Below are 60,948 nucleotides of genomic sequence, written 5' to 3'. Positions count from 1 at the left end.
TCCTCTGGGGAAAGGATCCAACTTTTGAGGTTCTTGACAAGGCCCCCTCCTCGGGACCGCATCCCCCCACGCCGGTCGCCCACCCTCCCCGGGACCGGTCGCCGGGCTGCGTCAGGCTCGGTGGCTGCGCGGCAGAGCTGCTTGGTCAGGAGGATAAAAATAACTCTCTGGGGGAGAACGCGAGCGGCTGGAGAGACGCCCCCTCACGGAGCGGGGGGCACCCAGCGGGGTCTGGGCCTCGGAATCCGCGTGGGATGGGCCCGAGCGCGCGAAGGGGGCGCTGCTTGTCCCGCGCGGGCAGCGGGGCCAGTTGAGCCAGGAGACTCCGGGGCAAAAGTCGCAGCGTCCAGGGACAACCGAGGGTCTGCCCGGAGCCCTGAGCCACGCGCCCCGGAGCTCTGCCGGGGGCCGCCCAGACTTTGGGCGCCGCGGCGAGATCGCCTGGGGCCCGCGCCTCGGCCTGCGCTGCGCGTTCACTCTCGCGCGCCCGGGACGCTGCGCCCGCGGCGCGCCTGGGACGCGGCGCCTGGGGCTCTGCGCCTCCCCAACGGCCTCCGCCTCCCCGGCTGGTCGCCGCCTCCGGGCGTCCCGGGACCGAGCCAAAGGGCAGCGCGTGGCCGGGTCGTGGGCGCGGACCGTGCGGGGGGCGGCGCGGCGAGGCCGGGGGCAGGCGGGCTCGAGCCGTGCTGGGCGCCGGTTCCACCCCCGCGAACGCGGGGAGCGCGGGGCGTGGCCAGGCCGGGCGGCGAGGCACAGCGCCCTTCCCGAAGTTGAGCGAAAAGTTTACGGCCGGAGGCAGCGGGGCCGTGCAGTCAGCATTTGCCCGGCGCTCCCGTTGGCCCTCAGATGCGCGGCTGAGCCCGGGAAGGGCTGCGTTCAGTCCGAGGCCACCGTGGGGAACGGAGGTGGCGCTTCCCCAGCAAAGCGGACCGACTGGGTAAGGGCTGGCCGCCCGCCCTGCCCTCTCGCGTTCGTGGCTCCCGGGCGGCCGGGGGAACTGCCGTGCACCGCCTGGCCTCCGCGCCCGCTCGGCTCTGGCTGAGGGCGGCGGCGGCTGGCGGCTGGGCTCCGGCTCAGCCCTTGCGCGACTGCGGCGCTGCTCCGAGCCCGGCCCTTGGAGGCGCGCGCGGCCACCCCGGCCGCTCCGGAGCCCAGGGTAGAGGACCCGGCGACCCGGCTGTTTCGGGGCGGGGGGCTCTCGCCCCGAACTTCGCGTCCTGCGATGTCTACTCGCGTTCTGGGATTTTTACGTAACTGGACTCCCCTCCCCCTGGCAGCCCCGAGGGGGTGAGGACCTGATTCCACCAAGAGAGCCACGGGGCTCTGACTCATCGTCGGGCCGGAGCCCGAGGCGCCAGAAAAGAAAGCCCCCCAGGAAGAGACCCTTTGCCTCTGGGGGTGGGGTCTCAGTTCTAGGGAGGGAGCACCCTTGGTGGTACTGGACCTCGGCTCTCTGGACCTCTCGGAGAACTAGGCGATGCCGGAGCGCGCGGCTCCCCGCGCATGGTCCCAGGACCTAACGGGGCGCCCCCCTCTTCAGGGGACCTCTCCGGACTCCACCAGCGCTGTCTCCTCTCCCTCAGATCCGGCCATCGCAGGGAATGACGCGCGTGCCCCCAGAGCCCGGGCTCCGGGCGGGGAGGGCGAGCCCCACAGCCGGCACCGCGACGCCCGCCTGGGCAGCACCGATAAGGAGCTGAAGGCAGGAGCCGCCGCCGCGAACAGCGCCCCGACAGCGCCGGGGACGCCCTGGCAGCGGGGACCACGAGTCGAGGTTATGGATGCAGGTTTGTGGGGGCCTGGCGGGGAAGGCCTGTGTAGGGGGATCCCTTCCCTCCCTGGCGAGGAAGGTTGGCCAGAATCAGCGGAACAAAAGAGGCTGGGGACGCTCGAGAGAAGCGTTTTCTCCGGACGAGACCAGAAGCTGGCCGAGCCTGGGCCAAGCCAAGCTGGCCGGGTGAGGAGCGCGATGCTTGCGCTGGGGTTCCCGGCTGGAGGCCGATCCCTCTGCTCAGACTCTGTTGGATCGGTTACCCGTGGGTTTCAGGCGCCGCTTTTCCCCCCCAGGGCCCCTGTTGCGATCGTCGGTCCCCTAGTGGCCGGTTCGGGTTTGTCTTTACAGCGGGCGGCTCCCGGACCCGGCTCCCGAGGCCCTGCCGGGTGCTGGTGCTGTTAAATCCGCGCGGGGGCAAGGGCAAGGCCCTGCAGCTCTTCCGGAGCCACGTGCAGCCCCTGCTGGCCCAGGCCGATGTCTCCTTCACGCTGATGCTCACTGGTGAGTGTCTCTCCGAAGGGGTGCAGGGAGCATCCCCAGCCAGGGAACCCCCCAACCCCAACCCTCACCTTGAAAGCTGCGCTCTCTCGGCAGAGCGGAGGAACCACGCCCGGGAGCTGGTGCGGGCTGAGGACCTGAGACGCTGGGACGCGCTGGTGGTCATGTCTGGAGATGGGCTGATGCATGAGGTGAGGCCCGCACCGGGAGGCTGGGCCTGGATCGTCGGGGCGGGGTGCTTCCCAGGCTGAGGCCACCTGTGCTCCAACAGGTGGTGAACGGGCTCATGGACCGGCCTGACTGGGAGATCGCCATCCAGAAGCCCCTGTGCAGCCTCCCAGGCGGCTCTGGAAATGCACTGGCTGCTTCTGTGAACCATTACGCAGGGTGAGAGCCCAGGGCCAGAGTGGACCTCAGTCTCCCCTCAGGGCCACCCTACCGCCAGGCTTCCTTTTCTGAGTTCCCATGTGTAGGGGTAACTTCCATCCCTTCTCCTCTGGAGCCTCGGCCCCCCGCTCTGGGGCCCTCTGTCAGTGACTCCAGCTGGCTGCCTCCACCTGCTCCATGTGTGGCTCCTGCCAGCTCCCTAGGGAGTCAGTGTCCCTTCGCCTGCCCCGACTCCCCAGGAGGAGGAAGGGGAGGACGTGTGAGGGCTCCTGCCCTCCCCACCTGACTTTTCTCCCTGCAGCTACGAGCAGGTGACTAATGAAGACCTCCTGACCAACTGCACGCGGCTGCTGTGCCGCCGGCTGCTGGCGCCCATGGATCTGCTGTCCCTGCAGACAGCCTCTGGGCAGCGCCTCTTCTCCGTGCTCAGCCTGGCCTGGGGTTTCATCGCTGACGTGGATCTGGAGAGTGAGAAGTTTCGGCGCCTGGGTGAGAGGCGCTTCACTCTGGGCACGTTCCTGCGCCTGGTGGCCCTGCGCACCTACCAGGGCTGCCTGGCCTACCTCCCTGTAGAAACGGTGGACTCCAAGATGCCCCCCTGCCCCGCTCATGCCCAGCAGGCCCAGCAGGGCCCTGTAGACACCTACCTGGTGCCCCTGGGGGAGCCAGTGCCCTCCCACTGGACGGTGGTGCCGGAGCAGGACTTTGTGCTGGTGCTGGCGCTGCTGCACTCGCACCTGGGCAGTGAGATGTTTACTGCCCCCATGGGCCGCTGTGCGGCTGGTGCTATGCATCTGTTCTATGTGCGGGCAGGCGTGTCTCGGGCCACGCTGCTGCGCCTCTTCCTGGCCATGGAGAAAGGCAAGCACATGGAGTGCAACTGTCCCCACTTGGTGTACGTGCCTGTGGTTGCTTTCCGCCTGGAACCGAAGGATGGGAAGGGCGTGTTTGCTGTGGATGGGGAATTGATGATCAGCGAGGCTGTGCAGGGCCAGGTGCACCCAGACTACTTCTGGATGGTCAGTGGCTGCAGGGAGGCCCCACCTTCTCTGGAGCCACAGCCCTCAGCCAGCCGGACGCCTCAGCAGAGGCCACCTCCAGCTGAACACTTATGACTCTGTGGGCCTTGCCGTGCCTTCGTCTGTCTACTCGGTTTACTCTGAGCTCAGGCCCCTCCCTCGCTCCCTCCCCCAGGACTGGAGGGCTCGTCCACAGCTCACGTGGCCGGTCAGGAGGAGGAGGAAGGCTCCTGGAGAAGGTGGGAAGGACAGGCTCTACCCACCGAAGGCCAGAATGAGGTGCTGGGCCAGGAGTGTGGAAGCCACTCTGTTTTGTTCTGGGAGCCCCACCCCCTGAATCAAATCCAAATAAAGTGACATTCCCAGCCTACTGGTCTTATCCTAGGGGTTGGGGGGAGAGTGGGGTCTTACTTCTGCTCTAGAATTAACACGATGCCCAGTGGTCCCTCCGGATTGGCAACGCATGGTAGTGGCCCCTGGGAAGAGTCATTTTGGTGGTGGGCACAGCACCAGGGCTGGTCCAGGCTGCTTTTGCAGGGGGTGGGGCCCTGCCCCAGTGATGATTATATCACATCTGGCCTGGAGTCAACTGCCTCTTTGCACAAGTGGGAAGGGTGGGGTTCAGGGTGAGTATGTCTTGCCTAGAGCCATGCAGCCAGTGAGTCTCAGCGGAAAGGGAAACCGTCTCCAAGTCAGAGAGGCATTGGGGAAAATTGGCAAGGAGCCACAGAAGTCAAAATGGCAGGCAGCTGTCTCCTTTTTACAGGAGTCTGAGTCTGTCATCCCTCCAGGGAGGGCTCTAGGGCTCCCCCAGCCTCCCCTGCCCCCCTCCAGCCCGTCCTTGAGGGGGAGTGGTGGGCAGGGGTTAAAAGGAAGCAGCAGGGAGGGGCAGATACCAGCCGCCCAAAGTGAGGAACCCTTTTGGCTTCAAGCCCAGGCCAGGTGCTGCCAAGTCAGCTCCCCCAGCATCTGGAAGGAGCTGAACTGGCGGAACTGGTCAGACACAGGCCCCTGGCGACCACAGCCGCCGCTGACCTGGCTGACCCGTTGCTGAAAGGTGGCTCTTGAGGGACAGGACACAGGCCCTGCTCAGAGGCGAGACCCACTGACCCACTGACCCTCATCTCCCGGCCCCTGCGAGTCCTCTGACAGCAGACAGGGAGGCTCGGAAGCAGGCTAGGTGGGGAAGGTACCGCTGCCTCGAGCCTCCCCAGGGACAGGGATCTTTCCTTCCCCTGGGGAGGGTGTGTGACGTGCCCCCGAGGGGAAGAAAGGCAACAGAGCCCAGGTGAATGGCAGAGGCAGGTTTAATGGTGCCACCTTGTCCTTTTTGTACATTGTAATGAGCCAAACAAAAAAAAATGCAAGTAAAAAAAAAGTTTAATCACACAGCACTTTATACAGATATCTTAAGCAGCAGGCATTCACATCTCCACATGAACCACGCACCGGGAAGCACCCCTCCAGTCACTCTGGGTGATCCTCAAACAAGGTACCGACTCTGGGCTCCGAACCCCGCAGCCCGCGGTCCCGCCCCGTCCTTCCCCGCGCTGCTGCTGGCCGCGTGGTTGCGGCAGCTCAGGTGTGGAGCCAGCGTAAGGCGGACAAGACGCGTCATGCTTTGGCTTCTTAGTTTGTCTTTTATTTTCTAGTAAGAGTTAATATCTTTGCTTTTGAGATTTATTTTCTTTCAACCTTAAATATTACATACATACACCAAAAATTACATAGCTGCAATGTGCTCGACAGCATCCTCTTCAACTGGAGCTTCACATTATCAAACGCTTAGAAAACTTGTAAACCTCTGGGCCCACCCCTGCGCGGGAGAACCCTGCCGGCCACCGCTCTCCCGCATCCGAGTCTGCAGTTTGTAAGCAAAGGGCTGACAGGCCTCGTCCTGGGAGAGAGGGCTGGCTTGCTGGGCGTTCAGTGAGCCACATCCGGCCTCCCAGCTTTAGCATTTGATAGCGGGAGGGGCACAGTCTATGGGAGAGGCCCTCGCACTAGCCCTGGCCTTATCTGTGCTGCTGCTCCCACCTCCTGGAACCCCGGGATGGGGCTGAGCCGGGGGAGCAGACGGGCGAGGACTTAAAGCCAGAACTGCCATGCCCCCGGCCCTGTGGGACAGGAAGAGCAAGGCACCTACAGCTGTTTCTCTCCCAGCAGCTCCCTGGTCCTCACTCCATGTCAGCATATGAGGGCCACCACCTCTCCCGGGGGTTGCCCTGAACCCAGCCTGGTCCCAACCTCTCTTAGAGAGCAAGTTCAACAGGCCTGAAGGCTCTCTGTGTAAACGGGCCAGAGCAGAGCCAGGAGTCGGTGACAGCAGCTACAACTCCCAAGGGAGAGTGTTGGTGCTGGGAGACGAGGAAGGACGTGGTTGGTGGTGGCAGCAGGAGGGCCTGGGACACTCGGAAGCGACAGTGGGACTGGAGAGGACAAAGGGGACCGGGGAACTGCCGAAGCAACCCACAATTCATGCAAGGCACGTCCACTCGTCCCCCAAGTCTGGTCCCGCAGGTCCACACACACCTGGGCCCCGAGTTCTCTCGCATCAGCCTCCAGGAAAACCCCACCTCCGACCTGAGGTGGAGATGGCGAGGGAGGAAGTGCTGGGACATTCTGCCTGGGGTGACAAGTGGAAAATCAGCAACAGGGTTCAGATTTTCTTTGCCACAGGGGACCTGCCTATTGGAAGATTGCTTCGGAATAGAAATGGCAGCATCTCAAGAAACTTCCTGCACTTCAGCATCAAACTCACCTTGGGAAGAAGAGGGCAGTGGGCGGGGCTTGCACTGGGGCAGAGGAGGAAAAGGGAAGAGGGGAGGTTACAGGGAAGGGAGTGAGCAGGCAGCAGCTGGCCTCTCCCCACGGCAATGCTCCTTCCTCCAGGGCTGGCGGCTACTTGTCCTCTGTGCTCTCGGGCATGCCCGCCTCCATCAGAGCGGCCCGGAACTGCATCAGGACCCCCCGGATGCTCTTGATGAAACCCTTAGAAAGCGGGAAAAGAGGGAAGCCGATGTCAGGGTAGCCACTCTTCTCAGGCAAGAAGCTCCGGTAGCTCTTTCTCCGCTTCTTTGGTTTGACACTGGGTGGCACCGAGGCGTCAGGCGCTGTCTCCGAAGCCTGGTCTGTGCGGTCCCTGCTGGCTGAGGCCGGGCCCTGCGCGCCGCCCTCTGAGTCTGAGCCCTGGGAGGCCTCTCCGGGGGCCAGCCCTCCGTCCTCAGCTTCTTCTCGGCCGTAGTCTGAGAGCTCGGCCACGGAAGGCGGCTCTGGAGAGCTGCTGTCCTTGGGAAGCCCGTTGGGCAGCGCCTGGGCCCTCTCCAGCAGGGCGTGGGTTTCCAGCCAGGACTCAATGCGGTTCACCAGCCGCCAGCCACCAGTACTGAAGTGCTGCCGGATCTCCTGCTCGAAGACCTCAGGCGGCCGCCGCACCAGCTGGGTCATGGACTGCACCACGCGGATGAGCGCCATCTCGTTGTAGCAGCGACTGTTCTCATAGCCCTCCTGTAGGCCTCGGTCGCTGTCAAAGCCGGCTTCATTGTAGTACGGTTCATTCACCAGGATTAGACCTGCGGGAGGAGAAGCCCGTGAGGGCCAGTCTGACTTCAACCCCCAAGGGGAGGCCAGAGCTGCAGACAGGAGGTGGGGGACGCAAAAGCCAGAGTCACTGTGCCCTCCAGCAGCCCTGGCCCCGCCCACCGTACCTTGGATGGAGATGAGCACCTGGAGGAGGCTGGATTTGCTTGTCCACCTCTCTGTCCCCTGAAACACACACACACACACACACACACAGTGCGATCCATCAACTGTGTCCCAGACACCTACCCAGAGCAGCCCTCCCACACGCCGACCGGGTGCCGGCACCATACCCACCTTTCCAATCCAGGTGCCCAAGAGGCTGACGCACACCTTCCCATTGTCATACAGGTTGGGGTTCAGGCGGCCACTGCACTGGGAGAGGTAGCAGAAGTGGGGGGGCACAGCCGGGTAGATGTTGGGGAGCTGGATGTCAAATAGGTAGAGGCCATCCTCGTAGGGGGTGCGAGTGGGGCCCTTGATTAGGGCTGAGAAGAGGTCCTAGAGGAGGAGGGACGGAGAGAAGGCTGAGGTTGGCAGTGGGCTTCTGCATGGGGCGTCTGGCTGCCATCATTTCCAGGGCACTGGGTGGCTCAAATGGGAGCAGGAGCAGGCCCCTGGGACTCCAGACACTGCCAGCCACAGAGAAGCTAAATGCAAACATCTCTGTGCAGACTTGCTTGGCATCTTTTAATTCCTAGCACAAAAGGAATTTTCCAAACTTGTTTTTATCCTACCAGGTTTTTTCCTTATAAATCATTACTTGTAAGTTGCATTTCTCAAAACACCTGCTGTGACCCTTCTCCCTCAAGGAAGCAGACAACAATTACAACCAATTAGAAGATGATTTACTTAAAAAAAAAAAGAGAGAGAATAAGAAGATGAAAGAACATTCCAGGATGGCAAGGCTGCACTTGCTTTTAGGGAACTAGAGGGATGAGAGGATGTGAACTGGGGGAAAAGTGCTGGGAGACCACTAGAAACTCAGCCGTAAAGTCATCAGGGAGACTCTCCACAGACATCAGAGTACCAGGCTGAGTGTTGGGGTTGGGGGACCATTGCCCGGGCAACGGGCCAGGTGAGCAATGAGCTGAGAGCCAGCGAGGGCCAACGACTAGCTGGAGTGACAGAATCCTTTCGTGTACTTGGAATGGAGCCACTCTATGGGCCTCAAGATAACACACGCCTTCCCTTTCCCTCTGAGTGAGATTTGGGTAAAAAACAAGCAAGAGTTCTTCCCTCAGCAGAGCTGAGATAGGCTGGAATTTTCAAGAGGAACTTTACTAAAACCCAAGGAAAACCAAAAGCATCAAGACCCCAGAGTAGCCCTGACCACGCACACGCTCCCGGCCCTGCCCTGGGGTTTCTGGCCACCTGCAGGCCCATGCCAACAAGGCCCCTCTCTGTGGTCCCTTTCCTTTGGCCCCTTCCTCTAGGGTTGGGCCAGAGCTGCGGCCTCACTCAGACCCAAATTCAGCATCTCTCAGGGTGCCTGGCACACAGCAGGGCCCAGGGAAGGTCTGCTGAACAAACAAGGGGGCAGATGGACTGGCCCGCTCATTCCTGGAACAAACAAGGAAGTGCTCACACGCCTCCACCAGCATGACTCAAACACGGGGCCAAGGTCGCAAACAGAGGAGTGGCAAACAGAGTGTGGCGTCACCACAGGAAGCCTATGCTGTCTGTGGGTAAAAAGCAATGACCCACAGCAATATGAATCCACAAGGGTAGGTCTGGAGAATCACCCTGCTGACGTAAAACACAAGCTACACGTGATGTGGATGACGACGCACTACTCGTGGAGAGCACGTCCTAGGGAACAGCCTGGTTTACGGCCATGCATGAAGCTGTAAACATATAAGAAGATCGTCTGGAAGGAGACTTATGAAACCCATGGCCCCTGGGGGCAGGGTGGAGATTGGTCAAGGGCGACTGTAACTTTTTCTATAATGTTCTAATTTTTCAAAAAAAAAAAGAGATGACTCAGGTGATAATTATATAATTTTAAACTAGCTTTTAAGAGGACGACCATCTGGTCTAGACACACACGTGGGACTCTCATTGGCCACGGGGCTCCCCTGGTGGGGCCCTTCCTGCTCCACGAGCAGCTGTGGGCGGGCAGCCTCTCGGGGGCCCTCAGACATGTAGGTTCAGGGTCCAAGGCTGCAGCCTCTCGGGCACCAAGCGCCCACACGGCACATCCGCACCTGCCCGGGCCCGGCCCGCACCAGGCTACTTGCCATTCTGTCCTCAAAAGTCTTGACCATGATGCCGTCAGGCAGCGAGGTAGCCAGCAGGGCCATCTCCTTCCGCACTGTGCTGAAGAACTTCTTGGCTTCTGGAGGCTGGAACTCAATTTTCTTAAAAGAGTGATTTGCTAGAGGAGGAAAGAGAGTGGTCAGTCCCTCAGGGTGAGGCCTGGGAACTCCACCTGGAGGTGCAGCTGCCGCCCTGGGCAAGCGTGGCCCCGAGCAGGCGGCCGCTGGGAGCGCTCCCCGGACAGGTGGGTGCACCCCCAGGCTCCCCGCCCTCCTCTCCTGGCATGGGGACTGGTGCCCACAGCAGGGAAGCGGCTCCCCTGCTCTGGGCGACAGCTGGGGGCCAGCCACCTGGCCTCCAGATCTGGAACGCAAACGGGGCGAACTCACACGGCGCGAACTCCAGCACCGAGAAGACCTCGCCCTTGGCACTGGTGAAGGTGACTCCGGGCTTGCCGCCGCACTGCTGGCAGAGCACCGGGGTCTCGCTGGGCCACTCGGCCTTCACAGGCGACTGCCCCTCGGGCTTGTCCTCCTTGCGCTCCGTGTCTGGCACCGCCTCCATCTTCTCTTCCTCCACGATGGCCACATTGTCCAGGGTCTTCTTGAGGTTTTCCTGCAGCTTCTTGATGTCATCCAAAAACTTCTTCTCCCGTGTGGGCTTCTCAGGCTCCACCGTGGGGGAGGTGGGCGAGCCCGTCAGCAGCTGTTCCACGGTCATGTTTTTGAGGCTCTCCAGGATCTTGATGGCCTCTTTCAACTCCCGGAAGCTCTTTGGGGGCCCGTCCTTGCCAGCCTTCTCCATCAGCCCGGCCACAGGCGCGGCCATGGCCACGGCCCCCTGGATGGCAGCTGTAGCGGCCTCCTCGCTGATCACCACTCCCTTGTCCTCCTCGGGGGCCGCTGGCTGCTCAGTGGCTGGGATGGGGGGCTCCTCTATCTTGGGGTGCTCGTCCTCCACCAGCCCGTTGTCTGTCTCCCAGCTGTCACTGTCATCCTCCCACTCATCCGAGGACGCCCCACTGGTGCTGCCTTCCACTGAGTCATAGTCTGACTCCTCGATCTCAGACTCGATGTTGTACAGGTGCTGGGGGAAGACAGGGCGTGGGCCATTCAGAGGTGCTCCGCCAGGATCCCAGCCCTCAGAGCTGATAGTGATTGGGTGCCCTGAGGCCTCGACCGCCACGCCACCCTTCCTCCCTTTCTTGCTCTGGCCTCTGCTGTTGGGCCTCAGCGCTAGATGGTCCCTAGGCCTCTGGGAGGCAGCTCTGCCGCCTGGGCCCCACCCACAGGCCCAAGGCCCAGCCAATGCCTATTCCAGCCTCCTCGCCACTGAATGCACTCAGTCAGCTGGGCCGTGTCACACCCTGTTCCTGTCCCTGGAATGGCCTCCTGGATGAGGGGCGAGCCACCCATCCCATGTCAGCGCCAGGAGAGGGGAGCTGGGGTGTGAGCATCGGCTCAAATGAGGGGACAAAGAAATGGTGCCGAGAACAGCCCTGCTGCTCAGCACCCGTCTGCTTTCTCTCCCTGATCTGTGAAAGTTTTCTTGGAAGTGTTGGGTGGGAAGGCTGTATTTCCTACAGGAAGCAACCTGTATTTCCTTAGCACAGTGAGATGGGGATCCAGGCGGATCTGGGAGGCCTGTGAAAGTCTACACACGCCTGGCAATCCAGCTGTGGCTCTCTCTGCTCTCCGACTCTCTCACCCCGGGGCTCTGGGTATAATACTGCCCTTCCTCTCCCTGAGACCCTACTCCCCAAAAGAAGAATCCTTTTCCAGGTAGATATGCGCTCCCGGTCTGGCTGCCACAATCCGGAGCCACGTGGTGGGCTCCTCGGGACTCACCTGGGGCAGGATGATGGTCTTTGAATTGTCAGCCCACACCACCTCCACTTTGCTGCTGACGTCCACGCGGGCCACCTGGCCGACCGACGGCTGCAGGGCAAATGGGACAGGGTCAAAGGTGCAGCTCTCCCAAGGGTGAGGGCAGGGGCCAGGCCATGAGAACAGAAGGGATGTGGGCTCCAGCCAGAGACCAACGTGGGTGACTCGCGGCCGTGACCAAAAACACCCCCAATGCCCTCTGTCCCCGGAGCCCCTGCTCACTCCCTTCCTGCTCGCAGCATCCTGGTCTCTCCAGGCTTCCAGACATTCCCAGGAGGGGCTCCAGCCTCGGGACTTTTGTTCCCACTCTGCCTGGAATCTGCCTGATCCCTCCGCCCCCGGTCCCCACTTGTTCTCCAGGGCCCGGCTCCGATGCCACCTCCCCAGGCCACTCCCGTGCACCTAGAGCACCCGACACCACACTCAGGGCACTGAGGACAGGAGCTGGGCTTCCCTAATAAACAACCAGTGGAGCACAGGGAGCAGCCATATGAACGAGGTCAGACCCTGGCCGGCAGGGGAGTCCCCGCGCAGGTGGGCAGCCACGCTCCCGGGAAGGCACTTGGGGTGCACACATAGCCCAGGAGACGTGCAGGCCGCGGCTCTTGGCGCCACCTGGTGACAGCATCCGGCACTGCAGCCGCCTCACAGGACCGGGCCGTACCTCATCTTCCTTGTGCGGCGCTCCGTCCTCCGTGTTGCCGATTCGGATGACGATATCCGTCGTGCGGAACCGAAAGTCAGGGTGGTCGGCAATGTCGTAGACACTCACGTCCTCCTCTTCTCCAATCAGCTAGGGTGGGATGGGTGGCTGTGAGTGAGCCCAGGGGCCCTACACCCAGCCCACCAGAGCCCACCCCGCAGGCGGCGTGGGGGCGGCACCCGCTCACCTCCACGTCATCTCCACTCGGCCGCAGCTTGAACCACTTCACCATGCAGGTGCGGCCCACGTGGTCCCCAGACTGCACCACGCCGTAGACAGCGGGGTCCGGACAGCTCTGCACTGGGGAGCCAGAGGAGGGGACATGACTAGCTGAGGCGCCCTGGTGGTGCCACCTGCCACCCACCCGCCCACTGCACGGCAATCACAGCAGGGCCCAGAACCCACTGCTTCCCTGGCTCAGTCAGCGGAGGCCAGAAAGGCTCCCAGGTCTTCAAGAGTGAGCCAGCTTCCAAGGGGAGTCTCCTTGACACCCAGACCTTTCGCCCCTTCTTCCCAAGTCCTGCCTGGCGCTACCTCGCTTGTCCACCACGAAGTCTCCGGGGCAGAACTCGTTGTTGTCCAGGTGGTGCACGGGGAAGAGGTCGTTGGAGCGGATGCTGCACTCCACAGAGCCGTCCTGCCACATCACGTCTGCCGACGTCATCGTGGTCACCACCTCCACCGCCACCCTGCATGGCAGGGCCAGTGAAGAAAGGGCAGGTACTCTCTCTACCCACCGCCCCTGCCTGTTGGCTCGGAAACCTGAAACTCTTAGCATCAGGTGGGGGGAAGAAACAGCCTCCACGCCCGGTGTCCCCTCCGGAACGGCTCCCTGTCCCACCGTCTCTGCTCCTAGATGCCTCTTCCCACCCGGCCAACCCCAGACGCCATGTCGTCTTGGCTGGGTACTCCTAAGCCTTCACGGGACTTACGTACTGCACGTGCGCCCGTGTGCACGTATGCCCGCGTGTCTGTGTGTGTGGGAGCCGTGGGGGATGTCTCAAGCTGGACGCCCAGCCGGGAAGGAGACGACGCCCTTGAGTTTACCTGTCCCCCGGCTTGAAGTCACGCGTGATCTTACTCTTCTTCCTCTTGTGTTTCCGTTTTAAGTTCTTGATAGACAAGGGGATGCTCTTCTTGCGACTCGTGCCGCTGCCACTCTGGGAGGAGGTGGTGGAGCTGGCGGAGGAGGTCACTGAGCTGGTGTCGTCGGTGTCGTCCGCGGCCTCGTCGTCAGCGTCCTGCTCGGCGGAGTGCAGCCTGTCGTCCCCTCCCTCCTTCAGCAGGAAGGGGGGCAGCTGCTCGCCTGCCTCCTGGGCCTCCTCTGGGCCCTCGTCCTGCATCTCCACTGGGCTGGCGGACCCGTCAGGTGTCTCCTCGGGGCTGGCAGACCCCGTTTCACTCTTGGCTTTGGCTGCCCCCTTCTTGCCTGCGTCCTCCATGGAGTGGTCCCTGGAGCACTGGGTGTCCGGGGAGCAAGACATGATCCTCACCACCTGCTTCTTCAGGAGGCGCTTCACCTGCAGGGGTGGAGCGGGGAGGGCGGGCGCTGAGGAGGGCGGGCTGACGCGGCCGGACCCCAGGCAGCTCGGTCTGAGGGGTGACAGCTGTGCACACCTAACTGGCCTGCAAGGGTCATCAGGGCTGCCCCCCAAGGCCTACAGCACAGACCTTCCTGCTGCGGAAATGGCTCAAGGCCAGTTCCTCAAACGCCCGCCAAACCCCAACCCCAAGGACATACCTTCTTGGCCACAGAGCCCTCCCCCTGGGCGCAGTGTTTTTCTGGACATTCACAGGCAATCCTGGCCGGCTCTACCTTGGCTGGGAAGACATACAGACAGCGCTCCCCGAGCTGCCGCTGAGCATGGTCAAAGCATCCGAGACGCTTCACCCTGGGAGGGGACGGGAGGAGAGGCGGGGGCTGGGCCAGGGGGCTCTGGGCTCCCCCGCACCTGTGCCCGAGGCCCAGAGACTTGCTCGGGGACCACCCCTGGGGGCGCTGGAGTGGGTGGCAGACTGGAGCCGCTCACCTGCCTAGGTTTTCCTGGGTAATGACAGAGGGCGGGGGGCTGACGCTGTCCGTGCCCCCTGGACAGAAGCTCTTGGTAATCCACGTGACCTTCAGCTCCACAACCTGCACCTGGGGGTGGCGGGCAGGACAGGACCACGGTCAGCAGGCTCTAACGCCCCTCTCTTTAAGCAGCTGTCCGGAGCCCACCTGTCCCCAGAGCAGGACGCAGGTCTTCATCACCGTGCAGCACCAAGTTCAGACACTCCCAGAGCAGGTCAGGGCCCAGGGGGCCTGCCACTCACCACCCTCCCACCTTGCTCAGCCCAGGTTCCCTTGATCCTCAGAGCAGCTCCACTCTGGGCGAAGCAGGCTGGACAGGAACTCCAGGGCCTCACCCCCGCCTCCATCCCCACCCCTACCTCTTCGACCACCACACGGAACTTGCTCTTGGTGCTAAGCACGGGCTTGACCCCCGACAGCCACTGGACGCTGGAGAAGATCTTGGCAGGGCCGATGAGCACCTGGCCCGGGTAGAAGCCGTAGGAATCATCGAAGAAGAGACCCTGCAGGATTTGGGGCCGGAGGAAGTCCCTGTGAGCGCTGCCTCCTCAGGGGAGGGTGCTCTCCACACCCGCACCCCCTACTCTGTGCCTGGCCCCTGCTGGCCCCCCGCCCCGGGCCTCCACGCGCCACACCCCCCCATACCTCAGGTGCCTACAAATCACAGGGGATCTTCCTAAAGTGCACATCTGACCCATTCTGCTTCCAACAAGCTCTCAGGCCACGACACTGTTGCTGGTCCAGGGGAGACACTGTGAGGACTGAAGCTCTAGAGGGCAGGGGTCCCCAAACCTGTTCAATCGCACACACACTCCCCTGCCACTATTTACAACTGTGTCATGCACTACTGTTCTAAGATGTCATATTATAGTACAGTACTGCATACACGCTGAGAAGAAGGGAGATTTTAAAAGGACGAGATAAAAAGTTAACAAAATGCAAAGAAAAGTTCTCCTACTTTCTGCCCACTCCCAAACTTTTACTCCTTTGGACACACACCCGCCCCTTCTCTAGGAAAGCACTGGCCTGGAAGCAGCAGTTAGCCTGGGTCGGCTCCCAGCTCTCCGCTAGAAGCCCCTCCTGCACAGCCAGGGGCTGAGGAACACGAGCCCAGGGCCCCCGCCCCCCAGGCTCCTCGCGTGAAGCCAACATACAGAGTCGCTGACGTGCGGGCAGACATCGTAGAGCTTGGCACCATCCTCTGTGTTCATGGAGCACCTGCAGCAGGGCACAGGGGCTTGGTTGGCACCGGACACAGTGCCTGAGTCTCAGGGGAGGCGAGGCAGCCAGGACCCCGTGCGGTGCTGGTCAGGGTCTAAAGGAGTTGTCCGGAGGCATCCACGTGCCTTAAAATGGATAATTCATCCTCTGCCCACACCTCAGCCCCCGCACTGGTATAAGAAACTCTCCCAGAACAGATAAGACTCTACCCCCAGATCTCAGCGTTCACCACCATTAAAGTGCCTAAAATAAAGCATCAGCCCCTCTCAGGTTCTGAATGAAAACGCTGCTCTCCCCAAGCCAGGGTAGAGCCAAGACCAGAAACGGAGCCAGAGAATCAGGCCAGGCTGACAAGGAGCCTGGCCCAGGGTCAGGCCCGGAGACGCGAGGCCCCGGATGCCTGCAGCCCCTGGCACAGCCCTCGAGGAGCGGAGAAAACACCCCCTGCCCTCCTTCGGGGCCACTCCTGCTGAACGACAGCTGCTCCATGGGGAGCTCCGCACCTGGCACCGTTGGACAGCTTCAGGATGATCTGGTTCTTCAAGTCGTAGACTTTCCCCAGCCAGCAGTCATAGGCAATGTAGTCCCCATACATGAAGGGCTGCAGACCAGGGGGACGGGTGTGAGAGGTGACCCATGACACTGGTGCCCGCAGCACCACTTCCTCTTGGCCCCACAGGTAGGGAGGAAGGCTCTAGATAGGTCAGACCTAATAACTGCTACAGCAGGCTTTCCCCGAGAGTCCAGCCGTACCCCAACTCCCCCCCCACGCAGAGGCAGAAGCTTGAGGACGTTCCAAGGCCACAGGACACAAGTGGGCGTGGACTGGGGAGGGTGGTTACACAGACAAATAAGTGATTTAAGTAAATACTGATAAATCACTATACTGAGGATACCAAGCGCCAAGCCTTCTGCTCTTGGGGACGGTACAGGAAGGGGGAGAGAGGAGGAATCTGAGGAGTCGGACTGGAGTTGGAGGGATCGATGAACTCGTACACTGTAATATACACACAGAACAGGCACGGACATATTTAGATGTGTGCATGTCTATGTACAGACACATACGTGGATTCCCTAGTGCTGCCCTGGATAGGGCCTAGTAGCCATTAGCACACTCAGCCTGCATCCAGATCTTGGCTTCTGAAATACCACTTTTTGAAAGGAACCAGGGCCTCTTGAAGAAACAGCTCATTCTGGGCTGGACCAGAAAAAATACAAGATGGAGGACTTCCCTGGTGGTCCAGTGGGTAAGACTCCACGCTCTCAATGCAGGGGGCCCGGGTTCAATCTCTGGTTGGGGGACTAGATCCCGCATGCCGCAACTAAAGAGTCTGCATGCCACAACTAAGACCCGGTGCAGCCAAAATACATAAATTAATAAAAAATAAATAAATACAAGATGGAAAGTAAGAGTTAAAAAAAAACTGGCGGGGACACGTCAAAAGGACACAGATGCCAGCTTGAAGGGATTCCTACTGGCCAAATCTGGGATCTATTAAGCACCAAACAAAAGATGACAGTAATGGATTATAACCAACCGAATAAAACAGGAGCCTCTGCATCCATGCTGAGGTAAAAAATGAACACATAAACGGGACAGAAAGCACAGCTTTTTCATAAAGTAGAATGCCAGACTAAAAAAACAAGCAGGCAACAAGGGAGTCACAAAATCACCATTTAGCAGCCATCAGAATGCTGGCTGGTTCAGGTGGGAATTGTTAGTGCAAGCTAAGGCTGGTGGGTGGGGGTTTGAGAAGTACCAGGTTACTGACTCAATCCTGGAACATCTCCCCACAAAATTGATACAATTGCTTAGAAAGAGGTGACTGCTGACTTTACAGTGGGGAGGCCTGGCAGAGCCCAGCCCGACTGGGGAGCACAGGGAACGCCCCCATGCTGCAGCTGCAGGACGTTCCGGGTCAGCAAAGAGCTCAGTGGCACTTCTGGGCAGTTCTGCCGAGAACACAGGGCCCGAGGCTGGTCACGGCACCATCAGATGGCCCCATGCTCAGGGTCACCCGGGATAAGACAAAGTGAGACTGGGGAACCGCTCCATACCGGGGAGATCAAAGAGCTGACAACTAAGTGTGTGCTCCTGATGGAGTCCTGGGTCAGAGAAAAGGAGACTGTTGGGACGACTGAATAGGGTCTGTGGATTGGACAGTAATGGGTCAAAGTCCTCATCTGGGGCTCTGAATGGTGGTTAAATAGGAGAGTGTTCCTGTTTTGGGGAAACACACATTGGAGTATTTAGGGGCATCCTTTGGCATCATATCTGTAGTTTGCTTTCAAATGTTTCAGAAAAGGGGGAGGGAGGGGATGGGGGGTTCGAGAGAGGTGGGGAAGGAGGGAGGAAAGGCGCTGGAGCTAACACAGCAAAACATCACCAGCCAGGATGCTGCGGGGGACACAGGTACCTACAACTTTTTAGTACGTTTGAAATCATTTAAAAAATGAACTGAAATTTGTTCCAAAAAAAGTATTAGAGGAGAAAGGAAACCAGAGTCTCTACTGGAGACGTAAAGCCGTGTCCTGATCTCGAGTCTGAATGGCTGACTCACAAGAAGCGGCGATCAGGCTGTAGAAGGCGAGCTGACCGCTGGACTTGGCTGCCTGGCTCAGGAAAGAACCAGAACCCCGAGAAGAGAGGTCAGCAGGGGTGGTGGGCGGGGCGGGCTCACCCAGATGTGCTGCAGGTCCTTGCTGTTGACGGGGTAGACGATGCAGTTGGTGCCAATGAGCTTGACAGCGCAGTCAATGTTCACGTCGATCACGGTGCCGCACTGGCTGTCCTGCGGAGGGAAAGGCATCCAGGCCCGGCAGGCGCCCCATGGGCTGCCCAGCAGCCCCACCCGGCCCGGCCCCAGGCCAGCCCCCCCCCCCCCCACCGGGTGGGACACGGGACTCACAGTGGAACGCATGTGCCGGACCACGTCCCGGGGCACCACGGAGCGGTCCTCTAGTTTCAGCTGAAACAGAGAGCACAGGTGTGAGAGCACAGCCTCCGAGATCACTACGGGGTACAGTCTTCTCTAACTTTCTAACGAAGTATAGCATACACACAGTGAGGTGCACAAACCCTAAGTCCCGAGCTCGGCTTTCCCAAATCCCACGCGCCCCTCAACAGCACCCAGATCAGGAGACAGCGCGCCAGGCAAGACCTCAAAGGCAAATGCCGTGCTCCTCATTAGAGGTAATTTTTTTTTTTTAAAGATGTATCTATTATTTATTTATTTATTTTTATTTTTGGCTGTGCTGGGTCTTCGCTGCTGATGGGCCTTCTCTAGTTGTGGCGCACGGGCTTAGGTTGCTCCACAGCATGTGGGATCTTCCCAGACCAGGGATTGAACGCGTGTCCCCTGCACTGGCAGGCAAATTCTTAACCACTGTGTCACCAGGGAAGTCCCTCACTCGAGGTAATTCTGATCACACTGAAAAGTGTGGCTAAATGACAGAGCACGTAAGGCCTCATTTAAATTAAAGATTTAACAGCCCACTCCGTAGAGAGCAAAACATTTTGCTATGAGTGGAATCCTTTTTCCACCTTCTGCCTGCCCTGCGTCCCTGCCGCTGAGTGCTGAGCAGGGTGGGCTGGAGGAGGAGCAGGACACTGGGCCGAGGGTCACCCTGAGGCTGCTATCAGCTGCACCACCTTCTAATCTGGGCTATCCTGCCGGGCCAGCTGCAGCCTACTCCTTATCTACTGCCCCGCGGAGGACTACAGGCTGCTGCTTAACTCTCAGGACGCTGGCTTCTGGCGTCTGGCCAACTGCATAGCAAGCACTGACCCTTCCCTCCACGACAGCCACCCCCCTTCCCAATCCCCCACAACAGCCCAGCGGGAGGTGCTTCTCCCCTGGGCCAGCGCGTCTTCCTTGCTGGCTCCCCAAACCTGGGGCCACTCCTCTGTGGTTCTTCACTGGGTCCTGGGAACGGGTGGTCCTTGGCTGCCCTAGCTCTGTATCTCCAAGACCCCAAACTATGGGGATGGGAGAGCTGTTCCCTCAAACACACAGCCAAAGGCTCCTCAAGATCACTGCACCGCAGCACTTGGGGCCTGGAGAGGTGACCTCCAGAAGAGGAGAACTGAGATACTGAAAAGGCAGACACGCACTTAAGGTCACCAAAATCCTAGCAACGACAACTAGCGCAAACCCTGCTGTTAGTGGGATGCGACTTAAAAAAAAAGTAAATGGGAAGCAATGGGCTCACCATCAACAGGGACACAAGCTTCTCCAGAGGAGAAGGAGCCCCGGGGTTACGCACACCGGACACTCACCAGTGCCGGCGCTGCGGCTTCACAAAGTGCTCCTGTAGAAGGTGGGGCGAGCGGCTCAAGAGGATTACAAGGCAGTGAAGGCACAGATGGCCGCTGGGCACCCAGTGCACCGTCAGAGCTCAGCCAGTGCCCGCTGTGATCACGTCACCTGCCTCCGCCGCCCCCCAGATGCAGGATGAAGACCCTGAGTTCAGGCTCCAAGATCCCAGGAGGCTGTGAGGGGCCACGTGGAGCTCTGCTAAGGGTGTGCTGGGACGACAGTGCTGTTTTTCTAATTCAAAGAACCTCCTATCCTGTAACCCTCTCGGCCCAAATCGATGGGTGGGACATAGCATTTTCTATGCTGTCCCACCCTATCTCAAACCCACTTCAGACTTCAAAAAGCCACAACTGCAGGTCTCCCCAAGTTGCCACAGAAACCAGAAGCTGCAGTGAGGGCAAACTCCCTGGGAGAGGGACTGTGCTGTGAGGGGTGGGAGGCGACATGGCACTCGGCTGGGCTGCAGGCACAGGCGGCCTCGCCGGCTCGCGGGCCCTGAGAAGAGACCCAAGTTGAGCCTGCGTGTCATCCCAACCTCAGTGTAGGTGTCAGTCCTGAGAGAGCTGCCAGGAAAGGAGGGGAGTGGCCCAGGTGCAAAACCTAAATCAGTGCGGTCTTTGACAGGACAGGGCCCAGCCTCGCTGCCTCCGAGGGTACAGGGGAAACTGAGGCTCCCGCTCTGAGGCCAAAGCAGGAACAACACAGCCAGTGAAAGCTGGCATCACCGCCAGGCCAGCGGCAGGTTTTCTCCTTCCTCCCTTTGCAGAACCTCTGTGAGGCTGTGGGGCAGGCAGGTCCCATTGTTCACCAGGCAGGAGGGGGGCCTGGTGAGCCAATGTGTCCCCGGATGTGGCTCTCTTGACCTGCATGTGGCCTCTTGCTGGAGTCTGACTCCCCTCCACCATGAAGCTGGGTCTCCAGGCTCTTCTAATCTTGCATGACAATGAGAAGAGCAGAAGTGACAGGGAGGAGAGGGAGTGCAGGGGCCACTGTTCTGGCTACATTCCCTTCCCTTGGGAATTCCAGAAAATGAGAATAAGACGCCTGGGAGGGCGAGGATGGCCCACAAGTCTCTCCATGCTCTCTCACAACTTTCCCTCCCAGGTGCCCACGCCCCACCATGCCGGGAACTGCTCTTGTCACATTTGTTAGCCGCTCCCGCAGGGCACCTCCCACAGAACGGCGCTTCCCCACGTCCTCCTCGCCTCTCCCTGTTCCGGGCACGTGCTCCCTGCATCTCAAAGGCTTTCAGAATCCCCGCTCTGGAAGGAAGCTCTGCTCTGGAGGCCCGCCCCCCCCCCCCCCCCCCCCCCACAGCGACAGCACAGCTGGTGGTGTTACACTCCAGGCAGCTCTCTAGCACTTCTCGAGTTTTAACCTGAGAAATCCTCCACAGCTCCACGAAAGAAGTGTACTGTCTTTACAGATAAGTAAACTGAGACAAAGAGAAAATAAGTCCTAAGTGGTGCAGCCACGACTGAACTCAGGCAGTCCAGCTCAAGTCCATTCTCTTAACCACATGAAAAGCTCCTCCCTCCCCAGAGCGGTAGAGATAAGAACGGGGTAAAACACATTCCTGGCAGGTCCACACACTCTGAAAAACAGTAAATCTTCTCCTGTTCTGTTCGCTTCTGGGGCACATGGCAGCAGCTGTGGTGGCTCTTGCCTGCAGATGTCATCAGGGCCCTGAGCGCCCCCCGAGGCCGTCAGGTGGGAGGTGCCGGCGTCTCAGCAGTCCGCCCTCCCGCGCTCCTCCTGCCCTGACATCACACGCCCAGGTCACAGGCACCAGACACCAGAGGCGAACACCAGAGGGCGCTGTGCCTGCTCTAAGAAAACGCCAGATTCTAGCGTGAAACCAAGCCATGAAAAAGAGCCACGTTTTTTGGTTAGGTGCACCCTGGATGCAGTTTTAAAAAAACTGTTACTAGATGGGATCTGAGGCGGAAGGTGGATAGATTTTAACTGTCATTATCGGCTCTAAAATTCTGAACAACCTCTTAGGTGGTGACCTATCATTTAACATTTCTTGAGAGAGAGAGCTGTAGCCGTCAGAGGTTTCTGAACAGAAAAAAAGACAAGAAAGATAACACTGAAATGTTAAAGTGTCTGAACAAAGAGGGGCTACAGGTGGCTTTAAAAATGAACATGCATTACTTTGGAGGCTTTTCTTTTTTAATTTTTTAAATTGACGTATAGTTGATTTACAATATTGTGTGTTTCAAGCGTACAGCATAGCGATTTGTTTTTGTGGGGTTTTTGCAGATTATATTCCATTATAGGTTATTACAAGAGACTGGGTATAATTCCCTGTGCTTGGACACTTATGTGACACGTCTCTGGGACGTGCTTGGTGGGTGCTTGAGAACCCACATCCTTTGCTGGCACTGCCTCTTCTGGAAACAGGAGTAGCAAACAACACACCTGCCCCTCGTGGAGAGGATTCCTGCACCTGCTCTGGGGCCGGAGAGCCAGGCTTCAGGGAGGACAGGACTGGTGAGGTAAGTTCTGCTCTGACTCAGCCTCCATTCTAGTGCAGCAAAGGGACAGACAGATGTGCGCACGCGCGCGCGCGCACACACACACAGAGGTCAGGTGGTGACTTGTGCCATACAGGAAACCAAGGCACTACAGGGGCGTGTGGGGAGAGACTGGAAGCAGGAGGCCAGCAGAGCGAGTTATTTTAAGTGGGTGATCAGGAAAGGCCACTCCAAGATGACATGTGACCAGAGATCTGAGTGTATTAAGGCAGTGAGCTTTCCAAGCAGACAGAAGAGCTGCCCTGAAGGCCTGGGGGAGTGTGCCGGGAGTGTCTGACGACCAGCTGAGGTCCACAGGGCTGCGACGGAGCACCAAGCAGCAGGAGGCGAGGCCAGGTGCCAGGGGCCTTCGAGGAAGCACCAGGGAAGGACCTGCGCATTCGTCCTGAGTGAGACGGAAGCTCCTGCAGGTCTCGGAGCGGAGGGCCCCGCTGAAAGAATCATCTGGCTACTGGGCAGAGAACATGCTGTAGGGAGACCATGTAGCCCAGTGGTTCTCAACTTAGGACGGCCCTGCCCTCAGAGGACATTCATAACACTTTTGGTTGTCACGGCTGGGGGAAGGGGCTCCTGGTGGGCAGAGGCAGGGATGCTGTTAAACATCCGACAATGCACAGTACAGCCCCCATGACAGAGAACGATCCGGCCCAAAGCATCAGCAGTGCCGAGGCTGAGGAGCCCTGAGGCTGTTCCCAAGAGAGCCTGGTGGTGCTGAGACCAGAGGTGGGCGAGAGGATCACCCCCTGGATTCTTTCTGAAGTCAGAGCTAATGAGGTGCTTCAAGTGGGAAAGCAATGCGGTGGCAAAGGGAGGAGCGGGCACACTGCCGGGGGAAGGCAACATGGCCGGGGGGCTGGGCACTTCTGCCCCACCGCCACTTGAGCTCCAAGGAGCTCTGCCCCGGCCTGGAGGCCCACTCTCCGCCCCCCACTGCTCCCCTGAGCTGCGGCTCTGATGCTGGCACTGACGGCACAGCAGGAACAAGGAGCGCAGCTCTCGGTCTAGACCCTCACTCCTAAGGCTGCTCTCGACTGACCTGGAAGAACCTAATTCACCGTATAAAAATGCTCCAAGGATAGAAAAAGGCAAACTGAGGCTGATCAACTGGCTGAAAACACAAGGAAGCTGAAATAAGAAGCCACTTTCAAGTGGATCTGAACGTCACATCCTGTAGGACTGGGTGGCTCTAAGGGCTGGCCTGCTCAGTGGGGGCCGGGCACTCGCCCTAGGAGAAAAAGGGGGGCTTCATGCCTGGTCACTAAGATCAGTATCCACTAACAGGGCTCCTAGTGTGAGAGGGGAAGAGGCAGGAAGTCAAAAAACAGGAAAAGGAGGGCCGTTAAAGGGGCCTGAGCATCTGTGTCAAGGCTGGAAGCCAGCTGCCCACCACTGCCATCTCCTGTCAAACTCCGGCAAGGCTGAAACATGGTGCAGGGCGGTGGGGGTGGGGGGTGCCCTTGGACCCACAGCAAGAAAGCCACGCAGTCTTCCCTACGGCGATGTGAGCTGTACCAGACCCTCAACTGACAATGGGAGTAGCTTCAAACAAAACGCCAGCACTCACAGTCTTGGGTCACAAGGCCAAGCTGTCTGCCAGCCCCATACCGTACCCCTGGGGAGTGAGTGGAAGACGGGACGTCTTGCTGTGGCCCCTGGTCTGGGCTGTGTCCAGTGGCCTGAGCCAGGCCCTCCCTGGGGAGGGAGGGGAGAGACAAGTGGCAGGTCCGGCAGACGCACGGGAGATGAGGCTGTGTACCTGGGCTAGGACGCAAAGAACAGACTCCTGAAAGGGATATGACGAGGTCAGACCAGGGCTGGAAGTTTCTGAAGGCCTGCTACTCCCCAAGTGGTAAAAAACAATCTGAGAAACACCATCCCTCCCACCTCTCACACAGCTCAAGCGAGGACAGTAGTCAGTGGGGGGTGGGGAGGAGACTCCAGGGCCCCCTAACCAGCCCCTCACTCCCTCGGCCGAGGTCGCAGATGCTGAAGAAGGCCCCAGTCCTGCTGCCCCAGGGTCCGCTCGGCTGCCAGCACCCCAGCTCACTGCAGTGGCCACCCAGCTGCACTCCAGGCCAAGGTGGAGTGGAGGGCATGCTGGTCACTGGCTGAGAAGCCCAATCCAGTCTGGGGGGTTGCAAAGAGAGGAAACCATTCGATAGGAACTGTGCTAACCCTAGGACTGAGGTCAGTGAAATTTTTTTAGTGCTTCCTATAGATTCAAGGCTAGAGAAGAATACAAATGTAAAATAAGGACTGTACACAGCCTTTAAAGCATTTAGAAGGATCTGGTGTGGAGATGGGTGGGGAAGGGGGAACCGGCAGGCCCAGGGATATGCACTCCCTCCCTCCAAGCAAATGCAATTTGGAGGCCAGAGAAGCTGCGATGCCAGGCTGGGACGTCTACCTCACAGTGCGGAATTCTGAAAGAGCCTTGGAAATCCTAGGATGGAATGTTCCCTAGAGTAGTGTTTTTCTTCTCTTTTTGGCCGTGCCACTCAGCCCGTGGGATCCCAGTTCCCCGACCAGGGATGGAACCCAGGCCCTTGGAGGCGAAAGCATAGAGTCCTAACCACTGGGCAGCCAGGGAATTCCCAAGCAGTGTTTTTCATAATGAGAGTTGTAACCCATTAGTGGGTTATGAAATCAATTTAGTGGGTCACGGCCAACACTGGGTGCATCACGTACAGGAAGGCTAGGTACTGTTTTGAGACAACTTTTCCATTTGTATATAAAACATATATGTGTCCTGGGTCACGATGTAAAATGTATATCCTATGGTGGGTCACTTTCAAGAAGTTCACAAGCCCCCACCCTACCTATCTGCTCTGCTGGTTCTCTCTGGTTAGGGTCAGCCAGTTACATTCAGCAGAGAGAGACATCTCTTCTCATCAAAGGCTGGTCTAGAGCCAAAAACAAGCGAACAATCAAAAATCCTAGGATCCAGGGTTTTTACACATAGATACTGTGGGGGTGGGGAACTTTTAACTCTTTCTGACATTACTTAAAATGTCAATAAGCTGGCTTTCAGAACAGTAAAACTGGGACTGGCAGGAAATGGTACCAACTGTGGACTGGAGCTGGGCTCCTCTTCCAGCTTTCAGTTCTGAATGGACTTGGGGCTGTGACTGGCCCGTGAGTCCAGCAAACGCCAGTGTAATGACTTTCTCAGTTGACCATCACGTGACTGAGGCCCTAAAAATCCCGCCACCAGCAAGCTGCCCACCCGAGGATGGAAGGCTTTACCAGCAAACACAAATGGCCAGAGGGCCTCACAGGCGTGGGGGAGGAGGAGAGCTGGAAATGGCTGGGCGGTGGAAGAAAAGACGAACGCTGGTGCCCCTAACTGGAAAATTCTGTCAATCACATGCTACAGAAACCATTCAACAGAAGCTCTGCTAAAACCAAAGACTGAAGTTAATAGCTTTTTAGTGTTTCCTGTAGATTCAGAATGAGACAAGAATACAAATACACAGGTACGTGTCCTTGCTTTACAGAACTTACATTTAGATGGGGAGACAAAATGAAAATACCTGAAAACATTTACACAAGTAAATACACTGCTGAGCTGGGTAGAGAGACACAAATTCCTGTTACCAAATGGCAGGTGGGGGAAGGCGGGAAGGGCCAGGCCGCAAAGGAAATGTCTATCAGCGATGCAGGCAAGGGGTGCCATCCCCCAACCCCTGCAGATGAAACCTGGCCAGGCCTCTGTACTCTCAACCCCCACGACAGCCCTGTCCCCAGGGACCCCCCTCTCTGATGGCACACTGCGGTCCAGAGGCCTGCAATCAGGGCCGGCAATGCAGCGTGACTGCATCGCTGCCTGGAAACGGCAGCTGCAGCCTGCCAGCTTGCTGGAATGGCCCAGAGGCACAGCCTGCCCAAGGGGACAGAGAAAGGGGACCGAGTCCAACTGCCTGCTAAGTGAGCGGGAAGGACCGGGGAGCTGTGTCTGGCAGCAGCCCAGCTGGAGCCCGGGCAGCAGAGCTGGGTCTCTGCAGATGCTGCAGTGTTTGGGGTGCAGCGTATGTGTTCCAGTGGCAAGAGCCGGCATGGAGAAAGAACCCAGCACTGCACCCAGTCTCTTGGCCCCTTGCTTATCCACTTGGCTCTAAAAAGGACAAAACAGCCCAGGGCTCTCGGATTAGAAAGGAGGGTACAGATGGGAAGCTTTAGACTGAGAAGGCCTCCCTCCTCAAGAGGTTTGACTAAAAGGTAGAAAAGTAAACAGCATGATTTCACGTTTGTTCTCATGGCCGGGCTGCTGGGCACCCGCCCCTGGGAGTAAGCAGAGAGCGAGCCCTCTGTCCAGGTGCAGAGAGAGCCCAACGCTGCTTTCCAGACCCCCACCCTCACCCCAGGTGTCTGACGTCAGGTGAGTTCACAGAACAATGACCCAGGCTGGTAATCCCATGAACAGACCTTTACGGAGCTCGTGCTGTGCAGGGAAAAGCCCCACGTGGAGGTACCGCTGTGGTCACTCACTCCACAGAGGAGGCTGGAGGCTCAGAGAGGTAAGTGACCTGCCCCAGACCATCCGGCGCTAGGACTCCAGAGCCCTGGATCTGCTAGTATCCTTCCTCATTTGGCATGCATGGCCCTCCACACAGCCCTTGCTACCCCTGGGGCATTGTCCTGGATCTCACTGAAAATGTAGACTCTCAGGCCCCAGCCCAGCCGCCCTAGAATGCACAGGTTGACAAGGTCTCCAGGTGACTCATGTGCACATCACCTCGTCCCCACGTAAGAGTGGCTCTTAACAGAGGGGCGTCAGGATAGAAGGAGGGCCCCATTCCAGGCTTGCTGCCCAAGTCCCCAGGATGGTATTCTGAAAACAGGCACTCTGGAAAAGTTCCTAAAGTGATTTTGATACATATCCCCCCAATCCTGGCTATTCTGACTGGCATTTTAAAGGCAGGAAGGGAGAAGGAGAGAGAGCTAAAAGGGATTGTATCTGAGTCCAGTGGGGCAGGCCAAGCCCACTCTCAACTATAAAGGACCCCACGTGGAAGAAACACAGCCTCCCTGAACCCACACCAACCTCTGCTTGTTTCTCAAACACCTGCGGTGACTATTTCAAGGCATGAAATGGATACCCATCCTAGGGTACTGGGTGTCACTCAGGCACCAACTGGCCTGGTGACTCTGGCACAGACCGAATGGCTCCTGGGGGCCGCTATTACCTCTTGGTTTGATGGTTAAGTCCTAAAAACCTGACTGACCACGAAAAAGCAGAATCCCAGAGGCTGGGAGGAAGCATCTCTCCAGCCCTGTGGGTACAGTGAGACGAGGCTGCGGCTGGCCACACAGCTCAAGAGCCACGTTGTGCAGAGGCCACAATGTTGCCACGCCCCAGCTGTGTGCAGCAAGTCCCATCACCTCCCTGGGCGTCACCTGGGACAGGCAGTCCTGGACTGGACGAGCTCTGGGCCCTTCCAGCTCTAGCCCTTGTCCCCTGCAATGTCTCCAGGAGCCCTGGAGTCTATCTGCCCAGCACCTGTCTCTGCTGAGGGGCCACGGGGTAGTCCATTTGAGACGTGTTTCCCCATAGATCCCCCAAAGGGGGTGGCTTAAAGGAAAAGATGGCCCTGGTCCACATGGCCTGAGAAGGCCCGGGAATAGGAGCGCCAGGACAATGCCTGGACCAGGCTCCATCCCAGGAACTTAGAGCTCAGCTGGAGAAAACAAATACATGAAATGACATGACAGAAACGAGATGCAGAAATTAATGTACAGGTGCATCTTGATTTAGATATCATTACTAAAAAGTCTTTTACAAAATGAACAGGATTTTAGAATCAGGGAGCCCGTGCAAGAAAACCCACAGGAAATCTTACAGTATGCAAATTACCACCTTCTGGTTTATATGGTCAAAATTCTCCTCCCCTTTTAATGATGGCAGACACACCCACCTCAGTGATGAGCAGATACGGCCAAGAGTGAGTCAGAGTGAGGGAGAGAGGGTGCACTGAGCTGGGTGGCAGGGTGGCACTCAAGGGTCTGCCTTGGAGGAGGGCGACCCAGGGCTTGGGAGTGTGGAGGAGACAGCACTGCATGGGCCGGGGGCCAACAGCAGGTGCTCTCAGGCCTGGGTGAGCACGGACAGAGGGAGGGAAGGGGAAGGAGTGTCCGAGTGCCTGACAGACCTCGTCCAGTCCTCACAGACCCCTCAGGAGGAAGGCCCTCGGAACAACGCGCGGGGGAGGTCACAGAGCTGGGACACAGGGAGTGAGCCTCTCCAGCCCCCCTCCCAGCACCAGGACAAGACCCTGGCCCGACTCTCTTCTGTACCATAAAGCACGAGACTTCGCTCCTTTCTTCCTCTGCACTCCTCTAGGGCCCACGTAGGAAGGGCTTCTCAGCCAGGATTCATATCATAAATCTGAAGAAGGAAATGCTTCCTGAGAGTGAGAGATCAACACGTATTTGAACTACTGGACGCCCATCTCTAGACACCAAGCCCTAGAATCAGCAGCTGAAGGTGCGTTTTGGCTGACACACACTGTGTTTGGTCTTCGAAGGGCAACTGGTGGAACCCAACCGATGACCCCATAAAAACAGAGTGGAGAACTCTGGATATTTTATTCAGCAGTGAGTGTTGAAACAGCAAAAGATTATGAAGAAAAATGGAGGCTGCTTTGACAGGTCCCTTGGGAGGAGGACTAGGTCTTCAGGCAACTATCAGAACCCTCAGAGCTCTTTCAAAAACACAGATTCCTGGTTTTTTTTTAAACCCGAAACCTACTGAACAAATCTCTGGGTGAAGCCAGGAACCTATTTCTTAACATTTCCTGGGCGAGTCCGATGACTGCCCTGGTTAAAATAATTCTACTTCAACCAGTATGTTTCCCTTCCTTCTAAAACAAAATAGGACCCTGATTACTTAGAGACATTTGTTTTTAATTTTAAAAATATTTTAAAAATATATCTTTATTGGATTATAATTGCTTTACACCGTTGTTAGTTTCTGCTGTACAACAAAGTGAATCAGCTATATGTATACCCATATCCCCTCCCCCGTGAGCCTCCCTGCACCCTCCCCATCCCACCCCTCCAGGTCGTCACAAAGCGCAGAGCTGACCTCCCAGTGCTATACCGCAGCTTCTCACTGTTTAAAAAGTTTCAAGACAAAAATCCAGGGATCAAAATGCAAAAGCAAGGTGGATTAAAATAATTAACAAAGTGAGGTTCAACTCATACCCATCCCTCAGTATCCCTGACACACTCCTCCTGCGGTTCAGCCTAGAACACATAGGCACTAGGTCCTCTAAACAATGTGGCCCCAACTCTGACCTCTGCTCAGGTGGTCCAGGCGCTGGTCTAGGTCAGCTTCTAGACAGACACCAAGAACAAAGCCCCAGACCCTGCTGACCAAGAGCCCTGGGAGCTGACCCAGGCCAGCTGCTGCCTAGGTGGCAAAGGGCAGAACCTGCCAGCACGCATCTCTGGACCCCCGGGGGAACGCAGTTTCCCACCATAAAGACTTCCGGGCAGAAAGGCAGCTCCTAGGCCCATGTTGTGGCTACAAGAACGTGATTTTTAGAGCTGGGTTACTGGACGGGAAGGAGCCGGTGCATCAGATGTGGCTCTCCTTGCCTGCAAGACCTCAGAGTCTGAGAAGGAACCGCCCCGGCAGGAAGGCGAGTCACCGCCTGATCCAATGCCCCAAGCTGACCTCCAGGAGCTCGCCTCACAGACACTCCCGCTCCCTCTTCTTCACCTTCCCCACTTCAAACCCACAGAAAAATGACATCATCTTCAAAACGATGCCATCTCTGGTCAGCAGAGAGCTGGGGCCTCGTTCCCGCAGTGGCTCGTGACACGGAGTCTCACCTCCACCCAGGACATCTGCGGCTCCTGCGGTCCATGCTCCCAAGCTCTGAGAATCAGCTGCTAATCAACAGCCACGCTCTCTACAAAATGCATCCTATCTTTCGAAGCAGACTCAGACTGAAAGGGATTCACTCAGCACTGCTATTTTTAAAAATGCAAATATGGGAGGAGAAAACAGTAAAAATAACACACCCAGAGTCCTGGTCCAAGGCAGAGTCTTTCCTCAGGGGTCAGGGTCTCACTGCGGGGTTGGGGGGGGGCAGGGTGGCTCATCTCCATCAGCAGTTTTGCTTTCATCATACCAGTGGCTCAGAGCCCCCGCCTCACGCACTCCCTGAGCCACCCCCAGGCAGGTAAGGGGGATCTACACCAGAGGGGCAGGAGCTTTCACAACCCCGCCCAGAACGACTGTGTCAGAACAATGCTGGTCCTCTGCCTTCCTCAATTCCAAAACTACATCTTTCCAAGACAAACTGGGGTGGGTGCTGCAAACATTTTCTGCCCTCCCCGCCACCAGCCCAGAAGCTGGAGCTTGGTGAAGGCACAGGAAGCCAAGAAGGAAGAGACGCACAACCCCTGGGATGGAAAGCAAGCCACGGCCTCGCACTACTGAGTGATGGTCTTAACAGCCAGCTGGTCTCAACCCGCTGACAGTCTGATGGATCTGCCTGATCCCCACTGCCGATGCCACAGCCACCGAGAGCCACACAGACAGGATGGCCCTGCCACACCCCAGCACCAACCCTGACATGTCTTCCTTTCCTTAGTCACCCCATGTCACTAAAATCAGGTCATGAAAGGATTAGGTAGCCTGTCTTCTGAGCAGAGATTTCTAACAAAATGAAGCACAAACACTTAGCAGTCCGCTTGTGGGCTAAGTTCGTGGTAACTGGCATGGCTGGGAAAGTGAAAGGACTCACCACCACCCACTGGAGAGAGGTGAGGAGGAAACACCTACTGGCACTGTAGACTCAGCTTGGGCCTGCATGGTCACAACCCCTCCAAAGACTGAAATGCCAGCATCATCACCTAGGCCACCAGAGCATGGAAGGCGACTATTTTCTGCTCTCCTAAGGACAGTGATAATTAGCACCACTGCGATGCACTAACACACTGCGACGGACGCACTGGGGCGTCAGCCCCCGTGCTTGAGAAGGGCTGGAGACTTGCCGGGGGTACACAGTACACCTTTTACAATAAACACCTAGCCTTCCTATCTCTCCTACTTGGGCTGTCCGTATTTCTCTTAATCCCTGGGGCCTCAAAGCTGGCCAACAGGCTGCTGGACCAAAGTCTAAAGAAGAATCAGAAGACAACCACAGTCTGGCGTCTGTAGAATTCTTCCCACTTCCTGCAGGTTGTATCCAGATGCCCTCAAGGACCACCAATCAATCTAAGTGGAGGAAGATGGGGACAAGGATGCTGCTACAGTCCTTCCTTCAAGGTCCAACCAAGCCACGTGCATGGCACGTGGTAAGTAATGGAAACAGTGGTTCTTTTGCCCTCCCACGCCCACCCCACTTATGCTTTCCCAGCAATTTCAGAGTTTACTTCCCCCATCAGTAGTTTGAACTGCCCTGAAATGGCAGGTGTTGTATGAAGCTGTGAAGTGGACCACACAGGGAGAGGGCACGACACAAGGCATCTAACATGAACCTGGCTTTCCTCAGGCCTGGGCTCCAGACCTGCCTCTTCTCTCTCGGGGGCTCGGCAGGGACAGATAGGTCCAGCGGAGGCTGCCGAGGGAGTCTGAAGAGTCCAGCCTGCGAGGCCACCAGGGCAGCGCCTGCAGCCTGGCCACGCAGGAGTCAGAGCCCAGGCACCTCCATGAGGTGCACAGGCAACTGGAATCCGGCAGCCGAGCCACCCCCACCGCCCTTGCTTGGCGCAGGCAGGCTGCAGGGCTCGACTTCTGCTCCCAGTGCGCCCACCTGGCTTCAGTCCCAAACAGAACAGCCAGATCCCAGCAAGGGACCCTCGGCTGACAGCCACCTCTGAATAGGTGAGCTGCTCCCCCAACCAGACCACCTGCTGCTCAAGGGCAGAGTCCCATCACACACGTCTGCGCACATGACTGGCCATCAGCCTGGTCCAGAGGCTCAGCTCCACCCCCCGCCCCGATGGCCCCTCAGCTAACATGACAGTTCTGGGGGGTGACCCATGTCCACAGGCGCAGACACCGCGAGTGGTGGTGCTCAGGGCCCGCAGGCTGGTGCCTTTTCCAGGGTTTTGGAGGGGTGGGATGCAGACCCCCCAGCAGGCTGGAGGATGGGGTTAGGGTTAGGGCAGACACCCACCCTCCCCCACTTGTCCTCACCCTGACGTGCTGCCTTCACTCTGAGTTGGAACACAGAGCTTTCAGACTAGGCTGACACAATGGCGGCTTTTATGAAAACCAGGTCTTTTTTGGAAGGGGTGGGAAGTGGGAAGAGAAGCAAGGAAAAGGGGCTTCAAGGGGGCCTGTGCGTGTGCATGTGAGTGTGGGCACGTGTGTGAGTGTGCGTGCGCATGCACAGTGGAAAAACCCACCGATTCTAGAGACCTTTCCTGATTCTCAGAAGAGTTATATAAAAAATAGGGTAACGAAAAAAATGGGAGGGAGGGATTACCAACAGCTCCAAAGCACAAATCAATCCTAGCGCCCTTAAAAATCCTTCACGGCTTTCCACTGACTGAAACCTGCCGTGTGAGCTCCAGAAATTCAGGTAGAATAACCGTTTAAGAAACAGACTTTAAACAGTAACACTTCAACCTTCAATCTTAACACTCCAAGTTCCTGATGCTCGCAAAGCCAAGAGAAGCATTTCAGAAAAAGAACTGCTCCTCACGGTGACACGATCTGAGAACCGAAAACCACAGTGCTTTTGAGAACAAGCAAGTGCTACCTGGAAAGGTGAGGCCGTCCATCCTGCTGTTCTGTTTTGAGTCAGTCAGCCTTTCAACAATATTAAGTCCAGTTTTGATTGCTACACCAAGAGAACGTGGAGAAATCTGAGAAGATTCAGGGCAGTGCTAGAAACGGGACCTATGAGGAAAGAGGGAAACAAGTTCCAGGCGAGAAGCCCAGGACTGTGATTTCTGCCGTCAAGTCTACGACTTTCCTGGGGACGCAAAACAATTCTAAACGTCAGCGGAGAACTCAAAGTAGGGGTGGCTGGGCAAAAAGAAGACACCAGGGTCAGGGATTACTCTCCAGAACGGGGGCTTCCTGAGTGCCGATCTGCGTATTGTTAAAGACCCTCAAGGAGCAGACACCTCTCCATCCTTCCTGGGTCAGACCCGCCCTGCCCAGCATGGCAGCCACAAGCCACATCTGGCAACTGAGCACTTGAAATGTGACCACAAATGTGCTATAACACAGACAAGGTTACAGAGACTTAGTACAAAGAATGTAAACTACCTCAATATTTTTTATATCTGTTATATGTTCAAACAATATCTTGGCTCTATACTGCCTTAAATAAAATATATTAAAATAAATTTCACCTGCTCCTCTTACACGTAAAAAAAAAATGCGGTCACGAAGAAAAAAGAACCTTAAGTGACATTAAGTGGCTCGTATTGTATTTCTATTGAACAGCACTGATTTAAACCAGTAAATTCTTTAAAAAAAAAAAAAAAAGGAATCAAAGAGTACCAGAGGGCTTAACACTGAAAACAGCAATGCCCTGTCTTACTGTCTCAATAGTGCTCCTTTGAGAAAACCACTTTCTAATTTCTTAGCAGTTTGAATTTCTTAGCACCTCTAACTCGTAAGTTACTACCTGTGGACATTGCCTAGTGACCTCCTGTTTCTTACCCATCCCCCTTGACACCCCTCACCTTGAGTCCATTCTTCCAACAGTTCTGCAGCTTTGAAGACAGCAACCTGAATGTGCTGGAATGGTAAATGTGGCTCTGAGCTGGACCAAGGGTGCTCTGTGCAAACACACAACCTGTGTATGGACTGGTAATTTTCTCAGATAGCTATCCCTAACTTTTCCAAACACGCTCAGACAATCCATCGGCTGCCACTGAGTTTCCTCTCTCTTCCTTGGAGATCTCCCTCCTGCAGAATTCCAGTCCACCTCTCCAGCAGCCTCCCTGTGTGGGAGCTATTGTTTCCTGGGTCCCAGAAAACTCCCTTGTCTTGGTGAAGCACACCTCCCACCAGCTCCCGGAGAAAGGTCCACAGGAGGCACATTTTTCCAGTCCTTGCAGGCCTGAGGAGAAATACCTGCCAGCTGATGGGCTGGATGTGACACTCCCACAGAACATCAGGGCTTTGCTCTCAGCCCAAGGGCCTTTGTTGTTAACTGGCGCTTTTGCTCTGTTTATATTTATTGTGATCCGTGTGAATTTATTTCCAGTACCTTCAGGGCTTTCTGTCTACCACACCTTGTTCTTTGCCCTTTTTTCTAGTGAAATGACCTAGTTTTTGTAATTCTGAACACTTTCCCTCTATTGGTTTGAAGGCTTTCAATCCCATTTCTACCCTTAACATTTTAATATGTCTACGTGACTCAGAAAGTCTAAAGCAAATCAATATCCCTTCCACTCTTCCCAAACAGTTCAAAGATCGTATAATGTGTAATTCAAATGATTCCCTCTCTCATTTCCATTGTTTGTCAGGATTTTAGTTTTAACTCTCCTCAAATCAGTAATGATCACTGTTTTGTAAGTTAATGATGACTTAGCTCTACCACACGTTTCTGCCATCTCTGTACACCATTCTTTTTGCCTCTCTCTCTCGGGTTTATTTTGCTTCTTGCTGAAGTACAGTGAAGGTCTGTGAGTGAATGAACTTGGTTTTTCTTTTTGTGAAATGCCTGTATTTTGTTCTCACTACAGAATGATAAACTGGTCGCTGAAAACTAAGCCAACAACTTACTTTCCTCAGCACGCTGAAGATTTTATTCCATCGTGGTCTGGCCTCACTATTCCTACTTAGACATTTGCTGAGTTTCACTGTTGAATCTTGGGAGCAATCTGTCTTTTCCTCTCAAGCTGCCTTTAAGGTTGCTCTGATCCCTCTGGGAACTCCACAGACTCAGCCTGGGCTCCTCCTCCCATCCTCTGAGCTCAGTACTTCCTTGTTCTCTATACCATCTCTCTGGATCTCTGTGCTAATTCTACTTAATTTCTGCAGATCTATTTTCTGGTTCGTATAATTCTCTCTTGTGGTGTGTCAATTTTGCTATTTAATGTTTCCATTGGGTTTTATATGCAATGATTAGTTTTCACTGTAGAGATTTTATTTGGCTCTTCTAAAAAACAGTCTCTCTAAAATGTACTGTATCTTATTCTTTCCTTGATTTCTGTTCTTTAAGCCCTTCAATTACTTTAAACGTTATATTACAATCTCTTCTATTATCTGAACTTCTAAAATGTTGGCAATCCTCCTGTTTTTTGTTTTTTTTTTGTTTTTTTTGGCACACGGGCTTAGTTGCTCCGAGGCATGTGGGATCTTCCTGGAGCAGGGATCGAACCTGTGTCCCCTGCATTGGCAGGCAGATTCTTAACCACTGTGCCACCTAGGAAGCCCTCCTCCTGTTTTTTGAGACAGCTACCTCTTGTTTATGACTTTTGTATGTTTACTAATTTCTCAGCACGAGCTCATCATCTGTGGAATACATAGGATTCCAAGTGGCCTGCGTTGTGGAAGGGTCATTCTACAAAAGTTTTGCTTTTCTTTCTGCAAGGAGCTCCAGAAGCATCCCCAGCCTGGTGCTAGCTTGGGGATTCCTGAAACATGTGGGTATTATAAATACAGACCTCAAACTGACATGTTTCAGCTGTGCACAGAAGACCTCCCTTAACACCTCAGAGTGGGGGGCAGTGATAAACCTCCTCGCCATTTCTCTGGCTCCATGGGGGAGATTTTCTCACATCTCTTTTTTCCCCGTTTACCAGGGAATAACCCTTTGAAGGGATTTCTATTTCAATTGCATACATTTTTGTTGAAATCCAGATTTCAATTATTGTTAGGGCCTGTTTTAGGGCCCAATAAACACCCCCCAAGGGCTGCCACGGTGTCAGCAGCCGGCTCTGCTCTGGCTTTAGGGGCCCTCTTTGATTTTGGTGGCTTGCTATCCCTTTCCTTTTTTATATGCTCAGCTATATTTAAAATCTTTTGTTATATTTTACATAGCACTTCTAAGTGACTGTAGTAAGACTGGTTCTACATTAGCTCAATCTACCATGTCAGATTGGAAATCTACTCCACTGCCTTCTGGCTTCCCAGGGGACTGAAAATCCAATGCATCTTCAATCCCAATCTTTTTTATGCGACTGTTTTCTCTCTTTGGAAGTTTTATCCCCGGTGTTCTGGAATTACACAATGTGCCAGGATACATTCCTGCCCTTCATCTTCCCTTTCTCTCCTTACAGATCTCCTAGATGTCAGGTACTTTATTCTATTTACTGGGAGGCTTTGTCAACTCTTTTCTTCTAATATTATGTTTTTAATTTCTAAGAATTCTTTTTTTTTTTTCTTTCAAGAATGATTTCTTGTTCTGACTTTTATAGCATCCTGTTTTATTTCACTGACAAAATAATGACTCTCATTTCAGGCTATTCACCTTGTGTTTTGAGGGTTTCTTCTGCTGGCACTATCAATTGCTTCCTCTGATCTGTCTTTCTCCCTGCTTGTTCTGGCCTCTACCCTTCATGTTGGGAGCTTTCTGAATATGTTGTGATCCCTGGCTGTCCATTTCTATTTTAAAGTGAGTCATTGGGAAATCTTTGTGGTGATGGAACAGTCCTGTACCTCGACTGCTGTGGTGGTTACATGAGGCTGCATGTGATAAAATGGCATAGAACTGTACACACACATCAAGTACAAGTCAATTTCCTGGTTTTGATACTGTGGGTGGTAACGTATGATGTAACCATTGGGAGAAACTGGATGAAAAGTGCAGGGGACCTCTCTGTACCACTGTTGCAACTTCTTATGAATCTATAATTATTTTAAAATAAAAAATATAAAAGTTGACGCAATAAAAAGATGATGGAAGCTTTGTGACACAAGCAAGCCTTTGAACTAGTACTGACCGTATTGGCTGGGGCAGCGTCTAGCTTTTGCTTCAAGGGACTGCCAGACACTAGCAACTGCGGGCCTGTCTCTGACACTGTTCGTTCTCCTGGAGGGGAGTCCTCCAACCCTGCGCCTGGCCTGGTCTCAGGCCCTGGGATTTCCCCTCAAGCATACAGACTTCCATGAGTCCTCCCTTTCAGCCCAGGGTCACGCCGCCTGCTTCGCTCCGCCTGAGGTTTCTCATCCAGGGTCCCTGGTCAGGTTTCTCCAGAGCATTAACTCTGCTCTTGTGCGCGCAGAGGGGATAAGTATTCTCTGGTTTGTACAAGTGGACAGGTAACTTGGGGAGCTGAATTTCCCCTTACACAGACTCTCAGCCAGCCCCTCTGCCTTTAGGCCCAGGCCACACTTCGGCCTTGAGGACACCAGGCTCGAGCACTGCTCCTCCGGGCTGGGTTTCTGCAGCACTGACACTGCAGCTCCTGCTCTGCGGCCGCAGTTGCCTTCCATCGTCCACAGCTGAAGCCTACGGTCTGTTGTCTTCTCTCCCATTCTTTCTCCTCGTGGGTTTAGACATTTAAAAACTCTTTTACTCTCATTTTAGAAGGGTTTCTGGAGGAAGTGGAAATAAATGTGTTCGATCACCTGTGTTTACCTAAGTATACCATGCCAACCAGAGCTCTTTAACCTTAATTTTGCAAAGTACTTACAAACAACCACGGGACATACTTGAAGACGGAGAGACAGTAATATGTCAACAGAAACAAGAAATAAACAAGTTCAAAATTTAGAAATCCTTAGTTCTGACACTCACCTACAAGTATCTGCACACTTACTAGACACCAGTGCATCTTTGAAGGGCTCTTCCAGGAGTGCTACTCCAAGATTCCAAATGGCGGTAAGGGAAAACAAGGCACAACTCTATTAGAAACTCCCCCAATCATTTGAAAGGGCCACCTGTTTGCTCCTACAAATGGCTTTTTGTTTAAAATGTCAAAGAAACTCTAAATTCCACAGATCGCTGTGATTCAACCATGACAGTCAGAACTGATTCCAGGACAAAGCTGGACTCCGGGTGGGAGAGACTCACTGTCAGTGCCAAGCTGACAGGCGCGGGTAATCAACACTTTACACACTTACAAAATGAAATTAGACTCTTAAATGCTAACCTAAAAACAATCACTGAGAAAGTCACAGGACATAAATAGCAGCACATGTGCCCCTCGGCAGACAGCCACGCTGCTTAAGGAGGGAGGATCTGTAAAGCAGCAGTGGCAGAGAACACTCAGAAAGCCCAGGGCCTCTGTGAACCAAGCCCCATTTGTCACACACAGGCATCCTCTCACCGTTTCAGCACAACCACACCCTCAATCTGCCAAATGGCTGCAGAGACGACTCAGTTACCAAAGTACCTTCATGTCAAGCAAAAAGCATTCTGTCACCTACTGCATGAGAAATACTGTAACCCGTACTACAAGAGAGTGCTGGGGGGTGTGGGGGGGTACAGTCTCTGCCTTTGAAAAACTTCAATTGTAAATGGCGTACTACGCATAGTTCACGTGACTGGTGCATATGTGAAAGGTTGCCCCACTGTCCAAGAAACCCTATTCAACAACCCTTTCTTTTTCTAGTGACTGTGGAGCAACAGATGTAAAATAATCAGAACTCTGTTCTCAGAAAGATTTAGAAGTTAGAGACCTCTCTGTTTATAAGGGTCTCAAATCCTCTAAAGCATATTTAAACAGGAAAGGAGGTTAAATCCCAATGTAATTCAAGACACCTGGCACAGACCCCAATGACACGGATATGGCACCTACCACAGGAGGTGCCCCACCTGCCAGAGTCTAAAGGACAGACAGAAGACCCAAACGCAGGGTCTCAGAGGCAAGCCAACAAATAACCCAACTAAAAAATGGACAAAGAATTTATCTGAATAGACATTTCTCCAAAGAAAATATACAAATGGTTAACAAGCACATGAAAAGACACTCAGCATCATTTGTCACAATGCACACTGCACCACAGTGTGATACCACTGCACACCCACTAGGATGGCTGTAATCAGAAGACTGATATGCAAGCATTGGTGAGGATGTGGAGAAACTGGAAGCCTCAAACACGGCTAGTGGGAAGTAAGACAGTGCAGCCACTCTGGAAAATACTTTGGCAAGTGCTCAAAAGAATAAACACAGAGTTACCATATGGCCCAGCAATTCTACTCCTGGGTATGGTCTCCAAGAGAACTGAAAATATATGGCCACACAAAAACTTGCACAGTACACAAATGCTCACAGCAGCACTATTCAAAATAGCCAAAAAGTGGAAACAACTCCAGTGTCCATCAACTGATGGATGGATAAACAAAACATGGCAATACATACAATGGACTATTACCTGGCCATACACAGGAATGAAGTACTGGGATGTGCTACAACATGAAGGAAACTCGAAAACATGCTAAATGAAAGAAGCCAGACACAAAAGGCCACGTTACAGGTTTCCATTTATATGTGACGTCTGGAATAAGCAAACCCATAGAGACAGAAAGTGGTTACCAGGGGTTGAGAGGGGTGGGGGATGTAGCGTGACAGCTGATGGGTATTGGGTTTCTTTTCCGGGTGTTCTAAATTGAGACTGTAATGATGGGTGCGCAAACCTCCAAAGATACTAAAAGCCATTTGAATTGTGTTCTTTAAAAGAGTGAATTTTATGGGATATGAGTTATATCTCAACAAAGCTGGCTGTTGGTTTGTGGTTTTTTTTTTTTTAAGCAAGCCAGGTTAAGCTGCCTGGTTCTATGGTCTTGAGTAGGAAGTTTTCTTGGTAAGTGTCTCCTGAGTCAGAGAGTGTAAATCCCCTAAACCCTCTGTATTATAGATTTTATGTTTCAAGTCAAATACCAGAACCTGTCTCCACTACATCACCAGAAAACTAAAACCAGCACCAACACCCTCTACTTCCACTCAGAAATCAGGTGGGCGTTCCTCTGTGGACTTCTCTTTCCTAGGTCTTAGTCCACGTGTAGCTTCCGTCAACCTTAATCTCAATCACTTAGCCCCTCGGGGCCTCAGTTCCCTGACTGCAAAATAAGGGGGTCAAACCAAACCAGCCCTTCCAGTCCCCCTGCTACGGGCCTAGACACACTAAAACCTGGCATGTATGCAGCCAACACCAATCACCTCAGGGCCCCGGTCGAAGACCCCACCTGCATGGAGCACGCCCTCATACTCCGGTGTTACCAGCACACAAGACAGGAACTTAAGGTGTGAGGGTTCAAGGGAGGCAGAGAAGCCGGACGCCCCTCTGTAGGAAACACGTGCCAACCTCGGGAGCCACTGCCGAGGGCACGGTCCCAGTCCCACCAGGAGCCGTGCCTTCTGAGAAGGGTTTCACTGGAGCCACACGGAAGACGTGGGGACTCTGAGCGCTGATTAGGCGCACGACCGCCCCTGGAGAAAGGAATCAGAGCCCATGCACGTGGCCACGGGCTGCTTCAGGGTTGCGGAGGTGCTTTTCAGAGCTTAACCTCAGCTTCTGGAAGGAATTCCAGGGCTGGCCTCATGTCACACCTTGTAAGCAAAATGCCAGGCGTGGAGACGAGAGGCGCACGGGTGTTTCTGGGAACGCTTTTTCACTTACACTTTTTTTTTCAAACTCTCATTTCCCCCCCCCGCCCCCCCACCGTCACAAGGGTCTTTTGATTCAAATACCTCTGTGAGCCCCCATCCCCAATAGTGGCGCCTCTGGCTACTGAGAAGACCCTGGAACAGAGGGCTCAGGAGCAGGCGCCAAGGCACGGTAAACGCTGGTCCCGCTGCCCCCAACGGCAGAGCGGGTCTCTCCCTACGCGGCTCCACACTGAGCCCGACTCCACACGGCACGCGGCCCTCGCGGAGGCCAACACCTCCGAGAGGACGAAGGAGGGAAGGCCAGGCCAGGGACGGGACACGCTAAGTCATTACTCAACACCACAAAGTTAACAAAGGAGGGGCGAACCCCACCCTGGTTGGCCTGGATCCAAAGCTGTGACCTGGCAAGTGCAGACAGCTGTCCAGAAAGCTACCGTGCTTGTGTTTTTGTTTAAAAAAAAAAAAACAGGAGGGGGAGGAAGGGGAAGAGGGGGAGGAGCATATATACGTGCACATCAGAATACGCACAGAATACCTGTGATCATTTTGAAGCGTACAGAAATACTGAAGTACAAGTTGTGCTGCAGGAACTAACATAGTGTTGTAGGTCAATTATACTTCAAAAACAAGCTCACAGAGAAAGAGGTCAGATTGGTGGTTACCAGAAGCAGGGCGTGGGGGGAGGGGGAACTGGAGGAAGGTGGTGAGAGGTATAACCCTCCAGCTGCAAGATAAATAAGTACCAAGGATGTAATGTACAATATGATAAATACAATTAACCTCGTCCTATGTTATAGGGAAAGCTGACAGTGCGTCCTAAGAGTTCTCATCACAAGGAAAAAATTTTTTTCTTCTTTTATTTTGTATCTGCGAGATGATGGATGTTCACTAAACTTACTGTGGCCATCATTTCATGATATATGTAAGTCAAATCATTGTGCTTCACACCTTAAATTTATACAGTGCTGTATGTCAACTATATGTCAATAAACTGGGGGGAGAAGCAGTAGCAAATTTTCAGTATCATTTTCCTATGTTGATAGTTTAAAAAAAAATCTAATTAATTCAGTCTTGCTGCAGAACCATCACAGAGAAATTCTGTTAAAATACATATATATATATGTATACACACAGAATAGACTATACCTGGTCATAGATAGTGGTGGTCTCTGGGGAGTGAGTGGAAATGGTAGAAGGAAACAAACATTTCATTCCATACTCTTTTAAACCTTTTGAATGTTGTTCCGTCTGCATGTATTATCTATCATATTTAAACACACATAAGCATTAAGATTTCGATTTAAAGTCAGTCTTACAGGACAGACAAGCCAACGAGCAATACTCCCCCTGCACGTGCAGTCACACTCATCGTGCGGGCTCCCACACCCGACGAGGAAACGAAGGAGAGCTCAACAACTCCCCTGTTAGTGGGAGCTGCTGGCCAGCGCTATGCTGAGTGGTGCTCAGGGTGACCTCATCCAATTCCCAGCAACCATACAAGACTCTGTCCACGGGTCTGGCTGTGGATACTGAGCAATCGTAGGTCCTCATGCCTACCCCAAGCCCCATGTCTGAGCACCTCCTGCCCCAGCCCCCAGCTTACTCACTGCCCCCTTGTCCAGCCCTCTGCCCAGGGAATACACGCCCTGAGCTGAAGGCACAACAGACCGGCCTGCCCATCCCACAGGGCTCAGGGACACCCCCTGGCACAAGAAGGGTTTACTTCTTGGCAACAGGGGCTCAGTCAGAAAAAGGCCCAGTCAGCTGACCTGAGCTCTAGTCCTCTGGATGCTGCCAGCTAGCTGGGCACTCCTGTGTAAGTCACAAAAAGCCTCACCATCATGCTGGGAAATAATCCATTCTAGGACAGAAGTATAAGTGGGTACTGCTGGGGGGATGATAGCTTAAGTAAAATGAATCAAGACTTAAAAATGTATTCCTATCCCTTGACCAGTAATTTCATTTAGGAATTTATCCTAAGAAACTTAAAGGGGTACACAAAGATAGAAAAAAATGTAGTACTTATACTATGTTAGTCCCATCATTTAAAACTGTGAAAACCTGGCAACAATCTAGCTGGTCAAAAGAGACTGATTAAAGAAACGGGTTCATCCATCTGATGGAATTACGGGTATTCATTAAAAGTCATGCTATCAAAAAACTTTTTTGAGGGACCTCCCTGGTGGTCCAGTGGCTAAGACCCCACGCTCCCAATGCAGGGGGCCTGGGTTCCATCCCTGGTAGGGGAACTAGATCCCACATGCATGCCGCAACTAAGACCTGGTGCAGCCAAGATAAATAAATATTCATAAAACAATATATATTTTTTTGAAATGGGAAGGAAACATTACGAAACAGAAACACCTCCACCTCTTAACACCCAACCTAGGAACACTGTAGACAGGCCCAAAGCCACGCTCCAGAGAGAGAGCAGTTCTACCTGGCCTTTCCAATTGTGCCTGCAGCGCGTCTGCGTATGTTTCACAAACGTTAACTCCATCACATCTGAAAAGAGTGCGCACCTCAGCTGCTGTTGGGATTAAGAATTTGAATATGAAGGCCCCCAAGGTACAGATGACAATTTCAATAAAGAGAACGCAGGAAGAACATGATAAATGGCACCTGAAGAGCAGTTTATGGGATGAGCTGGTCAACAGAGAAACGACCCTGAAGGGCTGAGCAGCCTCTGTGAGGCGCCCTCAGCGCTGGCCTCTGCGAGGGAGAGGGACGGAAGGCTGCAAAGCTCCAAGACCCAGGCACCTCCTCAGCCAACGTCTGCTGTGGGTTCAGCAGAAGGCTCGGACCTGAGACCCTGCAGCCGAGGCAAGGTAAAAGTAGCAAAGGTTTTTGTCATTGCCCCGTCTGTCATCTGTACAGGCAGAGGACCGTCTGTCATCTGTATGTGGGAAAGGTGCGTTCTAGAACACGAACCAGCAAAGAGAAGAAGACTGTCTGGGTTTAAAGCTTCAGCTATTCTGTGGAATACACATGGGTAATGCAAATCTGAACTCCTCCTGGACACTTGTGAACGGTCCACTTTATGTTTGGTAAGTGGTGTGGGGCGGGGGTGGGGTGGGGATTAAGCACAGCATGCATTTCCACAAATAAATATTTTTATGTTCATAAAAGACTGGAATAACCACCCATTGAAATGATAAAAAGCCGTTATAACTTGAGTGGCGAAATCATAGGTGCCTTTTTTTTAACCTACTTTTTGTATGTTCTTGCAATTTTGTATTAAGTATGTATAAGGGGCTTAATATAATTTGCAATCAGAAAAAAAAAAAAGCTATCAATCTACGACAAATAAGAGAATAATCCCGCCGATTTTTCTTCAGTGTTGGATCAGAGACTGAACAACAGGCCATTAAGCCTGCACTTTCCCTACGTCCCTGACCCTGGGTGGCTACACTCCCAGGCCCTCCGCGTTCACTTGTCTGCCCGCTGTCAGCTGCCACCCTCTACTCTCCACAAGTGCTCTCCACGGTTACATGTGGCTTCCGACTGCCTCTTTTTAGAGAGCATCTTGTTGCCCCTTCTCTATGGCATCAAAGGCTGCTGAACAAAATTCTTCAGTAAGATAACTCTTAGGGCAAAGGATGAAGTGTGGATTAGACAAAGAGAAAGATCAATTAGAAGGGTTTTTCCAACATTCAAAAGGCAATTATGCTACATGCAATGTAGTATCGTAGATCTGGATTCTGGAACAGAAAAAGGACATCAGTGGAAAGCTAATCCAAACTGAAGTGTGTAGTTTAGATAATTGTGTGGAATCAATGCTAACTTCTTGCTTTTGACAAATATACTGTGTTACATAAGATGTTAACACTGGGGGAAGCTGGGTGAAGGGTATACCAGGATCTCTGCAACTTTTCTGTAAATCTAAATAGTGTTTATTTTTAAAGCGCAATTATGAGGACATGAAATGGAACAACAATAAGAATAAAAGAAAGATGGGGGACAGACTGAATACACATTTCCAAGGCAGGTATCTCTCTTCACGTGGATGCTTCCAGGCACCTAAAACACAGCACATCCAAAACCGAGGGTCCTCACCCTCTGTCCACATTGCTATTACTGGAGGGACATCACTTGGTCATGCCTTTGGGAAGCCCAGGTCTCTGCCATGAGTCCCCTCACTCCCTGAGTGCTGGGGGACCGCATGTCTGCAGTGAGTGGCTACTACTCTTGCAAAAGGTTGTTTAATGAGGCCAGAGCTTTAGCCTGGGAAAATGAAACAGTTCTGGAGATGGATGGTGGAGAAGGTTGCACAAAACATGACTATACTTAATGCCGCCAAACTGTACACTTAAAAATGGTACATTTTACATTATGCATATTTTGCCACAATAAAAAACAAAAAACATAATGGCCCCTCAACTCCTTCCTTGTCATTGTGGCCCCGGCCTGCTGACACCCACTGCTGCAGCCCTGCCAGTGCTACACATGCTTCACTTCTCACTTCCCAAAGGCCTTTCCTGGCTTTGCGCCGGGCTGAGCAAACTTCCCCTAACAGCTATCGACCTCTCTATCCCCATGACCCGAACTCAAAGCTTTACAACTGTTCTCTCAGATTCAACAGAGTCCATTTTCACTTGGGAGTTAGGTTCCCAGGTCAAACTGAACATCATCAAAATTATCCCTGAAAAATCCCTAACGCCATCACTAAGTCCAACACACCAGCTTTCCCTCTGGTGCTGGAACAGGTTGCTGCTGCGTCCACTGAATACTGGATGAAGTCCTTGGGTCACACTTAGGGGACATTTTGTTTGAAAAATCAGTACTTTCAACATTCTGTGTGTGCCATGCACATACACACACACACACACACACACACACACACACATATGATGTGCAAATTAAACACACAAAAGGCACATTCACTTGCTGCCCGGCATGTAAAAGCCTCCTGACTGGTCTCCAGGCCCCCCATCGCCCCCACCTAATCCATCTTGTGAACTGTTGCCAGATCACTCACTGCAAACTTTGAAGTGGCTCCTCATTATGTTTAAAACAAAAAAACAAAAACAAAAAAAGCAAACTCCCGAGTCTATCATTCAAAGACCTCTATAACCACAGAGCAAGTGTGATGCAGTCTTTCAGGGGCGACTGCCTGGTTCAACCCAAGCTCTTTCACTTACTATGTGACGTGACCTTGCGCAGCCTCAGACTCTCCCTCATCTGTAAAATACGTAAAATAATAATATCTACTTCACAGGGTTTTCCCAGGGAGGCTTAAAAGAGCTACTACATGTAACAGTGCCTAGAACTTGGCAGGTGCACAGACTGTTATTACTATTTTCAATCAGACCCCAGGCATGTTTGCTGGCTCTCTCTCACCTGCCTTCTCCTCCCCTACCCCCACCTTTAGCTCAGCAGTTCTCAAAATGTGGTCCAGGGATCCCTGAGGTCCTTTTAGGAGGTCCAAAGTCAAAACTTCCTCAAAATACTATTAATGTGCCCTGTTCACTAGTTTGCGCGGGAATTTTCCAGAGGCGACATGATGTGGTGATGTCCCTGCTCTGATGGCTAATAGCATGTGTGCCTGGGTATTCCTGAGTTTTAAACTTTGTTTAAATTTCTTACACGGTAAATATCAACACAACCCACATAATTGGAAGTTCACTGGGGGCCTCGATAATTTTTAAGGCTAAAGGAGCTCTGAGGCCAAGTGAACTATTCTCCAGAACGTCGCCCAAACTTCCTGCCTCTCTTGTCTTTGTTCATACTGGCCTTCCCACTTAGGACACCCTTCCCTCCCAGCACTGTGGGTCCAAATTCTTACCTTTCAAGGGCTAGTTCGAAACCTGCCTCCACGAAAGCTTTTTCTAATGCTCTCCCACCAAACTCCCTCGAATGTCCACTGCGCCTTCGGGTGGAGCCTGACGTGCATTCCTTCATTCAACTCGTTAAACAAACATCAATGAGCGCCTGCTTTGGGCCAGTCCTGCTCTAGGCACTGACAACAGAGACGTTTCTGACCCCTGACTTTCTGGTCGGGAAACAGCAACGAAGGAAATGAAATAATGAAATCGCAGAGAATGCTAGATGCTATGAAGAAAATAAAGCAGAGCAGGGGTTCGAGGGATGCTGTTCTCGTCTATCAGACTACATTTCTGGAGCAGTGCTGTCCAATACAGTAGCCATTAGAGAAAGGAGAGTGTAAAATATCAGTAACAGTTTTATCTTGATTACATGTTGGCATATTTTTCATACATGGATGGAAACATACTACAATTAATTTCATCTGCTTCTATTTTCTTTTCAAATGTGGCTCCTTATGAAGGTTAAAATCATAGACATGATTTACATCATATGCCCACTGCTCAGGACCCTTCCAGAGCACAGGCGGCACACTGTGGCTTACAGGCCAAATCCCGTCCGCTGCCTCTTTTTTAAGTAAACTTGTACTGGAACACAGCCCATGCCCATTCGTCTGCTTATTGTCTCTGAACGTTCTCACAATACCACAGCAGAGGTGAGCAGTCGAGAAGCAGAGAGTACAGCCTGCTAAGCCTAAAATATTTCTACCTGGCCCTTTCTGAAAGTCTGCTGGCCCCTGATCTAGAGGGCAGGGTCTGGGGTAGGGGCCCACCTCCCACGGCACCCAGAGGTTGCAGGGGCAGCTGCACACCCAGTGAAAAGGGCCTGAGCTCTGGCAGCACAAACATCCCGGGTCAGCTCCTCACGAGCTGTGTGGCCTTGAGCGAGGCACTGGCATCCTCTCGGTTTTGGTCTCTCCTCTCTAAAATGGGGACACGGGCCATTTTAGGGAAAGAGAAAGGTGACACATGCAAAGCAAGCATTACACTGCCGGCCACACGGCGGGCACCCCACTGATACCGGCTGGATGAAAGGCAGCAATTTCAGTCATTTTCCTCTTGGACTGGTTGCAGTATACTCATAACAATGATCATATATTTTCACCCTCAAGAGAAATTAAATCCAATGAAATGTCTTAGCAACAGCTGTGTATTAATACTGGTCAGTAGGCAAAAGGATTGTGGGGAAGAAAACAGGTCTTTCTACCACTATGACCTGAAAGCACTGCCTGGTTATTAATGGCAATTTAATTTCCCTTCTCTCCTGAGGCTCATCTTTTGACAATTTCTGGCATTAACACTGCTACTAGAAGACTAAGCAGAGGGGAGACGAAAACCCCAGACCAGTTACACATATGTAAAATTTGGGGTGGGGCTGGATTTAAAAAACGGAAGCTATTGACACCAACAGGGTTTTTAAGGACCTACATATAAGCCCAACTCAAAAGGTCGTTAGTCCCAACCAGCAGAATCTGCATCACAGGGAGTGTATTAGACAGGCAGGCCCTCGGGCCCACCCACCCCAGGCTGACCATTTCAGAAGAATCTGCATTAACAAGAGCCAGGTGATTCCACGCAATCAGCCTTTACAAGTGCTGACCAGGTATCTCCTGCCCATGCTCTCCCCACCCCACCCCACCCCCCACTGATAAACAGGGGTGGTTACATCCATTTTTAATTGAAGGATTTACTCACTCCTACACGTGAGTCACTCAGAATATAAGCTTTCAGAGAAAGCTCTGTTTCTCAAGAAGCATCCAACCCAGGGAGAGAACCCGAGTGTATCGTCTAAGTGCTGTGAGGCGTGAGACGCAGGGAACAGCACGAGTGATTTGGCGAAGCAGTCAGACTAGCTGGAGCAACTGAAGAGGCAGAAGGCTTTGTGAAACATAAGTGAGGAGCCCTGAAGACAAGCTAAGGCATAACAAGAGACTGGGGGGGGGGGGGTCACTTGAGAGGTCAGCTGGGGCGCCGCACGCCGGGTCTAGAGGCAGGGAGACCAGAACAGGAGTCCAAGCACGAGGCAACCAGTGCAGGAAAAAGGACACGCAGAGGTTGCAGGAGGCATTTCGAACAAAGATTTGATGACAAGTTAGAATGGGGGCCTGACACCAAAGGCACAGGCAACAAAAGAAAACACAGACAAATTGGACCTCATGAAAATTTAAAAAATTTATGCATCAAGACACCACCAACAAAGGAAAAAGGCAACCTATAGAATGGGAGAAAATCTTTGCAAATCACATATCTAATAAAGTATTAATATCCAGAATACAGAGAGAACTCCTAAAACAGCAACAACAAAGAACAACCAACCCAACTCAAACATGGGCAAATGATTTGAATAAACACTTCTTCAAAGAAGATATACAAATGACCAACAAGCACACGAAAAGATGCCCAACATCACTAATCATTACTGAAATGCAAATCAAAACTACCAGATATCAACCTCACAGCCAGCAGGATGGCTACTATCAAAAAATAAATAAAAATAACAAATGTTGACTAGGATGTGGAGAAATTGGAACCCCTGTGCCCTGTTGATAGGAATGTAAAATGGTATGGCTGCTATGGAAAAACAGCATTGCGGTTCCTCAAAAAAGTAATAATAGAATTACCATATGATCCAGCAATTCCATTTCTGGGTATATACCCAAAAGAATTGAAAACAGGATCTCCAAGAGATATATGTACACCCATTTTCATAGCAGCAGTATTCATAACAGGGGAAACAAAATTAGAATGGGAGCCCAAAGAGGGAAATTTAAAATGATCCCAAATGTTCTGATTTTTAGAAGATGTACACTTGAGTATCTAGAGGTGAGTGTCACCATGTCTGCTACTAACTTACCAATGACTCAGGAGGAAACCTATTTACATACTCACACACAGATAAAGCAAACTTGGCAGGTTAACTGCTGACTCATGATGGTTGGTAATTAGTAATCACTGGCCTAGTTGTTCGACTTTATGTTTGAATTTTCTTTTTCACAATAAAATACTGGGAAAAGAAATTTTAAAAATTCCATAGACTAGGGGTGGGGAGGGCAGTTACACCTGCAAAGTCTGAAGTTCCAGATGACAGTTCGGAGCTACCAAGTAAGCAGCTGAGCACGTGCTCAGGATGGGAAGTCGTGTAAATGCAGGTACCAGCGGCACTACAGGAGCAGACAAGAACACTGAAGAAAAGACAGGACAATCTTAGAGGGGTAAGAGGAAAAAGGTAAAAGAGAAAAATCCACTACAGCTAGTAAAGTGGAACCCAATGGAAGAGAGTCTCCACTAAGAGGGTGATGGACGTATTAACAAGGCTGGCCGGTCAAAAGGACAGGAATTGAGAAAAAGTAGGTGCAGTAACCAGGAATTCACTAGTCATTTGAGACCTTCAGAAGACCTGTTCACACCCAGTGGTGTGGGGCTGGAAGGAGACAGGCTCTGGGGTGTGACGGTCACAGGGAAATGGAGGCAGACGCCTCTTCTCGCCACAGCATGCTAGGGTGCCCCCAAAACACGCTGGGGTAGGCCAAGATGCTCTTTCTTCCTCGTCTTGAAGATGATATCATCAGCCTTCAGGGCCCTTAAACTCCCTTAAGTAATTAAACAGTCAGAGCAGACAAATATGAGGATGCTTTCAGCACGGCGTATGTCAGGTCCTGATGCTGCCAGAAGCCACACAAGAGACACAGATGTGTGTGTGTATTCCTTCCCATCTGCACTTAAGGGGGCCAGCAAGCACTGTCCTGTGGATATGCCTGTCAAGACAGCTTCACTAGCCCTCATCACAGCAGCATCTCCCACAAATACGGTCAAAATTAAAACAAGGAGGAAGAGCCTCATCAGAGCTGCTGAGTGTGAAAGACCAGCTCTCGCTTGCAGGATGCAAATGAAGAACGCTCTCAAGACTGCAGGAAATCTCTCCAGGAGCTGGGGGGTTTCATTTTATTGTTGAATATGATTGACAGCTTTTTTTTTTTTTGAGCATACTCAGTATCTTAAAATTTTTTTAATTGCTCCGATTGTTATAGAATGAATTTTTACCAGATATAACGATGCTATCAATTTAAATCAGAAGTGACCCGGTAAGTGTCTCATTCCTTTGACCTCGCTGCAGAAACTGAAATGTTTCAGTCTCTCAAAATAAGCAAACAAACCAAAAACCCCTCAACCAGTCAACCAGATTAAACCCAAAAAGCACATACATTCTAGCACTTACTGCCTAGCTGAATACTTCTGAACAGTGTATCATTTGCCTCAATGTTTAAATCATAAAAACTTTTCCACAATCCTGCTTCAGAAGAAAGTATACCTGTGGGCAAAACTGACCGAAAGGTCCATTCAACACAGTCAGCCTGGGTCAAAGGACATCAAATCCTCAACCGCAGAGTGTAGCTTAAGAGCAAAACGAGGGCAAATAACCTTGGAGTAGATAAATTCAGAGGGTTATCCACTAACATGATTCAATTCTATTCTGAACTACAGAAAATTCCAGGCAGCGTTTTGCTCTTCCCTGTCTGCAACCACATACGTCGGGTGGCTCCTCATAAAGCCCCCTGAAGCTGGCGAAAATGTCAGCAAGAGAAGCAGTTCTGAATGTGTGTTCCTGCTCAGTGAGAGCTGCCACTGTGGACGCAGCAGCATGAAAATCTCGGACCTTCTCAGGGCTGGGCTTCAAGCTGCCAGGCTGGCGGAGCCTCAGGAAGGAGGTGCAGTTAAAAACACCAACCTGCTAGTGACAGCATCGTGTCAACGAAAAGGCACTTTGTAAACAGTCCTGATGGCCATTTCCCCCTTTTGAGCACCCTTCCACCCCATTCAGAAGTAGGCTAAGCTCTGGACAGCAAACTCCAAAAGTTTCTGTCAGCCAGAATAGGAGCACAGATTATGTCTTCCAAGGGTTCAGGCTTTTTAAAAGAGAACCCACTCATCACTGAAATCGCCCTGAATTCAACTCTGAGGGGACCACAGGGTCAGCTAACACTCATCACGGGTCCAGCATTGTTGTGATGGCAATTCACATCACACACTATACCCGCACCCTTTTTGTAAAGTACTGGCCCCATAGATGTTCCACTGGAGTCCATGAGGCCCCTGGGTAAAATAGTAAAAAAGAAAAAAAGTTCCTCTCGATAGAACAGGAAAATGACAAAGAGAAAAGCAGAAATACCAGTGACGTGGGGATGGGCAAAGCACTAAAAGACCTTTCATGTCCTAAAGCAAAAACAGGTGGGGAGCAGAGTCAGCCAGGAACCTGATGGGAGAAGGGACTGGGACTGAGCGGGACTCAGCCTCTCCAAGGAGTCCTACGAACCTGAACCTGACTCGTGACTGAGCATCCCCAGCCAGAGGGTGACAAGAGCAGCAGGAGAGGGGGCATGAGGTCAAGTTGGATTTCCTAACACTGACCTTTTCTAGGACAACACAGAAAGGCCAGTTACTCAGACTTGCTCTGCTGCAGGAGATACAGGTGGGAAGTCAGACTTACAAAGGTTTCTTTCACTCAACATCTACGGGTACTCACAAGTTCTCTAGAAATAAACTGTCTGACAGTTATTTTGATAACAACGGAGGGGCTAGGGAATGACAAATGCAGAAGAGAAGCGCCCTGCAGCGCCAACATGGTGTTTCTCCCACACGCCTGCTCCCGGCCACTGGGCCACCTTCCACCCACCCCAACACCCTGCCCTTCCTCCTCACCTGTGGTTCCCTCCCACTCCACTGTGACCTCTACGTGTGCAAAGACTGGAGGATTAATGCCAACCACAGAGTTTGTGACTCACGTTTGATTAGGATACTCAACACAGCAACAACCTACAAATCCTCGGGTGACAGCAAACTTTATTTACTCCCATCTGTGTTTGGGTTCCTCCGCTCATTAGCAGTGTGACACTGGACAAATTACTCAACTTCTCTCTGTTCCTCAGTTTCCTCCCCTGTAATTCAGGGATAATAACAGTAGCTAATTCACAGAGGTGTTTTGTAAGCATTAAGAGAGTAATACACATAAAGCACTTATCGAGTGCCCAGCACATAGTAACACAATAATAAGAATAAACATGTAGTCTTTAAAGACAAAAGCAATACTCTGCCGTCCTTACAGTTCATAATCTCATTACCTGTCTTGTGGGAATTTCAAAAGATGCCTCCTGGATTCTGGAAGATATACATATGTACGTACATACATACACATTCATTCCATCCCCGTCCTGGAGGCTGGTGGACTTTGGCAGATGTTACTTTAAATGTTACTGAATTTCTTACAAAGTAACAGAGAATTGAAGCTCAATGAGTATTTATAGAAGCGGCTTAATAAAGAAGTCAAATCCATAACCTGCCAGGTCACAAGCAACAACATCATCAAATAGGAATTCCCACACCACTGAAACAAACCCCTGAGGTTGCACCTCTGGCTTCTCTTTGGAGTAGCATCACCCTGCGACACATGGACGTGATCTCCTGAAGGGACAGGGCTGGCTCTGCCTGATGGACATCAGGACAGTGTCTGCTAATAGCCAAGTGGCTGCTCTGGCCACCATCCGGCTATGCTTCTGGTTATTCCACTGTGCAGGCTCATTTCAGATGCTAGAAAGACAGACCTCGTATTTTATTGCTGAGAGAGAAAAGGAGGCAGTGAGGAGGCCAAGGTCATTCAGAGTAGGTGACAGCCAGGAAGAGCACCCAAGGGTTTTGACTTCCAATCACAGGACACAAACACACACCCCTCATCTGGTGAAAGTGCCCTTGAGTCAGGTGGCGAGCCAGACAGAGGCACCACGGAGGCACTGAGGCCTTGGAGTTAGAAACCGGAAGCCGAGGGGCGAAGACTAAAATCACAGAATAGTGGTGAGATGCCACAAGCGCTGTGATCCTACCTGAATAAAATGCAATTAGATGCACTTAGTCCTGCATCTTGGTTAACCTTCCATAACTTCTTCCTCTTACATCACTAACAGCAATTGCTTTTAATGGGTCCAGCACCTGGTCAGGCGAAGCAAGCAAACTTCACAACCTATGATGCTACACCTAAATAGCCTTCCCCATGGAAACACTGGCCTGAGTAGGAGTCAAAAATAAACCGAAAAGCCAATTCCTGAGGAATCTGTCATCAGGGATGCTACACACACACACACACACACACACACACAACTACCTCACAAAAGCAGCATGATCGTGAACAGAGAGCTTTAGTTTAGAGACATTAAATCTCAAACTGGGCAAGACCCTGAATGTTGTGGCAATTTAGAGCAAAAGACAACGCACAAGAGATGGGAAAGCAAAGGAAAGCTAAGGCAGTGTAAACAGGAAGGCCCTAAACTTGGACAGACAGACAGCTGTTGGCTCTCTTCCTCACAAGGGCCACTTTGTCCAACCATGACAGGTGGAGGCCAGAAAGACCCACCACGTCTAGCCAATGCTCAAGAAGTGGAAGAGGCTGTTGGTATTTGGCTTTATCCCAAAAATTTACTCAAAGGACGACCATTGATGGGGACGGGGCAAATCTCCGCATAGGAGATCCATGGCCAAATGGGAAAAGTTTCAAGTAGATAAATCAGCTACTACACTGAAGGGGTCAGGAGGAGAGGAAGGGGCATGAAATGCGTGCTTCTTCTAAGTCCTAAAGAAGCTTCACCTTGGCTGCCTGAGGCCTCAGGAGCTGGACCATAAAAAATTTCCCCAGTTTCCAGGAAGAACTACTCATTTTATTTCTGTTGATAATCTTCATGGTAGCGGGCAAAAAGGGGTAGGACTTTCTGGCTAGCCTCTTCATCTCTCTTTCTGAATTTGTTCATTAAAAACTTCAAAGAAATTAAGAGACTAAGATTACTCATTGTCTACCACATTAACGTGAAAACTGCAAAAAACGCTCCACAGCCTAGAAAACAATCCACATTAAAAAGACACTATTTAAAAAAAAAAAAAAAAAAGACACTATTTTAAAAATGCCAATAGGTAGCAGCTTTAAAAAGAAATAAGTTTCTCAAGGTTGTCACTACTTTATGTGATCAATAATTGGGTTCTCAAATCTCCTAGCCAGATTAGTAACGGAGTAGGAATCAGAACTTAAATGCTCAGCCTCGGTCTACTGGTCTTTCCTTTACAGCCACCATCACCTCAATGGATTTATAAGGAGTGGGAGGTGAGAAGGAAAATCTTCCTAAAGCACAATGCTGCAAGGTCCCAGGACCCACCCCACCACCCTAGTGGGTGGTCAGGAGCCTACAGCTCAGGGTAATGAAGAGGTATCTATCAGGTATAAACTTGCCCTCACTCCCCAATGAACCTATTCTCAAATCCTAAACAAAGCGGTGGGTCCTGCCATCCATGAATGGACACACATGTCACCACTTCCTAGAATTCCTATGTCTCTTAGCTTCTGCCAAGCTCAGAAGCTGCAGAAACTACAATGGCAAAGAAAACATCACCACTGGAGCCACAATGAATTTCAACAAATTCAAAGCAAGTCACAAGAGGGCAGCTTCAAAATGTATCCAAGCTGGTGCCTTCAAGTTATTTCCTATTTAATTCCAAAATAGGTATTTAAAGTCAAACTTCGTATAATTACACAGGGTGGGGGGAGACAGACTGAACACAACTGTAGACAAAGTTAACCACCAAAGTCAAGATGAACAGGAACAACAACTGATAAACATGGCAGCTCCCGGCAGTGAGCTGGGCCTGCCTCCCTGAGTCCCAGGACAGGAGGCCATGACAGAGTCAAACGACTTCCATTTCAGAAGTCACAAACCTCTAGAGAAGATGGTTAGGGAAAAACATTTTTTTAAGCACCCACGGAAAAACACTAGCAAATGACAACGCACAAACACAGCGTACAGAGCAAAAATCTTCTCTTCCCAACACGACAATACTGGTGGTAATTTTTAACAAGCATTCTGTGGCAAAAAGTTGTCTTTTCCACATACTTTTGCATGAACTTACCATTTTCTCTCTGAGTCAGAGAAGCTACCGCCTGATTTGTATTTCTCTGAGGGGAAGCCAGGCGTCCTGTGTGCGGATTTCTATGTCTGTGGATGCCCGTGCACTGGCCAGGAAAAAGACACTGCTGGAGTCAGCAGTCACTTCTGCCACTAGGAGATGAATCCCAGGCTCTTCCTGGGAGTAGGGCGTTTTTCCCTGCCCGAGCGGTCATCACAGACCCCTTGTGCAGGTCACCTTGGTCTCCCAGTGTGTGAGAAACCCAGATTAACTTCTAAAGTGCCCTCCCCTGAAATCAGACCACTCAACATCCCAGGCAGCTAAACCAGTCCAGGCCTGATTCCTGCCTCAAAATGTTTTCTTGAAGGAGAGGAGGAGGAGATGAAGAAGGGCTGAAAGATACAGGGGGCGTGTGTGTCTGTGTATTACTGATAGGAATTCACGCTCAGGAAAACAAGACATGAAAAGCCACCAAACCAACCTTGGTCCTCGGTTTCTGGTTTATGAGGAACGCCTTTTGCAGTTTTGCAAAACTTGCAACATTCACCAACATCATAGGGGAGCCTGACCTTTGCTTAATGGCCTCGGGTCAAGAAAAATCCTTTAGGTTTCTCAATGGGTGGCTCTCCTCCATCCACGGTTCTATAGTTTTTGTTTTTGTTTTGTTTTTCAAGAAGTCCAACTGTACTTAAGAGTCATCAATCCCAGTCAGCAGCTGTCACATCCCTCCCCGCTCCCCCTCTGATTGCTAATGATTTTACTCAAAGTTCCCCGCAGCAATTAAAACGAGGCAACAAGGTAAAACACAAAGGGGATAGCTTTCTTCACCCATAATAACGCATTCTGTAATCTAGTGAACTTCCGGGGGTTTTATGTCGGCCGAGATTTTCACCTCTATCTTTGTTTTGGAATGCTCACGACCCCTCCCTGCAGGGACCGGCACGGCCTTCCTTTCGGGATGCACAATGCAGTATGTAGCTGCTCCGGGGTCAGCAAAACGCCGCACTGGTGTGAAGCCCAGCGTGCCTGAGAGCCCCAGGAGGTCCCCACTGGAGTGGGTCCACATACGTAATCTTGAGGCCGACACCGCAGCCTGGCACGGCTGGGGAAGCCCGGGGCCCGATGGCCCAAGGCTGGCGCAATGACTCTGCACCGGAGCGTCCCCTCCGCGGAGGCTTGTCCTCCCACCCCGGCCCACTGCAGCTGCACCATTCCGGGCAGCGCCCCGCCCGGCTGCCCTCCCGGCCTAGGGCTCCAGCAGCCAACTCGGCCCTCGGCTGGCCCCCGGCCCCGGCCCCGGCCCCCGCCCGCCGGCCCGCCGCACCTTGGTCTCCTTCACGTGCTGCTTGACGCCCTCCGGGTACCACTGGACGCGCACGTAGCCGCGGCGCAGCGGGCTGGCCCGGCCCTCCTCGTGGCCCGCGCCCCCCGCCTCGGAGCAGCCCGAGCTCCCGCGGCCCTCCTCCTCGCCCTCCGAGTCCGAGTCCTCGCCGTGGATGAGGCGCACCAGCCCGAAGTGCACCGAGCCGCGGTAACGACCCGATACCAGGTCGTGAGAGAACAGCAGCCGCTGCGAGCCGGCTTCGGGGCCGGAGTCCGAGGACGGCCCGGAGGCCGAGTCCGGAGCGGGCGCCGGCGCCGGGGCCGGGGCGGGGGCCGCGTCCGGGGTCGAGGCCGCGCCCGGGGCCGCGTCCGGGACCTGGGCGGGAGCCGGGGCTGCGGGTGCGGGCGCTGCGGGATCCGCCATAACTGCTCTGCGCGAATCTCGGGCGGCGGCGACGGTAGCGGCGGCGGCGGCGGCGAAAGAGGCAGGAGGAGGCGGGGCCAGCCGGCGCCGGGGGCGGAGCCACGGCGCGCTGACGTGACCCTACGTGCCGCCGTCGTCAGGGAACCGAGATGCGGTTGCTAGGGGCTACCGCCTCGTCGCTAGGGGACGCTGGAGATTCTGCCGGGGGCGGGGGGCGGGGCCAGACGGGATAAAAGTAGAGGGAGTGGGCAGGGGTCGGTGGGGGGAGGGGACCCAGGAGGAGGAAGTGGAGTGGTCACCAAGGAAAAGGGGAGTGGCCGAGGTGGGACGGAGGATGGTCCGAAGACTGTCAACAGCACTTAATGAGCTCCCTTGGCGTCTCCAATCTAGTCCTAGGCACTAGGAGGGATACAGAAAGAGCAAGATATAGTCTCTGTCCTCTAGGTGTTTACAGTTTAGTTGGGGAGGCAAAACATATACTGTACACGTGAAATAGCTTAAAAGCAGCTCCAAGACAGCTTGTAAGCAAGGCTATATAGTGTATCTAGAGCGTATTGCGTTAGGAAATTCCATGCAAAGCCTGGAAGGTCATGACCCTTTAGGGATTGGTCAAGGGGTTGGTGAAGGAGTCCCAGAGAAAGATCAGAAAGGGAAGCAAGTGTTAGCGGCCCCTGTGGTTTGGCTTTAAACTCATCTAGATGAGTTCAAAGCTCCTTGAGGCTTATGCATGGCAAGAGGTAGGATAGTGAGGTAGTTAAAAGTGGAAGCCATAGACTCCAATTTTTGGCACAGCCACTTACTAATCTTATAAAGTTGGCTAGCGGATAAACTTCATTTCACCTTAATTTTCTCATCTGTAAAACTGGGGAGGTAATAGCCGTAACTGTCTCATCTGGCAATAGAGAGATTAAGTGAAATAGAACAGTACCTGGCATATAGTTCCCTCAATAAAGAAACTTTTAAAAAATATTGCATTATTACAATATTTCAAACCCCCTGCCTAGACTAAAATTCTAGATTGGCAGAACTCTTAGACTTATGATCTGCTCCAGATTGCCATTTTAAAATACGAAAAGTTATTATACTAATGTGTCTCCTAAGTAAGTTCCAAAAGTTTTAGATGCATTCTCAACAGACATATTCATAATGGGTTGTTGAAAGGAAATTAGGACTACTCAAGATATAGCCCTCACCTTTCTCAGTTAAAATCTTTCTTTTCCCCACAATTTTCTGCAAGACCATTAATGGCAGATTAGTAAGATGATTCAATCTTACAGTATTTAGGTTCTTCAGAAAAGGCATTGAATAGTTTATAGGCTGCTGAAGGATAAAACTACACTCATGGAAAAGTTATAAGAACATTCATGAAAGAAAAAACATTTAAAAAAAAATAGAAAAACAAAATAGAGCATGCATGAAACACAAATGGCAACCTGAGTACATGAGATGCCCTGAGCCAAGTACTTATAGTGTATTGATGTAATACTGGGCTTGGAGTGTTGTCAATGGACCCATATCTTAGAAAACTAACATACTAAGATACAGAAAAAACGACTTAAGGGGAATTAGGATATGATTTAGAGACAAGGCTGGGCTCCCAAATCATGGCCTTCCAATCCCAGACCACAGTGCAGAATGGCCATCTGGATTCATTGCTGTAAGGACACATTTCCCCGCTCCCTTCCCCATAAAGACCTGGAAGGCTTAATAGCAGTGACATAGTAGCTTCTGTTCCATCTACCATGTCCCTATAGCCCTGTCTCTTTGGCCCCTGATCACCTAACACTTACTGATTACCTGTTATTGACCAGGCACTGTTCCAGCCACATTCACATACATATCTTATTTGTCATCACAATCCTGGGTATGGGTATCATTAACCCTATTTTACCAGTGAGGAAACAGAGCCCAAGGAATTCAGTGCCTAAGGTCACAAGGTAGTACCTGGGAGAGCCAGGTTGGAATCCAGGTTTCCTGACTCAAGTGCAGGGTCTTTTCTAGTTCCTATGTCCATCAGGGGACGGGGGGAGGGGGATGTTGCACAAGTCGTTAGAAGGGTCAGGTCGATGCAGGCCCCAAATCTTTGTTTGATGTCAAAAATCCAGGTGAGTTTTGCATTCTACTCCAGCTTATGCCAGTGTTTATTTTAATATAAAAAGAATGTCCTTTCTTGCCTAATCATTGAGTAAAATTAGCACCCCGGGAAGATGTGCCACGTTTATTCTGCGGCTTCTTATAATAGCGGCTAATCATAGCAACCATTTATTGAGCTGTAACTTAATGCCAGATACTATGATAAGTGCTTTACATAGATTACCCACCTTTACATAGATTATCCCCTTGCGAGGGAGGAAGTATGAGCCCCTACTTTGTGAAGCACCATGCCAGACTGTGCTGTCCCCCCTTCCCCACCACTACCAAGAATATTCTAGGTTGTAGGCAAGAGTCCTTGATTTCAAATGCTGACCCCTCCCTTGCTAAATGTGTTTTGAGCACCTGGATCCTCTTGTATTTATATGTGTAACCCTAGTTATATGTGCCTAGTAAGTGCCTGGCACAGCATGGGTGCTCAGTAATGTACCATCTCAGTGAATATATCAAAGGTCTGAGGTTCCTATACCTCCATTTGGCCAGTTTCCCACCCTCTCCTCCGTATACCTGAGGAGTTGAAGCTGGGGTGGGGAGAGCAGGACTCTTTGGCCTTCTCCTGCCTGTGCTATCTCAAAGCCCTTTCTTTTTTTTTTCCCTAAAATATTTTATTTATTTATGTATTTGGCTGCTCTGAGTCTTAATTGCGGCACGCGAGAACTTCATTGCCGCATGCAGGATCTTCACTGTGGCATGTGGGATCTTATAGCTGCAGCATGTGGGGTCTTTAGTTGCGGCATGCAAACTCTTAGTTGCAGCATGTGGATCTAGTTCCCTGACTAGGGATTGAACCCGGGCCCCCTGCATTGGAAGCACGGAGTCGTAGCCACTGGACCACCAGGGAAGTTTCTCAAAGCCCTTTCTGTCACCCCCAGTTTGAGCTGCATCTGAGCGCTTTTACAGAGAGAGACTCAGTACATTCCTCCCCACCTCATGGTGACCTTCAGTGACCTGACTCAGACCTCAGATGCCCTGGACAAGTTTTGAGGCTTGACTGCTTCCCAAACCCCAAGCCCCTAGCCACAGTCTCTGCATATCCAGGCTGGCGAGTGGGGTGAGCCCGGATGGAAGCCTGATTTTTATTGTCATAATTGTTAAGTGAAAAAAAATCTTTATTCCCCAATGAAGAAACCCCTTCTCTCATGGCCTAAACACCTAGCCCTTCTTGGGGAATAGAGATGCTTCTTGGGAGAGCTTTGCTTATTTACAAATGTGTCTGCCAGGAATTGAGCCAGCCTGGCCACTCCCCTTGCTAAGGGGCTGGCCAGGTGCAGGAGGCAGCAGAGCTGGCAGCAAAGCGAATTGATCTCTGGGAAGCAGGCTGTGTCTTGTCCCTATCTTAACCAGCCACTAGCTGCCTCTCCAAACCCATGCAAGAAGTGTGCATGGGCCCCACACTGCCCCCTAGGGGAGACCTACCCTACCTGGCCTCTCCAAACCTCCATGTAGGAGCAAATCCAGATGGCCCAGAGAGGTCTTTCCACCCTGCAATGAGTGTTTGGGACCTCCAGGCTGCCTTCAGCACTGGGGGCTTTAGTTGGGAAAGTGGGGCAAGAGGGGA

At 52.7% G+C, this 60,948-nt stretch overlaps 2 protein-coding genes across 7 annotated transcripts; one reads left to right on the top strand and one right to left on the bottom strand.

Annotated features, from left to right (window-relative positions):
- Positions 1–781: 781 nt before the first annotated feature.
- Positions 782–4,040, top strand: SPHK1 (sphingosine kinase 1). 2 transcript variants are annotated; one of them, XM_057715622.1, is made up of 6 exons: positions 782–937; positions 1,584–1,787; positions 2,123–2,275; positions 2,369–2,463; positions 2,544–2,659; positions 2,961–4,040. In XM_057715622.1, exons 2-6 carry the CDS (start codon positions 1,778–1,780, stop codon positions 3,772–3,774), a joined length of 1,188 nt encoding a protein of 395 aa, XP_057571605.1. In that variant the 5' UTR covers positions 782–937; positions 1,584–1,777; the 3' UTR covers positions 3,775–4,040. The 2 variants fall into 2 exon arrangements, with proteins under 2 accessions (XP_057571605.1, XP_057571606.1); XM_057715623.1 differs by lacking the exon at positions 782–937 and adding an exon at positions 1,223–1,287 and having other exon boundaries at positions 1,564–1,787.
- A 932-nt stretch (positions 4,041–4,972) lies between these two features.
- On the bottom strand, positions 4,973–57,275 carry UBE2O (ubiquitin conjugating enzyme E2 O). 5 transcript variants are annotated; one of them, XR_009049969.1, is made up of 19 exons: positions 56,817–57,275; positions 18,307–18,366; positions 18,079–18,189; positions 15,901–15,998; positions 15,331–15,394; positions 14,536–14,679; positions 14,136–14,245; positions 13,847–13,997; positions 13,153–13,625; positions 12,640–12,794; positions 12,293–12,405; positions 12,067–12,195; positions 11,364–11,453; positions 9,906–10,602; positions 9,498–9,634; positions 7,555–7,758; positions 7,386–7,443; positions 6,440–7,250; positions 4,973–6,304 (listed from the first exon to the last, which is right to left on the bottom strand). XR_009049969.1 is itself a non-coding variant. In XM_057715224.1 (18 exons), exons 1-18 carry the CDS (start codon positions 57,237–57,239, stop codon positions 6,580–6,582), a joined length of 3,888 nt encoding a protein of 1,295 aa, XP_057571207.1. In that variant the 5' UTR covers positions 57,240–57,275; the 3' UTR covers positions 4,973–6,579. The 5 variants fall into 5 exon arrangements, 4 of the variants coding, with proteins under 4 accessions (XP_057571207.1, XP_057571208.1, XP_057571209.1 ...); XM_057715224.1 differs by having other exon boundaries at positions 4,973–7,250; XM_057715225.1 differs by having other exon boundaries at positions 4,973–7,250; positions 13,922–13,997.
- Between the last annotated feature and the right edge of the window lie 3,673 nt (positions 57,276–60,948).

This window comes from Hippopotamus amphibius, chromosome 17, assembly GCF_030028045.1.
Source record: "Hippopotamus amphibius kiboko isolate mHipAmp2 chromosome 17, mHipAmp2.hap2, whole genome shotgun sequence".
In the NCBI taxonomy this organism is placed as follows: Eukaryota; Metazoa; Chordata; class Mammalia; order Artiodactyla; family Hippopotamidae; genus Hippopotamus; species Hippopotamus amphibius.
Note: the sequence above shows the minus strand (reverse complement) of the source record. Positions and strands in the feature narration are given on the sequence as shown.

Excerpts from the sequence above, each read along its gene's own strand:
- UBE2O (XM_057715224.1), bottom strand. The coding sequence starts at position 57,239 with ATGGCGGATCCCGCAGCGCCCGCACCCGCAGCCCCGGCTCCCGCCCAG. Across the intron at positions 13,998-14,135 it reads ACCCAGGAAAACCTAGGCAG|GGTGAAGCGTCTCGGATGCT; the intron begins GTGAGCGGCTCC and ends GTCCCCTCCCAG. Across the intron at positions 12,406-12,639 it reads CTTCGTGGTGGACAAGCGAG|TGCAGAGCTGTCCGGACCCC; the intron begins GTAGCGCCAGGC and ends CTGGCTCCCCAG.
- SPHK1 (XM_057715623.1), top strand. The coding sequence starts at position 1,223 with ATGTCTACTCGCGTTCTGGGATTTTTACGTAACTGGACTCCCCTCCCC. Across the intron at positions 2,276-2,368 it reads CTTCACGCTGATGCTCACTG|AGCGGAGGAACCACGCCCGG; the intron begins GTGAGTGTCTCT and ends CTCTCTCGGCAG. Across the intron at positions 2,464-2,543 it reads GAGATGGGCTGATGCATGAG|GTGGTGAACGGGCTCATGGA; the intron begins GTGAGGCCCGCA and ends GTGCTCCAACAG.